The sequence below is a fragment of the Lagenorhynchus albirostris genome, chromosome 2 (assembly GCF_949774975.1).
Source record: "Lagenorhynchus albirostris chromosome 2, mLagAlb1.1, whole genome shotgun sequence".
NCBI classification, from domain to species: domain Eukaryota; kingdom Metazoa; phylum Chordata; class Mammalia; order Artiodactyla; family Delphinidae; genus Lagenorhynchus; species Lagenorhynchus albirostris.
The window spans coordinates 111688259-111756173 of record NC_083096.1 but is presented as its reverse complement, the minus strand read 5'-3'; the positions used below and the strand labels follow the sequence as shown (position 1 = coordinate 111756173).

The window sequence follows — 67915 nt, the reverse complement described above, 5'->3', positions numbered from 1 at the left end:
CATGTTCCTGTCCCAGGGCATTTGTGCTTGCTGGTCTGTGCTTTCTCCAGCAATTTTCCCTGTTTTTTTTTCACGTGTTCCCTCAAAGGTAAAGAAAAAAATGTTTTGAGTACCTGCTATGTACCAGGCTCTATAAGTTTTTGATTTTTTTTTTTTTGGGGGGGGACGCGGGCCTCTCACTGCTGTGGCCTCTCCCGTTGTGGAGCACAGGCTCTGGACGCGCAGGCCCAGCGGCCATAGCTCACGGGCCCAGCCGCTCTGCGGCATGTGGGATCTTCCCGGACCGGGGCACGAACCCGTGTCCCCTGCATTGGCAGGCGGACTCCCAACCACTGCGCCACCAGGGAAGCCCTATTTTTTTTTTAAATTGAAGTATATAGTTGAACAGAGTGTTCAGGGTAGGTCATACTGGGAAGGTGACATTGGAGCAAAGATCTGAAGAAGGTGAGGGGTTTTGCCCTGTCGTCTTCTAGGAGAAGCATTTCCTAACCCAGCCCCCCACCTCCCAACCCCAGCCGACTTCTGCTTCAGTCTCCTGGACAGAGGTGTGGCCACCTCTTAGTGCAAAAGAAGGTGGGACTACAGAGAACAGGAGTTACCTGGGGCTGGTGCATTGTTGTCTCAAACAAAAGCAAGGTTTTCTTAGCATAAAAGATATTGAATAAGCGTCTCCCTTAGGGTTATCAAGTAAAGAACTTAGCGTGGTCTGGCATATAGCAAGCAGTAAATATGTATTGCTACTATTTTATCTAATTTATAAATACAATATTATTATAATATTCTTGCTATAGAAACTAAACATTGCCTATGATAGCAGTTATTATCAGTTCAGTGTGATATTTTTATTGTGTGTTTATAACCTCAGTTTTTCCAGGTCTCATCATCTCACCAGCCTATGGCCCCCAATGGAGTCACATAGCCATAGCCCACGTTTCATGGGATCTTGCCCCACATGCTTAACAGGTATCTCATCCTTCTGCAAAGCCCCTCCAGGTATGTCCTGTAGTCCCAGGAATGAAGGTACAGTCATATGTTTAAAAACAAGCCCACAACCACCAGGCACTCAAGACTCCCTTTTCCCTATGTGCTAGAGATGCTAATGGCCTGTGACATGGAAGAAGGTTCTGGGTCAGTGCCTCTGTGTTAGTTAAGTTCCAGCAAGAAGCGAACACCAAGGCAGGACTAGATGTGCAAGAGATTTATTGGGAGACTGAGCAGGAGATGCCAGGGAGAGCCTTCAGACCTCGATGCAGGTCTGTTACCCATGGAAGGAGAGAGGGGAGGAAAGAGAACTGGGTAGGGTGAGTCTCAGACCACCTAGCATGCTCACTGAGGCTTTGGAATTTGGGCACACTCACTGTGCTGCCTCCTCCTTCCCTGGGATGAGTTCTCTCCAAGGCTCTTCAGCTCCTCCAACAAATGCCTTTTTCTCTGGCTTGGATCCTCCATTTGGCAGACAAGGTCAGACCTGCTGAATCCCAGCAGAGAACACAGTTGAGACTCAAGCTGGGAAGCTCTGGCTGAAAGTGTAGGAATATTGGGTGTGAATGAAAACAGAGTTTGGTGTTGTGTCTCCTTTCAGTTCCCACGGCTCTAGCCGTTTCCCCTACTGCATTGTGGGTCAACCCAGCCTTCTTTGTCTGCGCTTAGGTCTTTTGGTCTGGTGTACAGTATAGTGAAAAGAAAGGGGTCTTGAGATCCTAGCAGAACTGAGTGCTAATCCCAGCTTCTTCACCCTAAGCGAACTGTTCTGTCCCCCAAGTCTTGGTTACATTATCTGTAAAATGGGGATAATAATCATACCTACTTCCTACAACAAAAATGTATGTAAAACATGTGGCATATAGTTGGTGCTCAATAAATGGTGCCTCTTTTTCTTGCTTGGTGTCAGGTGTACACACTCACACACCAGAGAAACCATAGTGTTTCCTCTTTGTCCTATTTAATAATCTCTCATTTTCACATTTTTGTTATTATTATCATTATTATTTTACTTTTTGGACGCACAGCGCAGCATTTGGGATCTTAGTTCTCCTACCAGGGATCAATCCCTTGCCCCCTGCAGTGGAAGTGCAGAGTCTTAACCACTGGACCACAGGGAAGTCCCCATTTTTGTTATTATTAACCATAATGAGAATGTCTCTCACTCCCATATATGACCTAAGCGGGGGCTCTGCACACCTCGTTTAATATTAGCCTATGATCATTTTAGCACGAGACATGTTAGACATAGTATTTAAAATCTGAATGGTAGCTTTCTTTTTTGTAGAACTAAAATGCTTATGACTATTCTGAAAATTAATCATTCTAATAAGACTTGATTTATTTAGCCTAAATTTAATTATCATTCAGCTGTACAAACTGCTTTTTACCCACCAAGAAATGTTGTATAATTAAACCTGTGCATTTTCAGGCCCTCAGATAAACACATTGTGTGTGTGTGCTTTGGAGGAAAAGGCCATTGACTCTAACACATGTTGGCCCCAGCACACTTCCACAGCCTCACTAATCCACCACTGTAAATAATTAACATCTCCCTGTGCCCTGCACCCCAGAGCCTGCTTGGGGTAGCTTCTCTGCACCCAGTTGCTAGGCTGCCATTGCCAGGTCAGATACTATGTGACTGAGCAAGGCCCCTGCAACAGAAATTAAATATCTCAGTGAAGGGCAAATTAAACCATGTGTGATAAATTCACTCCTTCCATGGCTGGTGAACTGTTTGAGGGTCACAGGCTCATGTAAAATAACTTTGCACCATCAGAGTAGAATCCCAAACATCAAAGAAACCAGCCATGGAAATCTACTGGGCAATTGATGGTTTAAAAAAATAGTGTAATTGCTTCTAAATGCTTTCTTGTTCACAAATATGACACTAAAAATATATGCAGCGAGTATGGTAAATAATATAGGTTGTGTTTCTCTGCAATAATGCCAACATTCTAAACTTAAAAGGACAGAAAATAAGGTTTCTCTAAGTCACCTGTACATGTGATATTCTAGACTGTTTTTATACTTTTATTAAAGAGGAGAAGGAAAGAAGATATGAAATAGATTTCATATTCTTCCCTGTCAACTAAAGATACATCTTCCAGTCCTTTTTAGAAGCCATATTTTTAAGAAGAATAATTCTCTTTTTAAAAAACCACTCTAAAAAAAGAAAACAACTATAAATTGAATCTAATATATGGCAGGTGTCTGCTTTATTTCAGCCTGAATAAACAAGCTAAATTAACCACTGAAACTTATAATAATTTTTCACTATTTTTTTTTTTTTCAGTACGCGGGACTCACTGTTGTGGCCTTTTCCGTTGCGGAGCACAGGCTCTGGACGCGCAGGCCCAGCGGCCATGGCTCACGGGCCCAGCCGCTCGGCGGCACGCGGGATCCTCCCAAACCGAGGATCCTCCCGGACCGAGGCACGAACCCGTGTCCCCTGCATCGGCAGGCGGACTCTCAACCACTGCGCCACCAGGGAAGCCCGAACAATCATTTCTGATGGTCATTAGTATAGAGACAGCCTAGTAGAGTTTAAGCTCAGCCGCTCTCAACCTTTGTAATGTTGGGCAAATAACCTTTCTGATCCTCCATTTCTTCATCGAGTAAATGAGGATAATAATTCCCACTGCACAGAATTATCATGAAGATTATAGTCAGATAAAACATATGAAAGTTCCTTGTAAAATCTAATTGCTTTAAACATAAATATGTACAATAATAATAATAATAGATGGTGAACTATTTCAGAATTGTAAGGTGATTTGTGAATCATCAAACAAGTTTACTTATGTTTACTGTAGTATATTTTTATTACATTATAATTCCTGATAATGTTTAATTAATATTTAGCTAACCAAGATGTTCCATTCTCTTACCCCACCAAATATAAACAATTTATCTGTATTAGTAGCCAATTGATTTGGCTTAAAAATTAAATGGGTCTTAAAGTCTGAAACTTAGGGGAAAATTAGACATTATCTTAGGAAAGAGAGCTACCTGTTTAAGAGGTCAGAAGACATTTTGTGTGTGCCTCTCAACCCCATCCACATCAACCAGAGAGCCATGTCGCCAATCACTCAATTGCATGGGTTTTATTTTTTGAGACTATCAGAATTTTCTTTGTCTGCCCTTCTCCAGCCTCAGGAGTGAGCAAACCCCAGAAAAACACCTGGGCTCTAAGTAGGGAGCCCTGGTGATGCGGCTGTGCGTCCAGAGGGATCTAGTCCCCAGAAATGACACACTGTAGACAGAGTTTGAAACAAATAGATTCTGCACCAGTTCATTATGAGAATCTTAATTTTAATTGATTCATAGTCATCTGGGCGGGAAGCGGGTGACAGACACCACCAGTGCTTGTCAAACATCCACATGCACCTTTATATTTTCCAGCTTCCTTTGCAGTTAGGTTGGGGCTATGACTGAATTCTGAGCAACAGGATGTGGGTAGAAATGGTAGAAGCCACTTCCAGGCTTTGCTTTAACTCATCTCATGAAATCCTCTGACTGTACCTTCCCCTGTTACATGTTTCAGATGCCATATTTATAAAATAGAGAAAAGTCTCTCAACCTGTTTCGGACTTCCCACAGGCAGGAAATAAACCTTTATTGTATCAAACCACCAAGACATCAGGGTTTATTTGTTACCCCTTCATAGCCTAGCCCATCCTGATAAAGTCAGATGAATGAGAGGACAGTCTCATTAGAACACATGTGCATAACTGTTAGTTGGAAATCAGGAACTGGACTTAAATCTGTGCACATTTAATAAGACACTAGGAAAATTTAAAAAGCCATAACTAAAGATACCAAAAGAAAAAAAACTTTCTTAAATTGGAAATTACCTGGGTCTATGGGTTGAAAGAGTACACTGTATTCCAAGCAAAGTCCAACTTATTCAGTAAGTGGGTGAATTGGGATTTACATATTACTCCAAATTTCATGTTTTAAGTACTCAACACTAAAGCCAAAGTGGTCATTTAAAAATCCAATCTGAGCCCCATCACTTGCCCACTTAAGACCTTTCAATGGCTGGCCCTCATTGGCTTCAGGATAGGGTCTAAGTTCTTTGCCTGCTTATGACACAGCCTGCTTGCTTTTTCAATCTTACAGGTTTGCCTTCCCTCACTTCCCCTCCAGACATTGCAATCCATGCTGTTCTCCACAAGTGCTGTGCTCTCTCTTACCTCAGCTTCCTGGAAAATGCTATTCCCCTTCCATGGATAAAAAGCTACCAAGAATTCAAAAATGCTCTAAAATGAATTAGTATCTAATGCAGCAGAATAGTACCTACACGCCTTTTAAAAATAATAATTCATGTGTAGTCCTTCTATGGAAAAATGAACAGTGCTCACAAGAACTTGTTTTGGAGACCAAAAAAGGAATTGCCAATGTGATGTTAATAGTTTTCAAAGTTACAAAGTAAGAGAAGTATCTGGATCAGAATCAGGACTTTGGAGTCAGAGAGAATTCTGAGCCACTTACAAGCTTTAGAGATTTAACCATGACAAGCTTCTGCTGTGGCTGAATGAATTCTCAAAAATGGCTGCAGCAATATTTCTGGTCCCATAAACTCTTTAAAACCCTTGCCACACCCCCATAAAAAGATAGACTCTAGGGCTTCCCTGGTGGTACAGTGGTTGAGAGTCTGCCTGCCGATGCAGGGGACATGGGTTCGTGCCCCGGTCCGGGAAGATCTCACATGCCGCGGAGCGGCTGGGCCCGTGAGCCATGGCCGCTGAGCCTGCGCGTCCGGAGCCTGGGCTCCGCAACGGGAGAGGCCACAGCAGTGAGAGACCCGCGTACCGCAAAAAAAAAAAAAAAAAAAAAAAGATAGACTCTATTTCCCCTCCCCTTGAAATTGGGCGGGGCTTTGTGGTTGCCTCAAAGAATAGAATGCAGCAGAAATGACACTGCATGACTTCTGAGGCCAGGTCATACAGGGCAACATGGATATAGCTTCCATCTGGCCCACTCTCACTGGACACTCACTCTTAGAACCCAGCCACCATGTTGTGAGGAAGTCCAGGCTACATGGAGAAGGCACAGGTAGGTGTTCTAGTCAACAACCCCAGGTAAAGTTTCACCCAAAGGCCAGCATCAACCACCATGCATGTGAATGAATGAGACTTCAGATGATTCTAGCCCTGAGCCGATGAACTACCCCAGCTGATGCTGCATGGAAGAGAGAGGAGCTATCCCTGCCAAGATCTGCCAGAGACCAGATTTTTGAGCAAAGTAAACACTGTCACTATGTTAAGCTGTTAAGTTTTGGTGTGGTTTGTTACATAGCTACAGGTAACAGGAAAAACCACCTTATATGGCTCTTGTGATGATTAAATGAGATAGAACATAAAAAATTCCTAGTACAGTGTCCAAAGCATAGTAGATCCTCAATAATGTTAGTTTCCTATAATGTGTCAATAATTATGGAAATTATTCCAAAATAGTATATTTATTTATTTCTATCCCTACTTTGTTCAAGGAAGGGTTATAAGAAGCATAGTATATAGTGTCTCTGCTTTTAATACATATAATCTAGTAAGACTATTAACTATATACTCAAAAGACTACAATAGAAAACAGAATGAAATAAGTGCTATGCACCTTAAAATTTGATAAAGGTCCTTAATAAATATCAAACTATAAGTAGTGCAAACCTCTGGTGAGTAGGATTACTTTTAAGCAAGTAAAGAGGGGAAAGAGGTGCATAAAAGAATATTCTTTCAACTGCATACTCCTCTGTATTGTTGGAATTACTACAGGAAACATGCATTTCTTTACTTATTATCCTCCTTTTACTGAAGTGTTACAAACAGTAGAGTGCACAAATTGTAAGCATGCAGCTGACTTAGTTTTTAGTTGTGTATACTCCCGTGTAAGCATGTAACAATTACCCAAGCATGCATTAGTTCAATAAGCATTTTTTAATTTGAAAAATTATTTAAAGAAAAAAAAAGGGCTTCCCTGGTGGCGAAGTGGTTGAGAGTCCGCCTGCCGATGCAGGGGACACGGGTTCGTGCCCCAGTCCGGGAAGATCCCACATGCCACGGAGCGGCTGGGCCCGTGAGCCATGGCCTATGAGCCTGCATGTCCGGAGCCTGTGCTCCGCAATGGGAGAGGCCACAGCAGTGAGAGGCCCGCGTACCGCAAAAAAAAAAAAAAAAAAAAATTATTTGCAACACAAACTAGACAGTGGATCAGTACCTCTAAAACACAAATAACTTATAAATTCATAAGAAAACAATGTCTAAGTAGAAAATTGGCAATTTATAAATGTAGAAATACAAATGGCCAAAAAACAAATAAAAGAAGTACATTTTTTTTTAAGTTTGGTTTTAAATGTAAAAAATTTGTTTTTAAATGTACTTCTTTGCCTGTACATTGGTTAGGAAAGAAAGATTAATAATTCCCAGTATTGGTGAAGTTTTAGAGAAAGCAGCACAGCAGAGGAGTGGAAAGCATTTTGACAGGATGTATTTTTAAATGACTTCCATTTACAATTGCTCTCTAATGTGGAGGTCTCTATGCTGAAAATTACAAAGTACTGATTAAATAAATCAAAGAAGACAAATAGACTTACGTTTATAAATTGGAAGACCCTGCATAGTAAAGATGTCAGTTCTCCCCTAAATGATATACAGATTTAATGCATTTCCTATCAAAATTCCAGCTAGCTTCTTTGTAGACATAGACAAGCTTATTCTAAAGTTTATATCATAAGGGAAAGACTCTGGGATAGTGTATTAATTATACTTTTAACTTCTGTAAATTGATGCTTTGACATCTACAAAATGGCTACCAGTTGTTCCCAGGTAAACCCTGGTCCACCCCAAAATATCAGGAGATTTGAGATAGCTCTGAACAATAGGCTCTAACAGTCACAGTGAACACAAATTTTGCAGGGTGCCACTATCAAATGCACCTAGCAAGTCCTAAGCCAGCCTACCCCACCTCACCCACTCCTCCAGCAGGAACCACAATAAAGGCTCTTGCCCACGGGTCTCACAACCTACCCCGGTGCTTCCCCTGAACGGCCTTGCGTGGTGGCTGCATCCCCCAGCCTCGCCCCTCACCCCCTGGAACTGTGAGCATAACAACGGTGAAACTCTTTCTGCTTTTTCTCTCTTGATCTGTGTCTGCCCTCACTGTACCTCACCCAAGCTAATATGGTTAAAACAGCTAGCCCAAACAATTTTGTAAAAGAAGAAGACAGCGGAGGAACCACTCTTCTCGATGTTGAGATGATGTATAACTATATTTATCGACCAGGAAAGATACACAGAATACGACACTGAGTTAAAAAATACGTATAGAACAGTACATATATGGTCCCAGTTTTGTAAGATGTCATATATGTCACTACATAACTATTACATGGACTCTGAGTTGTCTGAAAGTATAGTCACCGACATGTAACCAATCCATATTTTGGATGTTCAGATGATTTTTACTTTCGTCTTTGTACTTTTCATATTGTCTGAATTTTTAAAAGCAAACTGTTCTTATTAAAAAGAAACAAAACCAGCTTTTTTTTTTTTTTTTTTTTTTGCAGGACGCAGGCCTCTCTCTGTTGTGGCCTCTCCCATTGCGGAGCACAGGCTCCGGACACGCAGGCTCAGCGGCCATGGCTCACAGGCCCAGCCACTCCACGGCATGTGGGATCCTCCCAGACCGGGGCAAGAACCCGTGTCCGCTGAATCGGCAGGCGGACTCTCAACCACTGCGCCACCAGGGAAGCCCAAAGCCAGCTTTTAAAAAATCTATTGGCTTTAAACAAATATCATGCAAGTATAAAAGATATTAGAGAAATATTTCTGATGACTTTGAATATTTTATTTTGTAGTATCAAAACTCTTGCTCAAGCAAAATGTGCCTTAGAAAGGAAAGAAGACGTGCAAGCATTTGCAAAACAGCATTCTAAGCTTGGACATGCCCAGGTTGCTTTACTTTTGCCACCAACTAGCCCGAAGAACCCCAGCCTAGAGCAGGGGTTCTCAGCCTGGCTTGCATGTGAAAATGACCTGCGGTGACTATAAAAGGACAGATGCTCAGGCAGGGTTAAGAATCACTGGTCAAAAGCAGCAGACATAGGAGAACCAAGCAATCACAGGAAGGCATCTATTCTAGCTGCTTCTGAGGAAGCGCCTTCTGAATTTAGGCCTGAAGAGTTAGGTAGCTGAAGGGGAGCTGGGATGGAGGAGCTGAACAGGGTTTCTCAACCTTTGCACTGTTGTCATCTGGGGTTGAATAATTCCTTGCTGTGAGGGGCTGTCATCTGTATTATGGGAGGTTTGGCAGTATCGCTCTACTCACTAGATGCAAATAACATTTCTTCAGTTGTGACAACAAAAATGTCTCCAGTTATTGCAACTGTCCCTGTGGGGGAAGTGCGGGCAAAACTGGCACCTCTCATCCCAAGAACCACTGGGCTAGAAGGGAAGCAAGGAGTTCTCTGGAGCGGGAACTTCACTGCAGAGATGTAGGACCGAAGTGAAGCCACGCCCCAGCAGCTTGGTGCAGGGAGAGTGGGGACAGGGAAGGCAAGAAGCAGGTGGGTTTAGGAGGTAAGGGAGCCACTACCTATGTCATAAAATGCCATGATAAACTCATATTTTCATCACATTTTCAACATACAGTTTTGCTCTGAAGTCTGCAAAACATTCATTGAGAGAAAAACAGCTAACCAAAACAATTAACAAGTAACAAATTTTAAAAATAGCAAAAATTAATCGCAAAAGACTGCGAAGTAGACTTCTGTGTTAGTTTCCTAACAAATTACCACACACTTAGCAGCTTAACGCAATAGAAATTTGTTCTTTTACGGTTCTAGAGGCCAGAAGTCCAAACTGGGTCTCGCAGGACGGCTTTCTTCTGGAGGCAGTGAAGACCCTGCTTCTCCTTCTCCTGGCATCCCTCCTTCACAGCTCGTCACTCAGCTCTGCTTCCACCTTCACTGCCCTTCACCTCTTCTGTGGTCAGACCTCCTTTGGCCTTTTATAAGGACACTTGTGTTTAGATTTAGGGTGCATCTGGATAATCCAGGGACATCTCCCCATCCCAAATCTTTCTCAGGGGTGGAACAGGAGACGAGGAGAAGTGGGTGAGCATTCCACTTTAATGAAGACAGCTAATCTTCATTAATGGCTACATGGCTCATCTCCTTGAATCCATTATACCCGTCACTCGAGATTTTTTGAAGCAAAGGTACATTTTTTAAGAGGTCTGTATCACTTGAATATTTTATAACGGGCCTTTATGATTTGACAGTGGTTGTCTTTACTGCTGAAAACTGTTCATTGATGCCACCCTACTGAGAACGATAGCTAACATCTCATGAACCCTTACTAAATGCTCCTAAATGCTTTATTTTTTAATAAACAACATTGAATTGTACACTTTATTTTTATTTTTTATTATTTATTTATTTATGGCTGCATTGGGTCCTTGCTGCTGTGCGTGGGCCCCCTCTAGTTGCAGCGAGCGGGGACCACTGTTCGCTGCGCCACGTGGGCCTCTCATCACCATGGCCTCTCTTGTTGCAGAGCATGGGCTCCAGGGGCACAGGCCTCAGCAGCTGTGGTGCACAGGCTTAGTTGCTCCGCGGCATGTGGGATCCCCCCGGAGCAGGGCTCAAACACGTGTCACCTGCATTGGCAGGCGGACTCCCAACCACTGCGTCACCCGGGAAACCCCTAAATGCTTTAATATATTTTAATCCCCTCAACGATTCTGTGAAGTAGTGGGTACCATCCCCATTTTACAGTCAAGAAAACTGAGACATAGAAAAATCAAGTTACTGTTCCAAGCTACATGAGACACAAACCAAGACTGGCTCCAGAGTTCCTGCTCTCACAGGCCATATTATGCTATGAATCTCAGAATATTGTGCTACTTGAATCTCATATGTACAATACACAAATATACACACATACACACCTTTAACAGTGTTACTAAGGTATAATTTACATGAAACACACTGTATATATTTAAAATATACAACTGGTTAGGTTTTGACGTATGTATACACGCATGAAATTATCACCAAAATCAAGAAATAAACATCCATCAACCCAAAAGTTTCCTCATGCTCCTTTTTAATAGCTCCCTCTAGCATCTTCCCCTCAGTTCCCAGGTAACTGCTAATCTGCTATTTCTATTACTATAGGTTAACTTGTATTTTTCTAGAATTTTATATAAATCGAATTGTATGGTATATACTTATTTTGTCTTATTCTTTCACTTTTGAGATTCATCCGTGTGTGTATCACTAGTTCATTACTTTTCATTGCTGAATTGTATTCCATTATATGGATATACCACAATTTGTTTGATGAACATTTGGACTGGTTGTTTCCTCTTTGGGTTCATTACAAATTATTCTCCTACAATCATTCCTGTCCAAGCCTTTTTATGGACATATGCTTTTTTTTTCTCTTAGATAAATATCCAGGAGTAGAATGTCTGGATCATATGGTATGGATAGATATAACTTTTTAAGATATTGCCAAATGTTTTTTCAAACAATTTTACACTGCCACCAGCAGTGATGGGAGTTCTAGTTCCTGTACATTCTCACCAGTGTGGTCAGTCTTGTAAAATTAGCCATTCTAATTAGGATGTAGTGGTATCTTACTGTAGTTTTAATTTGCATTTCCCTAATGACTAATGCTGCTGAGCTTATTTTCATGTGTTTATTTTCCATCCACATATCTTCTTTCATGAAATGTTTGTTCACATAGTTTGCTCATTCTTTTCTTTTTCTATTCAGGTTTGGGAGTTTTCTGTATACAAGTCCTTTACCAAATACATGCAAACATTTACTCCCACTCTGGTTTATCTTATCATTCTAACAGTGTTTTTCAAAGGGCAGAAGTTTTTAATTTTGATGAATTTCAGTTGAGCAATTTGTGTTTTTTTTAATGGATCATGTTTTTGGTGACCTGACAAATTTTTGCATAACCCAAGTTTTTTTCTAGAAGTTTTATACTTTTAGGCTTTACATTTAGATATATGATAATTTTCTAGCTGATTTTTGTATATATTATTGAAGGTGGGTTTTTTTTTTGCATATGAATGTCCAGTTGTTTCAACAACACTTGTTAAAAAACCTATCCTTTCTCCCCTGGATTCCCTTTGCCAAAAATCAGTCGTCCATATATGTATGAGTCTGTTTCTGAACTCTCTATTATGTTTCATGGATTTATTCATCTATCCTGAGGCCAATACCATACTGTCTTGATTACTATCACTTTATAAGTCATCTTAAAATCAGGTAGTATTGGTTCTCCAGCATTGTTCTTTTTTTTTCAATGTTGTTTTGGCTAGCCTAGACCTTCATATGTTAATTTACATATGTGATTCTGACTTTCATAAAATTTCCATTAAGTGATTTGCTAGAAACCCAAGCCCTTTGTGACTTAGGCCCTGTATAAATGCATTAAGGATAGAGCTGATAATGGCTTAAGTACTCTTCTGTGATGGCTGAGGATGTAAGTAGATATGGGAAAGGGAGACGGCTCATACAAAAGCTGACAATCTTCCAGAAGTGAATGTGACATTGGAAGCGTAACAAAGGGAGCCCACAGTCAACAGAAAGAACTGAGAGAAAATAAAAGAGTTCCTCTGATATTTTCTTATACATATTGTTTAAAAAGGGGCTTAGTAAGCTCTCATTTTACAGTCAGTAGTGTCTTTTTTTTTTTTTTTTTTGCAACCCCCCGTGGTTTGCAGGATCTTAGTTCCCTGACCAGGGATTGAACCCTCGCCCTCAGCAGTGAAAGTGCCAAGTTCTAACCATGGGCCACCAGGGAATTCCCTCGCTGTCATTTTAAAATAAAGTACAGATTAAACCCTGTCATCAACACCCTAGTGTTTTACTCAGTCGAGGAGACTGCATACTTCCAGGTGAGCCTGTAGGACCAGATGGAAGGTGACTTTTCCCTGGAGGCAGAGCAGGAGGGGGAACCAGATTCTTCTGGGCACAGGGGGGAAGGGCAAGACTGCTTGGGCCCCTGGGGCTCGAGGCTCCAGAGCTGGCACACGGCCTCAGGACCTTGAGGAGAAAAGGACTGATCAAGAGAGGCAAGAATAAGCCGAATTTCGGCCACCGTGCAGATTAACCAGGGTGCTGAATGGCAGCAACTTCCTAGCCATTACCCGGAAAATCTTTACATGTTGTTTTTGGCTGCCAACATGCAGTTCGGCGTTTCTATTTCCTGCTCCATTTGACCAAGGGTCCCCAAGTTCATCCTGTGACATTTGGTCACTGGAGGAGGAAGCAATAGGAGGTAATTGTTGGGCGATAACATCCTGTTCTTCTCCTGTTTCCATAAAAGGGAGGGAACTTCCCCACCTCTCAAGGGGAAAGAGTACGGGAGGAACTCTTCAGCTTCTCTCTGCCCCTCATTTACTGTTCCCCAAGTCACAAGAAGATGGACTTATCCGAGTGGGGAGTGGAGCAAGACACGAGCCTCCTTGGCTGGGTGCTTCCCTGTTCCCTCATGCTCAGAGCCAGCCTGTCGGTAATATGCACTGTTTTTATATCTCTGACAGGCTCTACCTCTGCCAGGGGAGGCTTGATTTTAACCAATGCTGCCAGTGACTGGTGGGAACAATCAGATCACAGGGATGTAGAAAGAAGCCCAGTTCACCATAGACCCAAGTCACATTGTCCAGTTTGCCTTTATCAGTAGTGAATCTGATGGGCTCTAATTTCAGGAGGGAAAGATAGGCGTGTTGACGGTCTCCTACCTCACCTATGTTAGCAGAGGTAGTCGAGAGGAAGGTGTGCTGGCAGGAGAGGGCTAAACGTGTAAGAGGAAACAAAATGGAAAATGTGGTCAGGGCCACAGCGCTGAGAAGTCCCCGGAGTAGGAACTCAGGCTGCAAGGATTGGGCTTTGGCTCTGTTCCTGCTGGTGCGGGGACTGTCGGACCACTGGGGTTGACAGCATAGGGCTCATGAAGAATGGATCCTGCTTGGGACGTATGTCAGACAGGCTGCAGACAGATCCTTCCTAGCCCTGCTAGGAAACCCTTCACCCCTCTCATTGCCAGCTCAAGGTGAGATTCGGGCAAATCTGCATGTGGTGCTTTTGTCCCTCAAAAAGAGAACAGCCTGGTGTCATCTGTGTGTCCAACTTCCAAATCAGCTTTGACTTTGCATGTCCCAATATTTGTGGTAGGAAAATTGGATAGAACAGGGACTATAATTCAGTATTGCCCTAAGTGTGGTATGCATGCCAAGGTGTACATTATGAATTTGTTTTAGTGTATTGAACAAATATATGTAGTTAACTTGTTTATGACAAATGATACTGGTTTTCTGTTTATGGTAGCAATATGAAGTTTTACTTTAATAATAAATTTAATTGAAAAAAATTTTAGAGAAAATTAGAAAATAATATTACACATGGTACTTGAATATGGCAGAAATTGTAGAGGTTGTCTGTGAATGACGGAAGTCTGGGATAGCTAAAAGTAATGTGGAAAGGAACACAAGACATCCAAAGTACGCCTTACTTTTTAGAGGATTTTCATAGCAATTGAACTTTCTAATGATGATGAAACCTAGGATTTGCAGTGAATTCACATATTCCATGACTCTTTTAGAGGTTAATTATAATCACACAAAGTTGATCTCCGATTCAATTTTTTGTGGCGTCCAAAATGACACATTGTGACATGTACAGGAATTCTGTGACTTACTGTAAAATGTACCAAAAATTAAGAGATAATGGTGGATACATGGATATTTGATCAAGCAAATACATCAAAATGCTTACAATTAGACTCTAGATGATAGATATGTGAGTGTTCACTGTATAATTTTTAACTTTTCTTTATACTTTAAATGTTCATAATAAAACGTTGATGGAAAAAGATATTAATGTGCCTTCTTTTATGTGTAGATTGATTGACTTTGCAGGTGACTTTTGACATCATGTACAGATCAAACACAGATCCATAACCTAGGACAGATGGTACTTCATGCTCTGACATTTCTCATCTACCTGGTTTAGACAAGCTGTTTTCACTTACCTAATGATTCAAACTTGCTCTTGGGTTAAAATGTGGGCTTTACACTGGCGACAGGGGGGAAAGCCAGGCAAGAAGAGATGCAAAGAGATCCCTTTTCTTGAACAAAGGTCAGGAACAAGGGGTCACTGTTCAGTATCTTGTTGCTGTGAAAAAATGTGAGCTGCAGGCTCATCACTTTCACATAAACACCTTGAATGCAAAAAACTTTCCCTTTTCTTGATTTAATATCCATTGTACTTTTCTAAAGTTGGAATCTTAAACTCTCGTTGGAAGAGTTTATTTTGAAGAGTAGAATTTCCAGTCAAAGAAATATGTAGAATATTGAGGCCAACACGAAGTTTTCACTACATAATACTTCCATTAAGCCAAAAAAGAAAGATTAACTCAACTGACTTAAAAGCATGCCAATGGCCTTATCAAACAAATAAGGATTAGGTTAACCCAACTCAGGGGCAATATTTAGGCATTTTTTCAGTTAGTTAAAACAAACACTTGTTTGAGAAAAATAAAAACATTAAATGTAGCGCCTGGCTCCCACAGTGGTCTCTGCTATTCTCTCTAATTAAAAAAAAGGAATTCTAAATATTTATAGGGTTCATTCAACTTTATGAAAATATTTTTTGATAAAATGAATAGGTTTTTCTAGTTCTAGTAAAAAGTGCACAAAAATTAAGAGGATATTGTTCACCACGATTTCTGTAAAGAAATAAATGATGCATTTTAGCAAAAGCTTTCTTAGAAACCTTCCTTTCTTATGGTGAGATGTACTTTTTCACACATCATTTAAATAATTGGTTCTACTGAGCTCTGCAGCAAAAAATTACTACAAAAAATTACCCCAAATTACCAATCCACTAACTTTAAGTCATTAATTTTCCCAATGCCACTCTAGTTCCGAAAGAAACATGAATTATTTTAAAAAGAGAGAGATGAAAGAAGGAAAAAAGAAAAAGAAAGAAAGAAAAGAAAAGAAAGAAAGAAAGAGAGAGAAGGCATTACTTTCTTAACCACAAATGATTTATTGCTCAGGAGTGAATATTTGAAATATTACAGAGACATTGCATCACATAGTCCTTCGTCTTTTCCTGACAAAAGATAAGCATTCTCAGGGCTTCCCTGGTGGCTCAGTGTTTAAGAATCTGCCCGCCAATGCAGGGGACACGGGTTCGAGACCTGGTCTGGGAAGATCCTACATGCTGTGGAGCAACTAAGCCCACGTGCCACAACTATTGAAGCCCGTGAGCCTAGAGCCTGTGCTCCGCAACAAGAGAAGCCACTGCAATGAGAAACCCTTGCACCGCAACGAAGAGCAGCCTGTGCTCGCCACAACTAGAGAAAGCCTGTGCGCAGCAACAAAGACCCAACACAGACAAAAACAAATAAATTAAATAAATAAATTTTATAAAAAAGATAAGCATTCTCTGAGTATTCTCTAAGAATCCCTTTTTGTTCATTCATTTATTAATAATTAACTGAACATCTTCTATGTTAAAAGTCCTAGGCCTATGGCAATGAACTAGATATACAAGGTCCCTACCGCCACGGAAATTATATTCAAGAAGGGTGGACACAGATAATAATCAAATAAACAAGGTAATTTCAGATATTGATACACGTCTTGATAAAAATAAGGCAGGAAACATTTTCCAAAGTTATAAATGTCCATAGTTTAATCATTTAATAGCATAACTATTTTGTACTTGTTACAAGAAACAGAAATCTCCATCTTCTTCCTCCCCCAATTCTCAAAGCAGTTACTGATTGGGTTGACATTTAAGCAGAGATGTGAGATGACAAAAAAGCCACCCAAGTAAGATCTAGATAAGGAGCTTCCCAGACACTGGGAATGGCAAGTGCAAAGATCCTAAGACAGAAATGAGGTCTGCAGTATTGCTGAAGCAGAGAGGAAGGGAAAAAGCCCAGGAAAGGATGTGGTTTATCTTTTTTAAAGATTACTTTAGCTTCAATGGATGGAATGGATTGTGGGTGTGCAGAGCAGAGAGTGATAGCAAAGAGATGAAATAGGAAGCAATTGAGAGATGATGGTGGCTTGGACTAGGGTGTTAGTAGTGACAATCTTAAGTGCAGTTTCAGGAGATATCGTAGTCAGAACTGCTGACAGGTTGTGTATAAGGGGTAAGAGAAAGACTCCAAGTTTGGGGCAACAGGGTGAGATGAAGCCTAGGGAACTGTTGTGGACATTTGTCACTGCTCAGCATCTAAATCTCTTTTATTTTCATAGAATTTACCTTTGTGTAAGTTTCAGAGAAACGATGCTAATTGCTGTCTGACTCCTGGAAGCTGGGGCACAATCTGATGTTTCTGTCACAGACTTTGAATCAGGAATGTTCGCACTTCAGTGTTTAATCACGTATGAGCCTTACTGAATTCAAAGTGAACACTGGACAGGGAAAAGAGAAAAGGGCATTCCTCTTTGTACCAGATTCCTCAGGTCAGCAAGACCCAAATTAGGACCTGCTGTTGATTATTAAACATACTACAACTTTATCACTATCCAAGTAGCTAAAAATTGATGTTTTAAAGTTATAAAATCCTAAGCCTCAAAGTCATTCTGTGGTTTGGAACTAAATTCTTTCCAGGAACCGTATTACTCCCAAACCTGTTTCTTTAACATCACTAATATAAAGCTACACAATCTGAAAACTTCCAAAGACAGTTATGATGTGGGACTTTGCTTAGATATATATGAAGTCTTCTTGCTTTTTTATTCTTGAAGTGACTCTATGGGCATCATCACCAGGTACAGAAGCATTAGTACTTATAGTTAACAGGACTTTATAAGGCATTTCCATAACCACTGTATTAATAATAGCAACATCCATTACAAGGAACTCATTTAAAAAAATACAGTAGAGTCATGTCAGTCCCATTTGATAGCGACTCCATCCTTCAGTTGCTCAGGTCTTACTCTTTTCTCTCACAGTGCACTGGCAGGTTTCTTTGGCTCCTACTTCAAAAAGTATTGAAAATACAATCACTTCTATTGTTTCCTCCCTGGTCTGAATCACCTTCTTTCTTGCCTGAATTACTGCAAAGCTGGAGGCTAGAAGATAATAGAGAGATGTCTTCAAAGTTTTAAAGGTAAATGAGTCTGAACCTAGAACTGCAAGTCCAATCAAAGTGAAGTATGGGGAAGAAATAAAGGCCTTGTCAGACAGGTAAGGACTCAAAGTTTATATCCCATGCGCCCTGTTTTGGGAGGTTCGTGTGTGTGTGTGTGGGGGGGGGTTACTTATAAATATACTTCAGCAAACAAAACAAAACAAAATGAAAACAAGAAAGAATAGGAGGGACTTCCCTGGAGGTCCAGTGGGTAAGAATACACACTTCCACGGCAGGGGGCACGGGTTCGATCCCTGGTAGGTGAACTAAGATCCCACATGCCACGTGGCAAGGCCAAAAGAAAAAAAAAAGTCACGAAACAATAAGAAACAAAAAAAGTAGCACATAGGAGTGCAAAGAAAATACATCCCGAGATAACAGCTAAAAATCACTTTGCCCAAGTGTGATAAAGCTGATTAAGCAGCTTAAAATGATCTCAGGGTTTACAGTAAAGAAAATATTTTTCTTCTGTCAAAGAAAATAAAGGCAATAATACACTTCAGGATGAGAGCTAAAAGCACTCTGAACAAATTTGGTAATTCAATGATAAAGCAAGTATTATAGTAAAGGAAGTATTTTTCTTCTGTCCAAAAAAAAAAAAGGTAATTTCTTACTCCAGGAAAAATTAAAATTTTCAAAAGCCATGACCCAATTATGAAGCAAGTAACACACAGTATGATTTGGAGAAATTGATGGCTATAAGGTAAAATAATCCATTTGACCTTTAGTTTGTATTCTGCTTAAATCAGTACATAGACTTAAGAATATAAGATTAGAGATATTGTAGAATCACCTGGTTTACCCATTAATATTTCTGCACAATCTAGCACAACTGCTCGTTATTGATTTATAGTTTTTAGCATCAATATATAAAGGAAAAACATACGTCAATACACATCTATTAATGACTGATTATATAAACTAATAGTATAACTTATGGAAGTTGAAGGTAAAGGGCAGTAATGATTTGGAAAGTAAGTACAGGGTTGGTCATTTCCACAATGGTATGGAGTCAAGAGATACTGTTTAAAACTGATGGACCAAGGAATAACAAAGTTATAGAGGAAACCAAAAGGAAAACTAAAAGAATAAATGGGGAGGAGGAATGGAGTGAGATAAATTGCTTATCACTCATAATGGACAACCAACAGATATGGCTTAAATGACAAATCAAGGAACAGCAGCAGTAAACCTAGAGTAACAGAGGAAGCTACCTAAAGAATAAAAAGTGATTGTTTCCTCTGAGAAGTGGGATTGATGTGGATGTCAGAGAGGAACACTTTTAGTTTTTATTTTCCATCTACCTGAATTGTTTAAAATTTTTGTTCAGGTACATGCACTAAAACTAAAATTGTTTTTAATCCTAAAAACCATTAGGGCTGGCAGGCTTAGTCGGGAATGAGAGTTGACTGTCTAACAGTACAGGAAGATCCCACGAGATTACAATAAGGAGTTATAGAAGCTCAAAATAGATTTGAAGTAAAAGGCCATATTAAATAAAGGCATATACCTATTGAGCACTTCTGAATACAGCAGAGTCAATAAAAGAGGTTTATTGGGCTTCCCTGGTGGCGCAGTGGTTAAGAATCCGCCTGCCAATGCAGGGGACACAGGTTCCAGCCCTGGCCCGGGAAGATCCCACATGCTGCGGAGAAACTAAGCCCGTGTGCCACAACTACTGAGCCTGAGCTCTAGAGCCCACAAGCCACAGCCACTGAGCCCACGTGCCACAACTACTGAATGAAGCCCACGTGCCTAGAGCCCGTGCTCTGCAACAAGAGAAGCCACAATGAGAAGCCCGCACACAACAATGAAGACCCAACACGGCCAAAAATAAATTAATTAATTAATTAATTTAAAAAATAAAAAAATAAGAGGTTTATTATGACAGTGATTTAAACAACAATGTTTAGTATTTTCTACTTAAGATGGCAGAGATTAACTTTAAAACTATTCCCATTCAAAATAACGTAACAAAATAAGTGTGGCCCTTAAAGTACTGCAGATTCTGGAAAACTCAATTTTGGACAAAAAAAAATTATTACATATATTTATGGATAATATATGATGGTCCAATACTTTAACATGTTCGCTTTAAAAGAATGACTTCAAAATAAGTGACCCTTAAAAATCATTATAATAATTAATAGCATGACACCAAGGTTATATATTTTAATAAAGCTTTTACATTTCTGGAACAACTGAGTAATTCATACAATATACATGATATAGCAAACAAAAGGAAGAAGACTGACACAGTCTTCTTACAAAATATTTAGGTTCATTTCTATTGACTGTTTACTCAATATATATATATCTGTCACATATTCTTTTGGAATTCTTCTGAATTGTTATACAAAGCTTTAAAAATGAAAATTTCATATAAAAATAGTTATTTATCTGGTTTTTTAACAAGTAAATTTTCAAATTAAATAACAAGGTGTTCCACTTATCAATGTATATTGCATAGAAATAGTTAAATACTTTAATATTTAGAAAAACATCAAGGAGTCAGTTTTTTTAATGGCTGCTACATCTTTAAGTTGATAACTCAAATTTTATTAATAATTTTAAATTATACATTCTGTAGGTATAAAAGTTTAAAAAAATACATTCCGATTTATTAAAAAAACTTCTAAATTTACATTTTCAAACACTGTTGTGATTGCTATAATGACTATCTTGAAGATATAATTAGCCAAAATAAGTTAATTTTTAAAAATCAATAACATGTAGTATGATGGCAAGATTTCTTTAGAAACAAATGAAGGTAATTATAAAGTCAAAGTTATATATGTATTACAAATAAATATGTTCTAAGTATAATTACTTTGTTTTAAAAAGCAGAAGATAAAAACACATAGATTAGGTGAAGAATTTTAAATTTAAGTCACCAGTGCAGAAATCTCGAAACTTAATCCCTTAAAAAATTAGAAGATTTCAATTTAAAGGATGACTTCTCACTGGGGATATTGTGACTTTCTGTGAATCAAAAAAGGAAAGTCTATTTTTTCTATATTTAGATGTTTCTAGTGTTTTGGTTCAAGTGTTTCTATGCAACTCCTCCTTTAACTTAAATGTTATTTCCCTGAAAAGGACATTTTTAAGCTAATGATTTTGGCCTCATGACATATATTTTAAAGATACATGTGATTCTGCAGCCAATCCCTCCCCTCATTCTAATACCTATATATATATGCACTTATAAATATATACATATTTTTGGGATTATAAAAATATTTAATTTTATATTTAAATAATTACTGAATGTTAATACAGAATACATTAATATTTGTATAATTTTACTTTTATTTATAAAAAGGTTTTCTTATAGCAGCATTTGCATTGCAAATGAAATGTGATTGAATGATATTGCAGTGTGCATGGACTCATACTGCAAATCAGACTAAGCAGCCACAGCATTCTTCTAGAAGGAACATCTGTTTCAGAAAAGCAGTTCCTATAAAGTACAAAAATCTTGAGGGGCTAGTAACTTACGTGAATCTTAGAAGTGCATTTTAAAGTTGTATCCATAGAATTGGCAAGATTTAAACAAATATCCACAAGAAGTCCAGGTTATCTTTTTACCTCAAGAAAAATTTTCTAATGAAATAAGTAAAAATTATGTTAATGAATGGTGTTTTTAATTGAATCACATGAACCTGTTAGAAAGTAACTGAAGCTTTCAAGAGTAAAAAATTTAAAACATCACTGTGAGGGATACAAGAAAGTGACAAAGATTGATGTGAAACTTAAGACATTATTAAAAAAAAAACTCTCAACCTCAAACACTCATATTAAGCTTGTTTTTGTTGAGTTCACGCTCCAGATTTCCAATCAAAGTATCGATACTTTCTTGTAGGTCTTTGAGATTGACTTTTCGGTCCCTAGACTCAATAGCCTGCATTGTCAAATATGTCTGAAATGTGCACTCTTTGGTTGTGGGAGTTGGCTGTTCAATCATGATATCTGGTTCATATATTTTGCTACAGTTTTCTCCATTTTCTCTGTCTTCTGAAGGCACATCGTCATAATCCACATCATTTAAATTTTCTTTCATATTTAAAAAGTAGTTATCCCCACAGCTGCTCCAGTCTCCTGCATAACGATTACTTAGTGGACTGTCTAATTTGGTTTGCCTTGGCCTAAGTACTCTTGATGAATCAGTACCACTCAAATTTAACAGGTAAGGTCGTTCTTTCTTCCGCCTCAAATAATTTAGAGAAGACTTCTGCTCTGGGAACAAATTGTTTGCTGATTCTTTGATAGTTAAACGTTGCACTAGAAACAAACAATAAATTTGCTTTAGCGACAGTAATCCAACTGAATCCAATTTAAAAACACAGAGCTAAATATAAGCCATTTAATAATCAACTATAAACATGCATTAAAACAAACACATGCACACTACCAAAACAAAGCATTCCATAATTATTTTTTCTATCATCAGACATAATCAAGATTAGGGACAGAAGCCAGTAGAATGTTCAGTGGTGCTAATTCATGCTATATCACAACATCCCCAAATAAATTTCCCATGTTGATTAACTTTCTGTGCAAGTTAATTATTATCTAGATGTAATTCAAACAGTAGCTAAGCTGGTAGCTTCTTCTAAATTAAAAGCTACAGCAAAAAGCAGGCAAGGCATGTTGGAGTACAAACGAAACAAAAGTTCCTTCATCTGCAAACATCTAAATGAGGCCAAGGCATCTAAAGTGCTCACTCTAAAAGTTCTAACCTTTGTGTTTTTTTGCAATTCTATTAGCAGCAGTGTCATAATTTACTTTAAGCAGCCCAAATTTCACTTTGATAAAATGAACAAAATCTAGACTTGTCCACTTGTTACCTGAGCTTGATTATACAGCATTAGCTACTAAGAGTCTTCATTTATTGCCTGAAAATAGTACAGATATTTTATTTTCCCATTCTGGTTAGGAATCTAACAATCTCAAATAACATTCCTCATATTAAGACTATTTCCCCTATTAGTATGCATTGCACTGGCCAAATATATTACTATGGAGACACATTATTTCACAACAAACCAAGGCTTTATAGCTTATTCTTTTGTGTGTATTGAACAAAACACTTGTCGAATGGACTTAATTTAAATGTTGAGGCACGGCTATTAAAAACTGTCCATAATACCTTTCCCTTTCTGCTTGTTTATTCTCCATTAATACTTCCCTTCACTAAGATAAAGGGAACATATAATCAGTGATAACGCACCAACTTTACACTCTCCAACATCTAATAAATACTTGTTTCCTACTGTATAAAATAAGTGAAGAATAATACAAACATGTATATGGTTCTAGTTTTCCAGACATACAGTGATTTGATAACATTTTCAGAGATTGCATAATTTTTTAACTTATTTTATTAAAATACTTGATAACTTTGTATAGGTATGTCTTTACCATTTTTGTTTATCTGCATTTTTATGATGGTTATTACAGATCATTATGACAGCTAAAACCTCTTGATCTAAAATTTTCTAGAAAATAAAGGTCTGATAGTTACTTTACCTTGATATTTAATAACAATATTAATATAGAATGTCCTATGCCATTAACTGATGTAATTGCAGAATTGGTATCTGAATTTTTCCACTGTTTAATTATTCATATTCCTTCTTCTGTTGAAACTGCTTATCTCCTCTAAATCTCCTTGCTTTCCTCCCTTTATTTTCTGTGCTTTTCCTGTTCTTCTTAGTGCTTAAGTGTCATGTGTTTTTGTTTTTGTTTTTGCCAACCCATTACAGTACTCTGCTAACCTTGAGGTCAACTGGTTTGTGATCCAACCAAAGTAAAACATTTTTGATTCTGTGTTAAGCTTGTCTTATTTTGTCTGCATTTTCCGACATTCACCTGCAAAACCCACATTCATTTTACTGTCAGGTGCTTAAAGTTGTTTAACCAAGTTCCTATCCAAACATTATTTTTGTATATTTTCTTGGAAAATGTTTAAGAAACAATTATAATATTTTACACCTTTTAGACTAAAACTTCAATTTCTACAAAATCAACTTTACTAGCTTTTTAAAATACTGATGGTGAAATGGTTTCCTATTAAATATGTAGATAAAATGGCTAAATTTAACCCCAAAAGAAAAGTTCTGGTTTTCCTAGCACTGTGGACTACTTACCTTCAACAGGATAAAATGAACATGCAGTCTATAAATTTGCTGAAAATTTTTCCAAACATAATGATAATTACTAAGAAACTTTATTTTCTTATCTTGTTTTCTTCCAATAGATTTATATTTTTAGTCACCACTTTATTAGCTTTTTATCTATAGTATAATTACCTTATTTAACACAATATATTGGGTGTCTAGTTAGTGCCAAGTATTCTGTTAGGACCTGGAAATATAAGGGTAAGCAAAATATAGTCCCTGACCTCATGAAGCTTAGTCTAGTGAGAAAAATGAAACAAAAAGAATTAGGGAAAATTGATAGCTTTTCCAAAAGAAAAATAAAAAGAAAGCCCTATCCCGAATCTATTCATCATAAAATATGTGATACACCAAACAGCTGGTCTAAGAGTTACACTCTCTAAAGCTATTTCCCCATCTATAAAGTGAAAGGGTAGCCATCATTAATTTCCAATACTCTTAAAACAGCAACCCTATTTTTAAAAAGCAACTACTTTGTAAAAACCCAGTACATAAGAAAGATGAAAAGAAGACTGTTTTGGTCAAAAGGGAAATATGTTTCCATTTTGCTCCCTCACCTGTTGCCAATCTGGCCTCAAGGCTGCTTCTAGAAAACTTAGGGCTTTGGGAGAAGACAATCTGAAAAGCAATTGGCAGGCTGACTTTTACCTTCCAGTACCAGTATGCCAGGGTTCTAACTGATCACTTTGAATGAAGACAGATTTTTCAAGTAGAAAGCTCAAAGCAAATTATATTCTTGCCCAAAATTTAAAAATAACACAGAACAAAATAAAAAGTTAAGGAAGTAAAAAGTCAGGTGGGCAGGAAAGGGTGGAACCAATTCTTTTTACCTCTGGAGTAGGGCAAGTTCCAAAAAGAAAAATAAGTAGGATACAAATAGCAAGGGAGCTAAAAGCTTCCACTGAATGCATAGAAGATGAGCATTCACCAAGTTAATATGGTGTGGCCCAGTCTCTACGTCACCATCAATTTTCTCAGGCTCAGTAAGTGCACTATATCTACTTGATTTCTGCCTCTTGCAAAAGCAAGTGAAGTTAGGGGGCAAAACTAACTGCTGTTTCCTCTTATCTTTCTGCCCTGTTCTGTCCTTTGTTTGAGGTATTATAACTAAAGAAAAGTAACAGGTTATAGACGATGGGGCAGTTATTTTTAAATCCAATCACACGAACCTTTGGAATAAGGAACTGTACATTAGGAGACAGTTGCTTAAGGTTGTCATTGAAATACTGTACAGTGAATCTCAAGTCTGAACCTGCCCTTTTTCTATAACATACAAGTTAAGTTTTTGCTCCTAAACCCAAGACTAAGGTGACTATTACAAAACAATGAAATGATACTAACCACTGGTACAGAATTAATGATAAAGAACTCAGGTACTGATAGTAAACTTAGTATCTCCAGGCAAACAAATTTTCATTTGTGATTAGAATAAGATGGCTCCTTTCCCAATTCCTCATGTTTATTAAAATTAAAGCAGGTCTAGGAAAAGCTAAGAAACACACATTTAAAACTTGAACCTGAGTGATTTCTTATGTTGGGCACCAACTGCAGAAATCAGACCAATTAACCAGAGCATCTTCATTCAGGACTTTTAAATAATAAGTAACACATACTAACTCAGGTAAAATATAAATTAGAAATGATTTTTTAAGCCTGTGTTTAAAAGAAGGCAAAAATGTTAACTCTACAAATTTAAAAGTTGAAAATTTTTATTAGCTTAATTTTTAATTCATTTTTTAAAATTAATTAGATTTTTTAAAAGACTAAATCAAGCAATCCTTTGTACTTTGGTATATTCTTCTCATATACATTAATAAAAGAGTAACAAAGCACATTTACTGAGGGCTAACTTTATGCTAAACTCTCTGCTCATTTCCTTAGATGCTTTATCTCAATCTTCACGAAAACCCTGAGGTAGGCACTATTTACAGAGAAGCAAACTGAGGCCTAGGAAAACTAGTGTTTGCCTGAGTCCACACTGTTGGTGAGTGCCACAGTCGGACCTGAATCTAAGCCTGACTACAGGGCCCAAGCACTTCTACCACTGTGCACTACACTAAGCATCTAAGTACTTTCACACTTGGTACTATGCAGGGTAGGGGAGGGAAGCAGGGGCTACTACCATGTAAGAAATTTTTGGAACCTAAATACAGGATCCTTTATAAAACATCTAACTAAATACATATTCCTTTTAGCTCTGAAACTACATAAGAGATGTATTAGAAAAATAACTGTCAGCCTTTCGTTATCGAGTAGAATGGGGATGGATAAGAAAGATGGAAAGATTGCAGGTAATTGTCAGCTCAAGGCTGGATAACTTGAAGAATGACCATGAATACAGTATAGACATCAGGAGGAAGAACTGATTTAAGGAGAAAAATGAATTCTGCTTTATATCAGTTGAAATAAAAACGAGAAGGGTAAAGAAATTAATATTTTACTGAGTACCTATTATGTGCTAAGAGCTGTGCTGAGCACCTTACACACACAATTCTTTATTTAATCCTCCTATAAATTCTATAAACATATTACTAATCCACATGACAAAAGATGATACTGAGGCTCTATGATGTTAAAGAACTTGTCCAAGGTCAGACTGCTAATAAGTGACACAACCAGGATTCAAATCCAGAACTGACCAAATCCAGAATGTATACATTGATCTATCTCTATGTCTACAATAGTATCAGCAAAAGCAGAAAATTTAAATGGAGAAATCTAAAGGGCAGGTATCAATTCATAACTATTTTAAAAAGCAAAATCTAGAAAAGATTTTCTTCAATCATACATGGGCATATTTAATGATCAGCTAATTCAAACACCCTATCATTGAAAGAGAAAAATATTTCCATAGAATCATTTACCTGGCCAGAGTTGAAGTAAGTAATGAAGAACTTCAATATGTTTTTTAAAATCCAAAGCACTTGCAAGTTCTTCTGAATCAGTAAAGACTCTGTTGCTATGGCTGGAAGTCTCTTGCCTCTGACTTAATAATACGGGTCCAAAGCACACAGCCAAATTCTGGCAAGTCATCTTATTCACGTCACGATAAGAAGCCACCAATTTCAAATGATCCAACAACATCATTAGGGTTGCCTAAATTGAATTAAATTAAATTTCACTTAACACAGTCACACAGGGGCAAATTCAAGGACACAATTTATAGCAGAAAATATAGATGGGCATACTATCACTTTTTAAAAGGTTGTTTCAAAGATTTGATTGTAAGTTGGATGTTTGGAACTTGAAATATATTTTCTTATAGAAATGTTACACAGGGCCCTTAGGTTTCAATGACATAATCTGATTAATTAAATGGTTAAAATATGCATTCTATAAAGTGCTCATGAATGCATTCCAAATTTCAGCTGGAGTCCCTGGGAAAATATACCATCAACTTTTTCCTCTCTTCCCTCCTCTAAAAAGATAACAGCAAAGGCTACAATGGAAAGGGGATTAGGGTGAGAATGTTTATTTTTAAGTTCAGATAAATCCTGTAGTCATAAGTAGGGACCAACATCCTAAAATCTAGGGAGCCAACCTTGGCTAGGTTCTATTGTGATCCAGTTAGGAAAAAGGTCAATGCGCTTCTTAGCTAATAAATATTTTAAGTAGACAAACCATGGAAAAGGGAAGAATAGTATAATTAGAAATGAAAAAAAAATTGATTGAAAAATATTTTTTTAAATCCTTGAAAAAACTAGTAAGGGGAGTTTGTTCAAGAAGTTAGCATGGTTATTTAGGTTTAAGCAGTTATGGAAAGGACTGATGTTTTTTGATATACTAGCATATGATCAATCATTTAACAAATAAAGTGTGTAATTTCTTCTTCATAATTGTGTTGAAGAAATAAATGCCAACTATAATTTGTAATTTTTAAAAATTATTAAAGAAAGAAAAAAAATCAAAATGACATTTCTGGAGTCAAAGTGACAACTGGATTTGATGATTAGAAGGTAATTAGTAACCTTAGCAAGAACAGGTCCACAGAGGTGGAGTAGGAAGCCAGATGACAATAGTAAATGAGTGGTGAAGAAATGATAACCGCCAGAATAAACGTTTGCTCAATGTTTGGTTGTGAAGGGAAGGAATGAGGGGAAAATTGGATCTAGGGTAGACTAGATTGATATTTTGAAATCAAAATGGATCTAGAGTAGACTAGACTGATATTTTGAAATCAAAACCAGTCACACATTGATTAACACAGTTAACACACACAAACACACACAACTGGTTAAATACATTAGGTTCAATCTCAATAGCAAGCCAAGAAACACAACCTAAAATAAGAAATCTTTTTTTTTTTTTGTCTACGAAATAAGATCAGCCAAAAAAATGTACTTGTTGTGTCCCTTTTGAAAAGTAATATGAAAAATGTATTAAGAGCCTCAAAATGTTCACATTATTTAAAGCAGCAATTCCACTCTGAAATTCTATTCCAAATAAGTAATTCTAACTGAAAAGAAATCTGTGGACAAATATATACAAATAGGTTCAAACTCTAAATATTACACAAAACAGAATGGTGATAAATTGTCAGATCTACTCAATGGAATATTATGCAGCCTTTTTAGAAAGAATATTAACAGCATGAACTTTAAGGCCAGAAAGACCTAGATTCATATAACAGACTACAACACTCAAAAAAGCTATATATAAAAAAAAAAAAAAAGCTATATACTCTTGGGCAAGTGATTTACATTCCCTGACACTCAAATCTTCACCTATAAGTAAAATGACACGTATAACTTTACCTTATATTGGTGAAGGGATATTTCTACCCCCCACCCCACCCTTCTGCTTCTGTCTACCTTTGTAGCTGCTCCCCTTCCCCACTCAAAGGAGCAGTAATTGCTAATCTAACCAGACAGAGTACAGGCCATTCAGATGACTACAATCAACTAGTGAATTAAGGTATTGGGCTTAAAACATTTCTACCCACTCACTCTTGGACTTTCTGTTCTCATATGATAAGAAATATAGGGACTTCCCCGGTGGTCCAGTGGCTGAGACTCCGTGCTCCCCATGCAAGGGTCACGGGTTCGATCCCGGGTCAAGGGACTAGATCCCACACGCCGCAACGAAGACCCCACACAGCCAAATAAATAAATAAATAATTTTTAAAAAGAAAGAAACATAGGCAAAGCCAGCCTCATCTGGATAAGCCTGGCCACATTTCTTTCCCTTATTTTCCCTTTTGTTCTAAGGAACAAGAGCTAAAGTTAGGCTAAAACTAGTTCTGCAGACTCAGTCATCCTATCTCTCCTGCAGGCATACCTGAAGATACTGGTCCCAAGATTCAGATTGTGGAGAGGGGGCAAATGGAAAGAGACAAGGAGGAAGGAAATGGTGGTGGTGAGGGTTGTTTAAGTCTTGAGGCTAAGCCATGTACACCAATCAGGTACCATATTTTTTAAATACTAAAAGGAACTACACCAAAATGTTAAGTATCGTTGCCTTTAGATATTGATAATTATAATTTCCATTCTTCTTTTCTATATCTTCCTAAATTTTCTATAATAAACATATATCATTTTAATAATAACAATACTCTTTTAAAACTTATAGAGAGTATTCATGCCTAGGCTAAAATCATATACAGAAAAGATAAAATTATTTTCTTGATTTATTCTGTTTAAGAAGCAGTTTCTAGATTTATGCTGTTTAAGTAGCCTTTGGCAAAGGCAGAGCTAAAACTCAAGAGTGCTACGAATGTCAAATATCTAAAAAATTATTTGTAGCTCTGGAGCTAAGTATACAATTCATTAGCTGGCTTCCAGAAAGAATGCATACCAATTGTGCTTACCTTCAATGCATACCAGTTGTGCTTACCTTCAATGCATATCAACTGTGCTTACCTTCTCGACGTCAGGCAGACAATCCAGCAGGTCAACAGTGTACTTAGAATCACTTGGATCATTCTCACAACCATTTGATGACATTTTCAAAGGATGTTTTGCCATTGCATCTAATACAGCCTCATAAAGCTGCTTTGTTATCAGAGGAGAAGGAAGTTCTCTTAAATAATCCTTGAGAACACCTTCAGAAAACAAACCAGAGACAGATGGCAATTAGTCTTTAGAGGGAAATAAAAAACTGTGGTGAATTTTTTTTCAAAGAATTGTTACAGCGAACTTTTAACACTCTGAAAACAATAAAAGCAACAATGTAAAAAGAAGTATTATAACAAAACAATAGCAATTTGTATCCTTAGAAATTGCTTCACTAATTGACTTGTTTTGAAACCATGCTAATAATGTACACACATAATAGCCAATTATCATACATATTAGGTTTGTTCATAAAGTAAATCCCTTATAAAAAGCTCCTCTAAGTGCATGTAAAAGAAAATAAGGCATACTAATATTAATTTTAAATTATTTCAATTATGTGAATTTTTAATTTCTAGGCTTTTCATAAGCCCTTGCAAATAAGTGAGCTATATAAATATATTTCCTCTTTAATACAGAAGATATGGCTTAAACACACATACTGGATAGTCTGGATAATCTCTAATGCTATACTATGGAAGGAAAAAATCATTCCTAAAACCAAACAAATGAAACCAAAAGCCAAGAACAGAAAACATCAGACTTGTCACTATAGTAAGAATGAGGTTAAGTCAATTTCAAACACACCACAAGTAGTTATGAACTAAGAGATGATATACCTATAGTAGAGGAAACAGGAAAGAGTAATTAATGGTTGCTACATATAAGGAAGGTAGGTAAGATACTAGCTAAAGGCTAGAATGTGATCACAAGGAACTATAGAAGATATTTCTGACACCAAAAACCTTAATAGAGACAATATTGATTTAGAAAATGCTCTCAGCTTAGCCGAGAACTTAGTTTGAGAGCTTAATTTGAATTTAAATATGATCATAAAGGAAGTTTCCCATCTAATAAATCTTTTAAATTTGATAGACCATGGTTCATTAGTTTCTTATGCATCCTTCCAGTATTTGCTTATGCAAATATAAATAATATATTACTATTTGTTCCCCTTTATTACAGAAAAGATAGCATATATGTCCTGTTCTGTTTCTTGCTTTTTCATTTAACATCACATCCTTGCCATATTTTCAGTACACAGAGATTTTCTTCAAACATTTTTACAGCCACATCACAGTATTCCAATGTATGGATGTCCCATAATTTGATCTAGTCAGTTACAATAGACAGCTGCTTAGGTTCTTTTTAATCTTTTGTTATTTCAAAACATGCTACAGTGAATAACCTGCACATCATTACTTTGTATGTATGCAGGTATGTTCGTAGGACGAATTCCCAAAACAGGACCACTGGGTCAAAAATACATTTGTCATTTTGAGGGAAAGGGAGGTGTAAGGATATTTCCTAGGTCTGGGGCTTCAGCATCCAGGTGAATAACAGTGCTATTACTTGAAATAGGAGAAAAAGGAGGAAAACCATGTTTTAGGGTACAGGAAGGAGTTTCATTTTGAACGTATTAAGCTTAAGGTATCTATGGGACATTCAAGCCTACTGGATATAAAAATCTGAGGCTCAGGAAAGAGATGGCTGGAGACACAGATCTGAGAATGATCAACTTAAAGATGATAACTGGAAACTTGGGAATGACTGAGATTATCAGGGCAGCATACAGCATGATATGAGAAGACCTAGTGATAAGAGAAGGCCATGAAGAACATCAGTAGGAAGAATGGCTAAAGGAGTATGAGTGGTAAGAAGAGGCAGGATGGGGGTGGGGGTGAGACAGGCAAATATGCTGCAAGGAAGTCAAGGAAAGAATGTTTCAAGAAAGAGTTTAAGGTATCAGTTGATACCCAATAAGAGTTAGGTTAGATACGAAGAGTGTTCTGGATTGGTCATTTGTATGTTAAAATCATTCAGGATGATGGCAAGACTCCAGTTGGAAATCTAACCATAGGCGAGGTATCGAAGTCTTCACTGAATAAATGGGAATGCCCAAGAGTTCTGTAGGTGATGTTAAATACGAAAGGCAGAGGTGGTGCAAGAGTGTGCCATGAGCCTCCAAAAAGCCTTATTCCTTCATTGAGCATAAGTTACTACTCAATAGTAAAAAGGTAATAACCTGGAAATAGCACTAAGGAGCCAAGAGGATATTGACCAAACTTTTTAAATTTATTTATTTTATTGTATTTATTTTTGGCTGCGTTGGGTCTCCATCGCTGTGCACAGGCTTTCTCTAGTTGCGGCGAGCGGGGGCTACTCCTTGTTGCGGTGCGCGGGCTTCTCACTGCGGTGGCTTCTCTTGTTGCAGAGCACGGGCTCTAGGCACGTGGGCTCAACAGCTGTGGCTCGCGAGCCCCAGAGCGCAGGCTCAGCAGTTGCAGCGCACGGGCCCAGCTGCTCTGCGGCATGTGGGATCTTCCTGGACCAGAGCTCGAACCCACGTCCCCCACATTGGCAGATGGATTCTCAACCACTGCGCCACCAGGGAAGCCCCAAACTTTTTCTTCGATATATACAAAGAGATACACATATATTAAGTGCTTGGCATATAATAATAATCAATACATGTTAGCCATACAGTGATGATAATGATAAAGCATTTTGTACACAGTACGCATGCAACAATTGTTTATTCACATTCCTTAACTTATATCATGTGATCTTTACTACTATCATTAGTTTCCTACAATGAATTGCAACATTCAGTGTAAAGAGCATTGAGTTACAATTAGAAAGTGAAAATGCAATTTTCTGTAGCTGCCAAATAAAGACACTACTAACCCTTTAGGGCATAATCTTTTTTAAAGGTTCCATAGTTGTTCCTTGACAAAGCAAGACTTGTTAGTTCTTATAAAACTCAATATGCCCTGGTAGCTTGAGACTTGCCCTGTAATGCAATTATATTAAATCAAAACCTAAAAGATCTCCAGAAAAGATAACTTTATACCTTAGTGAAACATGTATTTCAAATATCATTATCCTTTATATGATTAATATGCTAAGCAACTATTAATATAAATGTAATTTTAAATTAACCCAAGTTCAAGATTACTTGCTTCACTATAATTTGAGGGCAAATAAGAGAGAATTATTATAACAAATATTAAGCACTTAAAGTATGCTCAATGAACATTATGTTCAATGAAGTAAAAATTATAGTTGCTTTTCTATAAGCAGACAAACGTCACAGGAAAAATAATCAAAAGATTTTATAAAATGAAACAGCGAGAAGGTATTCATAGTGCGTTGTAACATGTATGATATGACTACTCATCTGTCTAGAAATTAGCTATATGGCCTTATCCCAAAAACTTAGTGATAGGCAGGGCATCTTAAAGCCATATTGCCTTCTTAACATCTTTCAAACACTTTGGGACATAAAAACCGTAAGATAATAAATTTGTGGTGACAATCTTTAATGTTACAGGAGCTACTTAAAAAAGACTTGGGGAGAATTTATGATGAAGTTTATTTAATGCAACACAGTAAATCTTTTATCATGTACTTGAAGCAGGCAATTATTGATAAATAAAGAGCTGGTTCTAGTTACATCTCTTAAGCTGCCCTGTAATAGTTAGATACTATGAAATCATATGCCTCTCACCCTCATTCAGGCACAGGACCAACTACACAAAGAAATTCTACTCATCCCCATGGTGGGATATACGTATCACCACACTCAAAACAAGTCATTCTAATCTCTAAAACTACTTCTTCTCAGAGGCTGGTTTGAAGTACCTATATTTTATTAATTCTCAATCACAAAATTCACTCTGTTCTCTCTGCCTAAAACTCTACTAATCACTAAATAAATAATGTTGACTTTTCCAATTTCTTCTCTTGTACTATGAATAGATTTTATACCTTAAATTTTGCACCTGACTGAAAAAAATCTGGTTTGTCTGGAGCACTTCATTCTGTATTCCAGACAAACCAACTACTAAGAATGCATTAAATTGTGAGTATCATTCACTCCATTAATATCTCTTCTTTTAGACCTACTTAACAGTTAATTATATTTTAAAGTTTACTTGAAATGTGAGTTCATGTGGAACAAACACATGAGGCAACACTATTACTGGCCAGTTCCCCAAATCAACAATACCCTTTACTTTGAGCCACGATGAGCCCTTGTGTATATTTTATTGCAATTCCAATGATATTTCTCAGGCAAAGCTTAAGTCATCCCATTGGCTTTTTTTTTTTTTTTTTTGCGTTATGCGGGCCTCTCACTGCCGTGGCCTCTCCCGCCGCGGAGCACAGGCTCCGGACGCGCAGGCCCAGCGGCCATGGCTCACGGGCCCAGCCGCTCGGCGGCACGCGGGATCCTCCCAAACCGAGGATCCTCCCGGACCGAGGCACGAACCCGTGTCCCCTGCATCGGCAGGCGGACTCTCAACCACTGCGCCACCAGGGAAGCCCCCCATTGGCTTTTTATCAAGAATGAAAACAGCTCTAGGTTCTTCTGAAAAACAGGTTTACTGAAATGGAATATACAAAGAATAAAGCCAAGAAATACCCAATTCATAAATTATGTAAACTCTCAATTTTAGAAAAGAATGCTTCTATAAATGTTTCATTGACCTATTGTCATACCTTCTGCATATGCTGCAAATTTCCAACTAAGGACCTTCTCTTATAACAAATAATCAATTCAAACCACATCACTTCATCTTTTTAAATTATACACATTTGACATAATTTTTATCTCCAAGAAAGTCTTCAACCAAGACAAAATCTCCTTTTATTTAGTTATAGAGTGTAATTTTCTGAGGATTGCTATTTATAAAATTTTTCTTTAATAGATTCATAAAATGAGTCCTTTGCTGATTTTGTTAATTACACATTATTAAGGGAAAAATTCTACTTTTTTGTAGAAATGACCCATTTTTTAGTAGAAATAATATGCCTTCTTCCTTTATAAAATAAAAGTAACCATTATTTCTGGTTTGCTAAAACTTAAAAGAAAAAGTGCTTTGGTTTGCTCCCTCTCCGAATTAAAATGCTTGGGATCAAAGTTTTAGTTATCCAAGAATATAATATTAAATATTCTATGAAATACAGTCATTCAGAGTTCAGAGATTGGGAAGCTCAGTTATTTGGAAAGCCTCAATCCTAACAGTTAGCTTTAAGGATTTCAACTAATAAAAATCTCTTGAATATGTGCAAGTTGAACCTTCCTCAAATTCTCACCTAGACAATTAATTGTGTGTAAAATAAGAAAGCAAATTAGAAGAGAAAAACAAACACTATTACAGCAAGAAAAAAAAAAAACGGTAGTTGACAGTAGAGAGAAGAGAAAGACTATCAAAATACATAGATGATCTAGAAATACATACCAAAGCATCTGTAGGTGAAAGGATGTGATAGCTGAGATATGGTTCAAAATAATCCAAGTTTGGGGAGAATCAAATGAGGGGTATAAATGAGACAGGTTTGGTCATGTGTTGATTATGGAAGCCAGGTGATGGATAAAGAAGGTTTATCATAGTATTCTCTCTACTTGTGTATATGCTTGAAAACTTTGCTAATAAAAAGTAAAACAACAAAAAACAAACATGGAATTATAAGCCAATAGACCTCGAATAACGATTAGTTATGAAAAATGTCCTAATGGCCAAATTCAAAGGCCTTTTTTCTGTTCTCATTTTATATGATCTCTCAGAATGACAGTGCATCACACCTTTCCCTTAACACTCTGTAGTCTCTTGTTTCCCATACTTTCTGACTCCTTTCCTCTCAATCTCTTTATCTGTTTCTTCTTTCTTTCCCTGCCTCCAAAGTTTGGAGATCCTCAAAGTTCTTGTCTTTTCAAACTCTATAGATAACTGCAAGGCGTTAATTACAACTAGTGACAATGACCATCAAATTGCCGTTTTCTACCCCCACCAGTCCGGGTATTAGAAGTGTGTTTACAATGCTATACATTGGATTGCATTCATCACCTGGGTAAACAGCAGATCCCTCATATTCTACTTACATCCTCTCCTTAGCTGTAGGAGATATATCCTAGATATATCCACTGAGATCTCCTACTAGTACATCAAATTCAATATATAAGTTTGAAAAAGAAACCCAATTCATAATCTTTTTCTACATTTCTCCACCGAAAGCAGTAGCTTTCCTCTCAGCTTTCTTATTTCTGCTAATGGAACCCAATCAACCAGGTGTCAAAGTCAGGATTGTCTGGGCCCTCCCTTTCTTCAAACACTTTCAATTCTATTTCTTCCTGCTGTTGCTGCTGCTGCCAGATGCCATCCAATCTCATTACCTCCTTGCTGAGACTACTGCCAAGGCTTCCTAACTGGTTTTCCTTCCTCTTGTATCTTCTAATTTCAGTCCATCACACAGACTTGCCAGATAAATATTCCTGAAGACTATCTCTAAAGATTTCACTCCCCTGCTCAAAAATCGTTGATGGATCCCCTCTGCCTAGTAAATAAATCTAAATTCTCTAACCAGATAGTCAATGCCCCTTATATTATGTCAGCTCCAGTCAAACTGAACTCTGATGACATTTTATTTATCTCTCTATGAAGAAAAGGTGCCCTTCTCCTTCTGTTAGCTACTACAGTTAATTTAATGTAGGTCTCTTCCTCCCAACACTTGTTGGCTGTTTGAGGACAGGGACCATATCTTGGTATCTCCCCACAGAAAATAACACAGCAGTGTTTGTAAAAGAAGGAAAATAAGACTGCAGAATAAAACCAAATTAAATTGAGGCTACAAAATAGTATTTCAATTCTCTTTCGTGCAGATGTAGTCTTTCCAGAATGTGTACATAAAAATAACATCTATTTATTACCTGTTATTACATTTATATCTGGGTATTGGCTTTCACACAGACCAACAGCTTTGCTATCCCTCTCAAAAGCCTCTCGAAGTTCTTTCTTGACTGCTGCCGAGCCACATAATCGGTACAGGCCTACTACCTAGAAATAAAATTATGGCCACGTTATGGTAAATTGGATAAAGAGAAGATATTATAGTTTAGTATGTATAAATCACATGAACTTGGCAATCTAATATGTTCTGATGGCATTTAATTAAAAACATCTCAAACATAGCTTTTGAAATCTCACCATCGACTATACTGATTATAGTTATAGTTATATAGTTTAATAAAAAATTATATTCTTTCCTTTAAATTTGAACAATATACTGTGACTTCTGTAATGCTGCCTATCATATCTTAAGCAAAGATACAATCCTTACCCTTTAGGTTTTTTTTTTTTTTTTTGCGGTACGTGGGCCTCTCACTGTTGTGGCCTCTCCTGCCGTGGAGCACAGGCTCCGGACACGCAGGCCCAGCGGCCATGGCTCACGGGCCCAGCCGCTCCGCGGCATGTGGGATCTTCCAGGACCGGGGCACGAACCAGTGTCCCCTGCATCGGCAGGCGGACTCTCAACCACTGCGCCACCAGGGAAGCCCCTTACCCTTTAGTTTTACATGCTCAAACAATATCTCCATGCCCCAAGATGTTGCCCTTTCACATGTTTTGCTCTAGACTGAAGTAATACAGCACAGCAGTTAAACTAGGGTTTTGGATTCATAAAGCCCCACACTATCACTCCTTGCTTGGTGAATCTGAGCAAGTTACTTAATCTCTTTAAAACTCGAAAAAAGTATATTTTTGAAATAAGGTTCCAGTATACTATTTGTGTAAAGTTATCTTTAAAAAAAAAAAAAGTTTCTGAGGAAGAAATAAAAATAAATCTAGGATTTTTTAACTTATCAAATTAATTGATTATAAAGCAATGAAGGAAATTCAATTAAAATAATATATTAAAGGTAAAATAAAACTTCTAGTTCAAAATGTATATAAGATGCAAAGACACCACTCACTCTCCCCTCAACCTACATTAAAAAGATTTGTTTTTTAAACACTGTTAGTTCAGTATAAATTCACTAAGAGGAAATCAACATGGTATCTTAAAGAGAAAACATGCCTGATTAAGCAATTGGAATTTTTTAAAAGGATAAACCTTCAAGAAAATTGAGGAAAGCGGTTATCACCTATACTTCCACATCAAAGACTATTTAGGAAGTTTAATCACCTTGAATTGAAAGAAGTTACAGATAAAGAAATTATTTCAAGACAGAAATAAAGTGAAAACACACAGTGCAATCCCCAAGGATTTGAACTAGGAATCACTTTAAAATGCTAAAAGTGATCTAGAGGAAGAATGCAAATGAAATTTCCCGGTTTACTTATGACAACCTCTTCTGAGTTTTTAAATAACTGATAGAATACACTACAGAAAGTGGGTCTCAATATAGGAAAGCGTCAGTAATGGATACATGGAAATGTTATCCAAAATACTTGTGATGACAAGCATTTAGTATTAATTGAAAGATAGTAAAGAACCTACAACTATTTCTAAGAGAAGGTAATTCAAGGTGCTGCTGCATTCAAAAGAATCAACATGATATGGGAAATCGAGGAAGGTATTGGAAAGAAAATTCAAATTTCCTGTTCTTATCCACATTCATGTTACATTCACATCATCACAAGAAAGAAAAGTAGAACGGTAGATGATCCAGACAATGAAACTAAAATATTAAACAGGATCAAAGGAAATGCTACCACATGAGAAGAAACTAACTTGAGTACAGCCCTTCTGGTGTATGCACACTTAAGTGTCACAAAATTTCATAAGAATGTATCCTCTTAAACTTGAGAAAGAGATGAACCTAGAACAAATTAAAGAAAGCAATACTTCAATAGCAAGTAATAAATTAATGGAACATGTTATCCCAAAAGCTGCAATTACAAATATAGTTTTAAAGGTGAATAAAAGAAGGAAGAACTAATATAGATATGTCAGGCAGGGATATTTTAGGATATATCCCTACCTTCAGAGGCTGACTTCTTGAATCAAACACTTGAAGTACATGCTTGATGCCTCTATTGAGGACAGAATCTGAACCGGATGGACCATGAGGATGATTTCTATACTAATTTTTCCTATTGGAAGCAGGAGACAGGTGGTAGTAGCCTTCAAAGTATTTCGAAGATATCACAAACCATTTTTTGTTTGACTATCAAAACCTGATGTTCATTGTAAAAAAACAAGAATAATTACTGACTAGAGAGGTAAACAAAATTTCAGCAGTATGCTGCTCTGTAAACTGCAGGCACAATCAGCCTCTTTCTGTGCGTGTGTTGGGGTGCAACAGGGAGAAACAAAAGAGACAAAACAAGAAAAGGTGTTGGAAAAGTGCAGCTCCAAACATACAACTGTAAATTTTTTTTTACTTTTTATTTCACAGGAAATAATTCTTTATTAAAATAAAACTTTCTAAACTTTAAGTATAGAAATAAAAAGCATTGCTAAAAATATTTTCTTGGCATTTAAAATCAGTTATTACAGTCTTATATACTTGCTCTTTATAAAATATTTTCAGAAAATAGACTGTAAAAGTACAGCGTTATTTGAGTTACTTATTTTAATATACAATTGTAAAAGTTTCTGTTTAAATAATTAGCTTTAAAGTCTGCCTGATCTCTGGCCTCCCTACATGCTGCGTGGAAAAAAAAAAAATACAGGAAACAGAGGATCTTAAGAAAAAAGTAACTGGACCAAAAGTTGGATTGGAAACTGAAGGCCTCACTTCCACCCAGACAACGTAAACTTGACTTGATGGAATCACATATCTGAAAAGAGGTTTCAAAAATTCAAATGTCCTACCTCTCAGCTTCAGGAAGCTACTGCATCTATTTTTATTTAATATAAGCAAAAAAGACCCACAGAGATTAAGTGACTTGCCCAACATCACACAGCCAATGATGGATGAGAAACCAGAATCCAAGTCTCTTGTACCTTTATACAAAACTCCACTAACTTATGCAATTTCTATCATTTCCATGTTAACTTCAAGGTAGATTATTTTAAGTTTGCGTCTACATTCTTATAAAGAAATCATATTTCAGATTTTGTGGTATATATCCTCGATATTTTTTAATGTATGTTATAAATTCTGATAGCACTAAAGCAAAATACTTCAGAACATAATGATGCTTAGGCTTATTTTGTATTGCAAAAAATTAGTATAAATAATTACTTATACCTCATTAATATCCTCAGTCATACACTGTTTCTCATTGTCATAGTCTACATGTATAAATGAAAATAAAGATAAGGTCTACTAACTAGTTAACATGTACATATCTTGTTACAAATAACACCAGGTTTTTTGTTTGTTCTAATGAACTGCTTTTACCTTCTTTAAAAGGAAAAGAGAATGAGATGTGCTTTTATTAGTAGGACCTCTCCTTATCCTCCATGCTATCCCAAAGGTAAGACATGGATAAGCTTATGCTTTCCAAAGAGTGGAACTGAGGGAGAACAGGGAATAAGGGCAGGGAGTTAATTTTAGGAGTGAAACAGGGTTATAATATTCACTGTCGAACTCTCTACCAAAAGAATGTCAAAACATTCAGAAACATTCCTTAAATGAATTAGGCTTAGCCTATGTTATCAGCTCTGGCTTTTCCTAGGAATGCCATTGTAAAGCAATCTTCATCTCTAAGTATAAGACCATGCAGCTCTGCATCATAACATAAATTATGGAACCATCTAGCACACTTTCAATCACTGACAACATAGGTTAAGGCATAAATTACATCCTAAACAGCAATGGAATAAAAATAAAGAATCAGAATGAGAAAAAGTCTAAATTGGATTTTTTTTAACTTACCTTGAACTCCTTCCCCCAAGACTTACTATAAATAAATTTAATTATTACTCAAATAGACAGATAAGGGGGCAGTAGAGAAACACAGTAAAATAATACCTGACAGCCTCTCTTTTCAATTTCCATAATACATTTCTGAATCAGGAGTGGTACCATCAAGCCTATATTTTCTTTCTCTACAACTTTTCGAATATCAACACCAAATATTACTGGTTCTCGATTTATATCTAGTCCATGAAGTGAATTCTCCCACTGTTCCAAAAGAGTCACTTTCACATAAATAAGACCTCTAGGTTCAAGTTTGACAGCCAACTGATGTGTCTTTGTCACTCTGAATAAGGTGGGAAGAACAACAGTTCCATGACAACACACTCGATTTTTTCTTGGAGTGGGTTCCCAACTGAATACTACTAATTTCAAATGCTGTGCATTTTCAATTTCTATGTTGAAAGTGTGATCCATGTCTAAAAACGTTGTCCGACATGTGAGCAAAGCTGTTCTGGCTTTGTTTACTGAATCTACCTGAATTGCACAAAAGACATCTTTTGAATCTATCCGAGGTGGTTTTAAATCCTCAGCACCATAGAAATGCACACTCATGAGCCCAGATATGTACTGAGAACATTTAGGTTGATCAGAAAAGCTATAATGTCTAAAAGCATCAATGTCTATTTCATTCTTGCTACAACTATTTGGAATTATTTCTTTTCCTTTTGCAAATTTGTTTTCACATCCATGTTTGCTAGATTTAGCTATAAGTTCAGGAGAATCTCCATCACTGAGGTAACCACTTTTGCAGGAATACTTAGAACTCACAGAGGTTTTCTTCTGGTAGCTGTGCTGAGAAGACACACTAGTATCAAGATGGTACCGGCTTATAACATTCCTCTTAGCAGCTGTGGTTGTGTTCCCAGAAGGTAGAATAACAGCATGATGAATTTCTTGCCAGTTACATTTAGACAAGGAAGGAGTATTATCCGGACTGTTTCCATAATTCAAGTTTCCTTTAACACTTAGTTTCCGGCTAAATTCTGGCAACCTTTTCATTCTCATGGAAAGTTTCCTCACAGTTCGTGGAGATTTTATTTTATCTGGGAAAGACCAATGAATTGAACTGCCTTTTTTCACAGGGCTAGGGCTTGGAGAAGATGGTCCTGCAATTCCCAAATCAGGCTTATTTGTAGCAGCTACTATCCCAGGACCTTGAAAATAAAAGACATTATAAGGTGAAATGTTTTGATTCCTACTTTTATTTTTACTTTATAAAACACCAACTTAACAAGCTCTCACATGGACACAAATTCTTCCCTGTCTCATCTTAAGGGTGAGATTTAGTCAAAAGTTTAGATGAATCTCCATTACCATGTTCAAGCTGAATATCAAGATCTACAAATGGCTTCCGGTGGAAAGAAATATCTCCCTCTCCATCTGCCCTTCTATTCTGACGCTTTGGAGGAAAGGTAATATAGGTTCCTTTTAAATCTTTCCCACTGCAATATACTTCAGTGAGCATGTGTTTATAACTGTAAACAGTGAATATCAGAAAAAACTAGGAAAGCTTCCTATTTTAATATGTTCATTTTAACATATTAAAACATTAATTTCAACATGTTTCCCATTTTAATACGTTTATTTATAAATTTTACCTAATATAAGAATGATTCCTCTATATTTACAATAGTCTAAAAACTAAATTTCATCACATAGCATTGCTGGTTAAAAAAAAAAGTTAAAAACCAAACAAGTGTATAATTTTGACAACTAAGAGCCAACTTAATTGGCTCTAAAATTCTATTAGAACGGGCTTCCCTGGTGGCACAGTGGTTGAGAGTCCGCCTGCCGATGCAGGGAACACGGGTTCGTGCCCCGGTCCGCGAAGATACAACATGCCGCGGAGCGGCTGGGCCCATGAGCCATGGCCGCTGAGCCTGCGCGTCCAGAGCCTGTGCTCCGCAACGGGAGAGGCCACAGCAGCGAGAGGCCCACGTACCGCAAAAAAAAATTGTATTAGAACATATCACCAAAGATTATATAGAATGAACTCTAGTTAATCAAGAATAACTGAATAATGAATATCATAAACCTACCTGAATAATTTTTTAAATGTATAGACATTTTCTTTCTTGTATTATCTTTATGCAATAATTCCGTAGAACTTCAAAAGCTAAACTAGGGCGTTTCTTTGCTATTTTAATATATTAAATGACAGTACAGAGATAAAGTATGTTTTCTTATAATTTTCAATTTTCATAAAGAGTAAAGTGTTAAAATTCTTTCGAATTCTTCTCCACACAAAAATAGTTTTATTTTTTCCTAAATGTCAAAATTACTCAGGTTTACAATAAAACGTTTTTTAAAAATTCAAAAAAGTACAAATAAAGTAAATAATAGCCCACATTGCCAAGAGATTAACCACTGTAAAACCACACTACCAGGAGATTAATCATGGTAAATATTGTGGTGAAAATAATATTAAAAGTAGTTTCTATTGTTATTATTAAATTATTAATATTTAGTTATTATTAAAATTAATACCAGCCAACATTTACTGAGCTAGACAAAGTGTGAAAAATTAATTTAATAATTAGTATGAGCAGACCCTCATTTAACTCTCATAATAACCTTAAGAGTTAAGATACCATTACCACCCCATTCTCCAGGTAAGGAACCTCATGCATGAGCTAATTTGTCTAAGATCACAAAGCTGGTAAGTGGAAGAATCAGGACTCAAACCTAAACACAGGCTTTCAGAATCTATGCTCTAAAGTACTACGCTTTCAGTCTCTCCATCCTTTTAAACAATTTTCTGTCCATACATTTACATCAAACTGATTTTCAGATACCTTTTCTCAACTATTATTAAGAAGTTAAAATATTCCATTTAACCTTAAACTTTCAATCCCCCCCCAAAAAAAAAGAATGTAAAGACTAATCAATTTCATTTAAAAATCTGAACCTGTTCCTAGTAAATTTTCAAATTAATAGAACAAAGGGAAAATCACTTCTAAAACTCTGTTGGTATTACCCCAATTATTTAAAATTTAAATTAATTGTTCATACTTTAATAATTCCTTATAAAGATCCTTAATGACCCTAATATCAGAGGTTACTCTATGTAATACTACATTTGACAACTAAAATGAGAAAAAAGTGTTTATTCATTTCAAAAATCAGTAGATTAAATGACCTTTCTTTAAAGTATTAATATAGTATTCTCCCTCCACCCTTCAATGTGTCCTATTGACAAAGTAGTTTCTTTGTAGAGAAAGGACGATTTTAAGTATGCCTGCTGGGCTTTTCTGGTAAGCAGCTAATAAGAAATGGAGTGTTTGATAAACTAGACAAAGCGTTCCCTTGTACTGTAAATTGTAGTACAATTCTACTGGTTTCCTGGTCTAAAACATTCTATAGTAGCCAGAGTCCTACTGTAGTCTACAATCTATTTTGTCATGGCCTAAAAAAGCTACTCAGTATATGAAATTGCTCTAGGTTTTATTAAATCAATAAAGAGTTAATCTAACATACTGACTTTTTTACATATTATGCATTAAATATCTCCTACTGAAGTCCTTACCTAATTATTAAAATGAAATACTGTATTTGTTAGCAATTTCTCCTGCAGACAAGACTGAATTTATTTTTTTAAATGCTTTGTTTTTATAAAATCCAAGAGCTGAAATATGACCAATTTGAACAATCACTTAAAATTAAACCAAAATTATACTAACCAAATCACAGATTAGCTACAGCTTATAAGGGGAAAACATAAAATGAAAATCTTTAAATATAAATTCATGAACCAGGCTTGAATCAATCGAAACTGGCACATACCAGAAACTCAGTGTTTATTGAATAAATGAATTAACCAATTGTTAATTGTCTATAAATTGGTGAACCTTTCAGGAAATACAATATAGAAATTACCTATAAATTACCTATAACCTTTTTAGTTACCAGCTAAAAAGACCAAGTAAAGATACTAGTAATGGATCCTAATGAAGCAAAATAGATCATGATAAAGATCACTGCAACAGTAGTGGAGTCTATTAACACCCAACATTAAGGAACCAGTCAAACAGATTAGGGCACATCAACTCAATTAAATACTTTAAAAATAGGGAAACAATCATAAGATTAATCTACATGTAACAACACAAAATATAGATAGCAAGTGAAATTAGCAAAAACCAAAAATAGTCCACTATGTCAGCAACTAGGTAGAAGATACATAAACAACCAGAAGTTAAAAGGGAAAAAACAAGTCACAATTGTGTTAGGATGATCATAAAATTGTCATTCATATTAAAAATACTTAAACTTTCCTATTTCTTAAACAAAAAATTATTTTGAAATTCAACCATTCTCTTTGCCTATTTCTCAACAGATTTCTGCCAATGTTGCTAAAGAAAACATACCACTTTAGGTAAATGACCTTTCTGATCAAACTAAAGCAAAAAGATGACATATAAACGAACTGTCCAAATACTTCCTTTGGTCAACTTAGGAACGTGCTTGTTGTAATAATATACTTAAGAGAAGAATAACAGTAAGAAAGGAGACATAATTGGCAGCCCTACTGTACTTTCAAATTTGGGTGGTTTTTTTGTTTTTTTGGTAATGTCTGTCAGTCTTTACAGATTCACAATTTGCCACAAACATAAAATAATAAAGTTTAAAGACAGTACTTAAAGTGTATATCACTTTACAGACACTGGCTCTCTAATGTTGCTCTTATACTTATGCCCTCTTGCCTTTTCTGCACCATTCCAGACCCATCACTATCTGTCTGCCCTACTCCTGCAAGCCTTCCTCATCACTCCATCCTGATCACAACCTCTGTTCCAAACTATTATTTTATAGACTATTTATTCCTCTTCCCATCCATATTACAAAAGAAACACACATTTGCTCTGGGAAATCAGACTACAATTAGAAATGCACACACACAATTTTAATCCCAACACAGGGGGTAAGGATGGGTCAAGCATTAACAGTTCCAGGACAGCTTTTCATTGTTTCTTTCAAAACTGACATCATACAGTTCACACTGTTTTTTAACTCACTTTTTTTCTTATCAATATAATATTTACTCCTTCTCCTCATACCCCTGAGAAAAGGATCCAAATGCAAGTAGATTACTTGTAAAGTACAAAAAGATCAGCAAGAAAGTGAGAAAATTCAGGAGAAAATTCAAGGTGAATTATCAAGCCTGCTACCACTATGGGCACCTGGAGCTTAACTTCATGAGAAAACTCTGGGAAACAATATACAATTATCCCACCCAAGTGTGGAGGGAGCTGGGGTAGGCCTATACCAACTCCTGTCAGTCACTTGTTGAGGGGCACTCCCAGGATGTCCTGCAGGAGACTCTCTAACACTTTGGAAGGAGTCCTCAAGTAGAGATGCAGATACTGATTTTTGGAAGTAGGCCGCCTCCATTTAAATAAGTAATAAAACCCAAGGGATATGGACAAGTACTAACATCATCTTCTATACCCCACATCTTTGACTACTCTGTATCATTTGAAATTTTATAAATTAAAATGACTCATTATATAGAACTGCTTTCTATTCAACATTTAATAACTGCAACTAAAAGTGCTTAGGTAGTGTTTTCTTGGGTAGTGTGTCTGGGACTAAATTTAAAAAGAAGCACACCAGAAATCAAGGCAATCAAGGAAAAATAACACCATTAGGTTGAACTATATGAATTGCCAGGTTTTTGTTTTTGTTTTTGTTTTCAGACCAAAAACTTAAATATTGGCAGTTTCATATGGTTCAAACTAATACATATCAAACTTCAATTATTTCCTTTCTGTGTTCCATATCTATTGTAGCACCTATTTGCAAGATCTTTACTTCTACCTCTCCTTTCTTTTTCTCTTCTTCCTTTCCTTTATTTCTGAGGAAATGTAGGCACAAAAGTGAAAACTAATGACTGCTAGTATACTGAATATACAATTTTTCATTTGTGGCCAGACCAGGTGTGAATGAATGAATGAATAAATAAATGAATGAAGCAAAACAAGACATACATGAAGAATATATCTCTTCCAGTCCCTGTGACTCCATTCTTTCAACTAAGAGAAAAGTAATTACTGCCTCAAAGGATAGACATACTAAAACCACACCATACACACTAAAAGTTGGTGTAGGACTACCCCAGCTCCTTCAACCCTTACAAAACCAAGTCTGTAATAGGAATAATTAAACCACCATGTATATAAAAATGTTTATAAACCTTTTTCAGTTTTATTTTCATGAAAATATACTCACTTTGTAAGGAAAAGTACATAGCTACAATAGACATCTATATTTAGTTTTAGATACTGCCAAAGAATTGAAAAATGGAAGAAGAAAAGGCAGATATATGATCATCTTTACCTGCAAAAGGAGATTTCAACGTGGGACTCTCCTCTACTATTATACCTTCTTGTGTCTTGTGTCCATGCCTTTGCTCGTACTGCTCCACAAACTCTGTGGAATAGATGGAATCTATAGGATTTATTTCATTTGACTGTGTGGTCTGAACATCGCCTGTGTGTTCAGAAGAGCACAGCAAGTCTTCAGTGTGCTGCTCTTCTTTCATTAGGTCACTACCAGATAATACTCTCAAACCGACATCAGGAAACTTCAGAACAGCAGAGTCTGCCTCCCCAAAACTCAAGGCATTTGAAATACCAAAGTCATCATCCTCAGGAATGGGGTTGTACCATATTTCTCCTTCATCATCTGCATCATTTTCCTCATTAAAGTCTAACGAACAGTCTCTTGATAATGAAGAATTTGTAGCAGTACACACCATATACGTACAATATTCTTCAGATGATTTGAGGAAAGGTCGTGACAGCTGCAGTTTAGGTAGAGAAACGGGTGAGATGGATAAATGACTTATATCTTGGCATTTCTTATTTTCGTCTTCCAAATTAAAAGATCTCAGAGTACTCTGATATAGCCAATTGCGTTTCTTTGACACAGTGATGCTATTAAGTGGCTTATGACCCCTGAAGCCAATATTATCCTTCAGATCTTCAAGTTCTCTTCTCTTCATTGAAGACTCATAGACATTTTCAAATAAGTCTGTTTCAAAGAAAAAAGAGGGCAGAATATAATGCCTGGCATACCAAGAAAGGCATGTCACTTAAGACCAGTTATTAAAATACTATTTTTAGGGGCTTCCCTGGTGGCGCAGTGGTTAAGGGTCCACCTGCTAATGCAGGGGATGCAGGTTTGAGCCCTGGTCCGGGAAGATCCCACATGCCATGGAGCAACTAAGCCCGTGCACCACCTGAGCCTGCGCTCTAGAGCCCACGAACCACAACTACTGAGCCCGCGTGCCACATCTATTGAAGCCCACGCACCTAGAGCCCGTGCTCTGCAACAAGAGAAGCCATGACAATGAAAAGCTCCCACACCGCAACGCAGGGTAGTCCCCCTCACCGCAACTAGAGAAAGCCCGCGTGCAGCAACGAAGACCCAATGCAGCCAAAAATAAAAATAAATAAAATTATTTTTAAAATATATATACTATTTTTAAAAAGATAAAAAGAAAGAAAAGTAATATTAATCACATTCAGAGACAAAAATTGAACAAGACAAATTTTGGATTTTCCACCTAAACATGATTTCTATTATTTAGATATCAGACTGCTAGTCTAGGTATCATAAGAATTCTAAGAAAAAGGATAAACAAACTCTGAGACTGCCTATATAAATATCATAAGGCTAAAAAAGCTTTACCCCAAGCAAAACATGCTTTATAAAAAGCTTGTATAGAATGCTTTATACACAGTATGCCTTTAATTAATATTTGAGTAATTTTAAACTCACTGCTACAAGGACTTTGGAAAACACAAGTAAGATTACTACCTTTTCATACAAAGATTAACTTTGAATAAATCTTTCAAAACAATTGTGCCTTACTTATTACTGAATGTCTTACTGATTATTAAAATTTCAAAATAACATCTGTTTCCTAACCATATAGTGCAGTAGCAACTTATGCAGAGTTTAAGTTCTAAATATCTAGGGCAAAATTAAAAATAAAAGTCCCTAAGGAGGCCCTTGATTAGGACCAGGTATCCTGTCTCACAACAAGCACAACACAGCTATATTATTGACAGGCACAAACTTGAGCAGCAAGAATACAAGAATGAACAAAATAGCCCCTGCTCTTAAGGAATTCATAGCCCAATGGAGGACGTCAAATACTTAGATATGTGTATGTATTAATATAATGTGATAAGACTCTAAAAATGTATATGTAACATTAATTCCATATAAAGGGGAAAATTTTTTGCACTTCCAAAGAGTTACATAAAGCCGGCTTCCCGGCTTCAATGACAGTCAATAAGCTAAATAAATATATATCATAAACTAACTCACTACACATAGATAATTAAAACAAAACCACATTTCTAATTTAAGATCATGTCAGGTTTGTAATTTATGGTCTATGCTACTTTGAGTGTGTATTTGGTTGATTCATTTTAGTATTACAGCAAGTAAAATATAATAGTCCAGTAACAGAGAGTGATAAAAACACATTAAACTCTGAGGAGCTTAATAACAACCAAAAAATTAGGTTCATGCATACTAAAGGTTTTCAGGAATCTCCCTTCTACTGAAAAAAAAAATCATTTAAAAATGTAAGTTTGGGGGCTTCCCTGGTGGTGCAGTGGTTGAGAGTCCACCTGCCGACGCAGGAGACACGGGTTCGTGCCCTGGTCCGGGAGGATCCCACGTGCCGCGGAGCGGCTGGGCCCGTGAACCATGGCCGCTGAGCCTGCGCGTCCAGAGCCTGTGCTCCGCAGCGGGAGAGGCCACAACAGTGAGAGGTCCGCGTACCGCAAAAAAAAAAAAAAAAAAGAAAGAAAAAAAAGAAAATTTGTCCTTTTTATAACCCTAAATACCTAATCAAGCAGATTAATTTAAAAACAAAACAAAACCTTAAACACAAACTGGGTTTCAAGTTCAATAGTTCCAGAGGCAGGAATAGAGGAACAGACTAAGAATCAGAAGGGAAGGACCCTCTCATGAATGTCTACTATGCCAGATATTTATTTACTCAAGAAATATTTATTGAGCGCCTATTATGCAGCAGGAACAAGAGATAAAGCAGTAAGAAAGCCCTTAACCTCCTTTAACCTCCACAACAATTCTGAGACAGGTAGGATTATTTCCATGAGCCTCAAACATATGTGGAATATGGCCAAGGTGCTAGCCATAGAATTCAAATTTAAGCCTGTCTAACCTTAAAATCCTTGCTCTCACCTGTCTCCCCTACACCATGCTACCCACTAAAAGTAGGGAAGTAGGTGTCCCTCTTGAGCATTATGATAATATCCACCAAGTTAACTTTATAGGGTGGCTCCTGGGATTAAGTAAAATAATGTTTGAAATACTTAGAAAACTACTCAGAAAAGTCAAGTAACTTGCCTGAGATCACCTGTTGGTAAATGGAAGAGGCAGCACTCAAAACAAACTCTTCTGACTCCAAAGTTTGTAGTACACCTGGGCTACTAACTAAAGGATACCCACCTCCACTCTCCAGGATTTAACATGCAAACATGTAACAAATAGTCAATAAATATCTTGATTTGATTTAATTTAACTAATGAAACCTGAAGATTCAAGAGTCTTTCTATGGTTCTGTCTTCTTTACACTTAAAATTAAGAACTGTCCTGGACATATATCCAGAAAAGGCAAAACCTCTAATTCAAAAAGACACCTGCACCCCAATGTTCATAGCAGCACTATTTACAATAGCCAAGATATGGAAGCAACCTAAGTGTCCACTGACAGATGAATGGATAAAGAAGATGTGGTGTGTGTGTCTGTGTGTGTGTGTATATATATATACATATATATATATATATATATATACACAATGGAATATTACTTAGCCATAAAAAGAATGAAATAATGTCATTTGCAGCAACATGGATGGACTATAGACTAGATTATTATACTAAGTGAAGTAAGTCTGACAAAGACAAATATCATACGATATCACTTTTATGTGGAATCTAAAAAAAGATACAAATGAACTTATTTCCAAAACAGAAACAGACTCACAGACATAGAAAACAAACTTACGATTACCAAAGGGGAAAGGGGGGGGAATAAATTAGGAGTTTGCAATTAACAGACATCCATGACTATGTATAAAATAGGCAAACAAGGACCTACGGTATAACACAGGGCACTATACTTAATATTTTGTAATAAACTATAAGGGAAAAGAATCTGAAAAAAGAATATATATATATATATATATATATATATATAACTGAATCTCTGTGCTGTATACCTGAAACTAACATAACATTGTAAATCAACTTTACTTCTACAACAACAACAAAAAAATAAACTGATTATAGATCTTTTTTTTTTAAAAAAAAAAAAGGACCTACAGGCTTCCCTAGTGGCGCAATAGTTGAGAGTCCACCTGCCGATGCAGGGGACACGGGTTCGTGCCCCGTTGCGGCTGGGCCCGTGAGCCAGTGAGCCATGGCCACTGAGCCTGCGCGTCCAGAGCCTGTACTCCGCAACGGGAGAGGCCACAACAGTAAGAGGCCCGCACACAGCAAAAAAAAAAAAAAGGACCTACTATAATTTTTTTTTTTTTTTTGCGGTACGCGGGCCTCTCTCGCGCCGCGGAGCACAGGCTCCGGACGCGCAGGCTCAGCGGCCATGGCTCACGGGCCCAGCCACTCCGCGACATGTGGGATCTTCCCAGCGCAGGGCACGAACCCGTGTCCCCTGCATCGGCAGGCGGACTCTCAACCACTGAGCCACCAGGGAAGCCCCTTTCTGAGTTTTTTGATGTACATTGTAAATGAAATAAACATGCTTCTACTTGTACTATATTCCAAGGAACTACAATGAGAAAAATAAAGCTACCAGTATCCCATATTTAAACCGATACATCTATTGATATGTAATGAATATGTAATATTAAAAGGAATAATTACATCGTGAGACACAACTATTTTTCATGAAACTACAAACTACATAAACTTGAGATGAAACAGTCTGCTTGCTATTGCTGAATATTTAAAAACACATAATGCTGAAGTTTAAATTTAGAGATAAAGAGGTACATTATTATACGTTCTGATAAAAACCAAATTTATCCCGTTATTAAAACTGAATATAAGCGACACATTATTCAAGGTAGAAAATTTTACTTGGGCAATTATTTATATATAACTTAAAGCATTTCATTTTTATCTCAGTTAATTAAATGGATGCATATGAATATAAGTTACACAGAAATGGAAAACTATTTACCATCTTCTCTTCACTCCCCATTTATGCTAAAATTAATGTTAAACCTTACTGGCATAAATGTAAAAGTTACCTTTAGCTTCAAATTTTATATATATGTGTGTGTGTATATATATATTTTGACATTTATATATTTATATGTTGAAAGAAGACAAAAGTAAAAAAGATATAAAAATAAGTGTGCAAAGTTGCAAGGCAAAAAAGTCTTTATTCTCTTGCAACTATACACGTTATGGTATAACTATCAGACTCTAATTAAAGTCATTTTCCTTGAAAATCTGTAAGAGAATGCGGAAGTAGCAATTAAAAGTTTTTCACTCAGAAAAATATTTACATAGTGGTGAACTACTCAAGCCAATTTTGTGTTCTCAACTATTACGTATTTCATAATAAATCTAGATGAGTTACTATTACTAAACATTTAACTAGTGCCCCAGATCAAAATCAACAGCAAACTTTCTGGGAAATTATGTACTGCAGCCCTCATTGAAAGTGTACAGTATCTACAACATCTTTTCATCATTTAAAACATTCTACTGCAAAAACAAACTGTTGTTTTAGCTTACTTCTCTTTTAAAAATCCTAAATAAAAGCATTCTTATGAACAATGTATTTGAGCTTAAATAAATAAAAGCAGCCCTGCTTATAGAGTCAAGCTTGGCAGCCCAAATGAAATTACTAGAATAAACTTAAGCCTTAGGTTTACATATGAGTGTGTTTATATGTATGTCTTTATCTTTCCCAGATAAATCTAAATGAGGAGAGGGGTACAATGAAAAGAAAAAAGGTATTTTTCTATCTTTTATTTTTCCTCCCTTGTGACTAGCAATAAAAACTCTTAAGAAAAAAGCTGTGTGCTAGCTTTGGGGACAGGAAAGTAGAGAAGGAAACTTTCAGACTCTTTTCAGTTCCCTGAAAGTAATGAGGAGCAACAAGAGAAAAGAAGCACAGAAGAAAAGATGAGTAGAATAAATAAGTGCTCCTAAAGTGGTGTCCTCTAGTTCAATTCCCAATGCTCCCTAAAGCAGTCCTTCTCAACTTCAGATCATTTCACTCTCTATCCAGAATCCTAATATATTTTCACAAAGCCTGCTTGCCTTTCTCTTGATAACAGCTAAGTGCCAGGCATGGTACCAAATGGATTATCTTTTTTCATCATCACAGCAACCTGAGGACTGAGGCTATGCAGAGCTGAGTAACTTGTCCAAGGTCATAAGGCTGGTAAGTGGTAGATTTGATCAGAAACCCAGAATCTCTATTCTATTAGCCATTACACTATATGGCATTCTCTCTTGCAGATTCTAAAATCTCACTTTTGTTGGTGCAAGATGAGACTAACATGGAGGGATCTGCTTAAACTTGTCATACATAAGTAGTAAGTATAAATTCATACACATAAAACTGAAGCAGAAAGAGCTCAAGTGCTTTGCTCTAATAGGGGTTAGTTTAAGTATCAAGTATCAGAATAAAGTAGAATGCTTTTTCAAAACTTTTTAAAATGTATCAAGATAGGTGATTGAGATACTGAGAATTCTAGAGCCTACTACTCAAAGTGTGTACCAAACAGCAGGATCTACACTGCGAGTTCGTTAAAATGCAGAATCTCAAGGTCCCACCCCCATACATATTAAATCTTCATTTTAACAAGACTTTCAGAGAATTCATATACACATTAAGTTTGAAAAGCTCTGCTCTATAACTGCGAACCACACGTTGAGTGGCAAAGGTCTGGAAAACAGCCTTAGGATTCTCAAAACATAAACACCACTTAGAAATGGAGGACTTTCAAAAATCAACACAACACTATTTTCTGCTGAATTTGTAACTCTCAATGTTTTCCTGCCACCAGCAACTCCAATGTTTTATGGCACTCTTCCCAAAACAAAAAACAAAAACAAAAAAATGGACTCACTTGCTTCTGGGGCCACGATGGCAGAATTTCTAACAGAAGAATTTAGAGCTAGAAGACACTCAAAAAGTATTTGCCTATAGTTACTAGTCTTGAAAGGGCTAATGCATAAAAGAATTTGTTGGAAAAATTCATACAGATAATGTAGCTCATAAAGTTAAGAAATTGAAGCTACAAATACTTGAGAAGGGAATAGACAGAAATCTGCATTAACAGTGTCAACTTCACTTTAAGATATAATGCACAAGATCACACCAGCTATTTAATACTACCTTTAAAGAACTGTCTAAAGATTTTGAACAGAATATTACATGCCCCGATTTTTCTTTTCTTTCACAGATCACAGAGCAAGAAGAGTAGAGTCAAAGTAGGCTAATTATTTTTAAAGCAGTAAAAGGCCAAAATAGCTCAACCCAGTGCTTTCCGATTTATTTTTGAGTACTATATGCTAATTAAAACTTATTTATAAAGAGTTATAATGAAGTATAGTCAGCAAATAGATTAAAATTCCTTTGTAACCTTAAGGCTTGAAGAAACTTTACAATATTTACTATGTGTAATGACTTTAGATTTCTTAAATAATCATCTCAATTAGTAACAAATTGGTCAATCTGTGAGCACTACATTCCCAACTGCATCAAATCATTGGCAGTATTATACTATCAAAAGTTTTAGTGGTTCTTAGTAGGAGCCAGAAATCAAAACTGAATATCATTTTGGCTTCCATTTGTCATATAGCTTCAAAAATTTCCAAAACACCTAAGTAGATTAGGTATTTCTAGCTCCTTATATAGTTATTCTGTGTTATAAATTCTAACTATAACTATTTTGAAAGAAAACATCGCCACAAATAATATTGTACAGAAAAATGTGATATAAACCTTCTAAGCTGTTTTTTTTAATACATTTATTTATTTATTTATATTTATTTTTGGCTGCATTGGGTCTTCGTTGTTGGCGCGGGCTTTCTCTAGTTGTGGCGAGCAGGCGGATACTCTTCGTTGCAGTGCACGGGCTTCTCACTGCGGTGGCTTCTCTTGTTGCGGAGCACAGGCTCTAGGCGTGTGGGCTTCAGTAACTGTGGCAGGCAGGCTCAGTAGTTGTGGCTCGCGGGCTCTAGAGCACAGGCTCAGTAGTTGTGGCGCACGGGCTTAGTTGCTCCGCAGCATGTGAGATCTTCCCGGACCAGGGCTGGAATCTGTGTCCCCAACATTGGCAGGCAGATTCTTAACCACTGCGCCACCAGGGAAGTCCCCTTCTGAGCTATTTAACATCTTTATACAACCAAGAATGTACTGCTTCATCGGGACTGCCCAGTTAACTTTTTAGAAAACATGATTAAAAGTAGAATCCAAGTAAACAATTTGAACTAAACATTTAAAGGTAAAGGTTTAAGATGGATAAAGCAATTGACTAAAAGAAAGACTTTAAACCTATTCTAGGATTCCCCCATCTTCTTTGCAACTTTGAGGAAGTTACTTACCCCTCTAAATCTTGTTGAAATTCCATCCATCTCCTCAGTCCAAGCAATTTAATAGAATTAACTGGATCAAACCTCTAAAGAAATTTAGAGTCCCTTTGACCTTATATAAATAGGGGTTTTGGAGTCATAAAGACCTGAGTTTGAATCCACATAATAGTTTGAATCTATATACTAGTATACATAAACCAAATACTAGTTTAAGTGACATTGGGCAAACTACTTAACCCCTTCTTTGCTTTTGCTGTTGTTGTGCAATAACAGCTGTCATACCTCCATGGAGCGGGGAGGGGAGGGAAGTAATAAAGATTATATGAAAACCCCACAAAGTATTCAGAATGGTTTTAATAAGTTCAAATAACCTTCATAAAAAACAGTTTAAAAAAAATTAACTCTTCAAATCTATACTAGATATATAAACATTGCACAAATTATTTTTATCTTTCCTAAAAGATGAACTGATGATTTGAAAGGAAATAACATCTGAGAAAGTTTTTAAAACCAGAGATTATCTAAGCTTTTGTTTAGATTTCTTGTGAAATATCTAAAATACCATCACATAATAATTCTAATGTGTCATTTAATTTCTTTTAAAATTGGTTTCATTTAATTAGTTTCTCAATGAAAAATTCAATGAATTCATTCCTAAGAGTTACTACAGTTATTATTACTTTTAAAACACTTCAATGTTTACACAACAACTGAGGGTGTTAAAAGCCATCAGATAGTAATGTCTAACCTTTGCAACAAAAGGGTAATACATATTTTACTGAAGTTTTATACAGATTTTTGTTATGGCTAAAAATTAACTGTCTTAAAAAGAGTTAACTGAACCAAAATCAGTGGAGGTAAAGATATACTAGCACTAAAACGTAATAAATGATTACAAATACTTTACTACTGGAAATGCATATTTTAATATAAACTTAGCATAAAGTACACCTCTCTTCACAAAAATTTACATTCTACTATCTTTTTATTCAGGTGGAATGGAATAAATTTGAGGGAAATTGACAGGTGTGGGTTAGAGATTTATAGATTCAAAAGAACTTCTCATTTTGTATACACTTGAAGTGAATTATTTGATTTGTCCTCATTGTGTAATAAAAAGTTTTGTGAACTTTGTTTCTCCCCGTTTTGTGTTTATTGGTTTAAAAAGTTAATGTGTACAAACCTAGTCCTGTAGGATTTGTAATTCTTAACAGAGAAACTGCCAAGTACTGTGAATACTTTTACATTTCAGCATTTAATATTTTTTAAAGTATTACTGATATGTAAGTCATTATGTTCACTAAAAGTCTTTAAAAGTGTAGTCCGAAAGATCATGTTGTTTTTGGCTCAGTTTAAAGGTACTTCTTTCACAAGAGAATTCTTTTACTATTTACAACATAAGAGATTTCTAGAATGGATAACTTAAACCTTCAGTGAAAACTAAAAATCACACACATATAAAATAGGGAGTAAAATCCTATTATTAGGACAAATATACTTTTTACAAATTCCTTTAACTGCCTACACTTTCTTAAAAAGTACATAAGACATACTTTTCTTCTGATTAAAATCCAAGTGCCCTTCATTTTCCACAATAATAAGATTACCTACATTGTTATGTTTTTAGGGGGGAGGGGGAGGGGAGGGAAAGGTGAAGAGAAGAAACGTGAAATCCTACCTGACTAAAAAGAAGTATTACCATGATAGTTTTCTCGGTTTGGTTGGGTTTTGGGTTTTGGTTGTGTGTATCTGTGTACACAAACGCTTCTGACCGGGAGGTGTAATGAGTAAAATGACAGTTTATGAAGCCCATAAAGTCTAACTTGGATCAAATTCAAATTCACAAACTCCACAAAAGTCTACAGATTAGCCCAGAGCTACAAAGAATAAAAGTCAAGGCAGCGCCGGCCAACTCTTAAGCCGAGACTGAAAAGCCAAGTGTGGTGAACTTAACCTTTACTCACTGTTGCGCTTAGAACTAGGTACACTGGTTCTTAGAGAAGAAAAAACAAAAACCCCAAGTTCCTCATGCCACTGTCTTAAAAAAACAAACAAATAAACAAACAAACCCGAGATAAGGCATTATACTAGGTAACCTGGAAATGGCATTAGGCTGCCACTGACGTGACCCTCACTTTGGCACCGACACGTACCGTAGTCTGCAAAACCATACCTTCTTCTTCGCTCTTAAGACAGAAGCCCGGTCTGTAAACACATTTTGATTGCAAGGTATCCTACCTGTCAGCGTAATCCTTTGGTCTGGCGGCACCGAGACGACTTGGCTTTCCCGCATTTTCAAAGCGCCCAGATTTGGAGACGTTGCCTGCGCTCGGGTGACTTCGGGGGGTGTCCTACGAGCGCGACCCTTCATTCCCAGAGACAGCAGGCGTCCTTTGTACATCCACTTCTGCAGCTTCTTGACTGTCACCGCGGGCGGTTTGAGGAAGGGGAGCCCCTCCTGGCTGTCTTCTTTGCTGCGGCTTCCCGAGGAGCGGCGGGGGTCCTCGGAGCTGGGAGGCCGGAGGCCGGAGGGCGCCGCGGCCCGGGAGCTGCCTCCGCTCCAGCCGTCCATCCCGCCTCCACGTGGCGGGGGCTCGTCCGGTTCCCCGCGCGCGCCGCACCTGATCCAGCTGTCGCTCCGCCACCGCTGTAAGGGAGGCGGCTTTGCACCCACACGGAGGCTGTCGAGGCTTCTGCTGCAGGGCAGCCGCATCCGAGGAGTCCGCGGGCGGCCTCCCCCCGACTCCCTCGGAGGCGACCGGGGCGGGGACACCTGCTGCCAAGGGCAGTCGCCGCCTCCCCGCTCGCAGTCTCGGGGGCAGGCTCGGCGGGCCGCCGCGCCGCAGGGGGAAGGCGGCTGGCCCGGAGCCCGGGCTCCCGCAGGGCAGCCGCGATCCGCCCTGCCCCGGTCGCCCTGCCGCCTGCCCGAGTCAGGGGGCAGGTCGTGCATGGCCTGGATCAGCAGATAATAGGCCTCTCGCAACTGGGTCTGCAGCCTGCCTGTCTCCAGACGGCCGCCCTCCGCCCCTGGGGAGGAGCCAGCGGCCGGGGGAGGCGGGGGCCACCGCTCCGCCTCCGCCCCCTCAGGCTCCGGCGTGGGCTGGGAGCCGCCGGGCAGGTTCTCGTAGTAGTCGGCGTCGTCCTCCTCGTCCTCTACGCTGCCCTCGGAGCCCGGCGGAGCGTGCAGAGAGGCGCGAGTGAGCCCGCGGCCCGAGGGTGCGGCCTCCTTCCCGCCGCGCGGCCGAGGCCCGAGCGCCCCCGACCTCTCCGGCCGCCCTCCCGGGACCCGCGCCTCAGGACCCCACGCCTGAGGCGACGGCGGCGGTCGTTCCAGGCTCGGCCGGGTTCCGCCGGCGCGCTCGCGTAGGGGCCCGCCCGGAGCACCCCCGGCATCTCCCTCGGCAGCCGAAGAGGCCGCCGCTGCTGTGGCCACCCAGCGCCCGGGCCCCCCGGCGGCACGAGGACCCCGCCTCCCCCGGAGCCTGGACAGCGTCCTCCTCAAAGGGTCCGTCATCCCCCTCCGCCTCAGCAGCCAGGCTCGCCCCTGGTGCGGGGACAGCTCGGAGTCCCGCTCGGGAGGAAGCCGCGCTCGCGGCGGCGGCGGCGGCTCCCCATGACCGACACTGGCCCTCGCGGGCTCCTCACATTCTTGGCATAACTCTGCCGCGGGACGGGTGGGGGAGGGCGGCGGCGCCGCAGAGCGCATGCCCCGGAGCCCTGGGCCGCAACGGGGCGCGCGGGCTGCCGGCTGCTACTCTGCGGGCGTCGGGCGAGGCAAGGCGGAGGGCGGGGAAGGGAGGTGGGTGAGAGCTAAGGAAGACCGAGGGATGCAGAGAGAGCGTACCGAGGGGGGTGGGGGGTTGCAGTAAGAGTCGAGGCGGGAAAAAGAAGGAGCGGGAAGGTGAGTCTGCGCTGGAGGCTGCAAAGTTCTGGTTGGGGAGACGGAGAAAGGGAACGTGCCCTCCTGGCTGCCACTCAGTCACCTTCACCACCCTCCGCATTGCCACCACTGCACGAGGCGTGTCCTATAGTGCAAGTCCTAGCTTGAGAGAAAACAAAGATTGTTTTGACGGATAAGGTATGAGTACAGGTGTATCTCACTTAGTGAAGTGTGTTCTAGAAACGTTCCGAATCATTTTAATTTGTACAGGGAGCTGCCCATTTAAAGGAAATTTTCAGAGATTCCTTTTCAATTAGGAAGAACCCTTTTGCCCAAAAAAATCACCACTGGTGTCTCTTTTTAAAGTCTATTTTTCTTTCTTCCTTCCTTCCTTCCTTCCTCCCTCCCTCCCTCCCTTCCTTCCTTCCTGTTAATGCATGCTAACACAAAATTAATTGTAGCATAAACCAAAACTTGTAAAACGGAGGCGCAAATATAGCCTCCCCCATCACCTAACACTTTGTTTTAATTAAAACTGGGTTGAAAAACAATTGGGTTGAAATTGAGAAACAATGTTATTTGGAAATACCAACTCTCTCTCAAAAGCATTAAATTCCATGTTCTGTGTAACATTTGTAAAATACCTTGTGTTGCCACAGAGCAGTGGACCTGTTTGTGGTTGATAAGAATCAATCTGATTTCAGAGTTAAACTTTTTAGCGCTTACGTATTAGAAGGGGCCTTTGTCCGAGTACCTCATAAGTGTACTACTAACTCCTAGCACAGTACTTGCACCTAGTAAGTACTCAAGAAATATTTGTTGAATAAACAAATGCTTGCATGAGTGAATTTAACTGACCCTATTTTCAACGATATATATCTATGTAAGTTCCTTTTTTTTTTTTTTTTTTCCTATCAGTCAAAGGCTCCAGCCTCTAAATGTGCTTTGACCTATACTTCCTTTATTAGTACCTAGGCTCTGCATCCTGGAATAATTTTACCTGCATCTCTATTTGCAGAAATCTTACCCATCCTCTAAGATTCCATTCAGCTGCCTTCTTCATGAAGTCGTCTCTGATCTTCCACATGGGCACAATCTCTCTTCCTCCAAACTCCAATAGTACTTTATTCATACCCACTCAAAGTATGTTTATTATTTTTTGTTTTTTACAAGGTGCACCCTATCTCCCATACAAGAAAATTCATAAACTCCTTGAGGGCAGAGACTATTTATACTTGACTTCTATATTCTTCATAGAGTATAACATCTTATACACTGTACATGACGAATAAATATTTTAAAACTAATGTCAACTTTAATTTGAAGGAAGCAAATGACTTTAATTTCCAGTCTATTGCCTGACTCTCCACTAGACCATACTCTATTAGTGTTGTTTTAAAATTCTTTCAGTGATGTGTAAGAACATACTTTGTTAAATAATCTTAATTCTCATCTAGGAAAATACAGTGAAATGTTACACTACAATTTGCATACATTACTATTTATAGTTCTACACTATTTTTATTCTGTGGAACCAAAGCTATTTAATGACTAGTCAAGGCATAAAATTATGTCCCAGTGAAATATTCCCACAGGAAATGGCTGATGATAAAGCTGCCAATGGTGTCTATAAACACAATTTGATCTCTATCTCAGAAATTGTTTCCATTCCAACTCTTGTTTGCAAAATCTTTTTATTCTTTGTAGTTAACACAGTTGTTAAGAATACCATAAGTTGCATATCTATGTTAAAATGAATAGAAAAATGTAAGGTGGTAGGTCTTGGTTGAACTTCATCCTTAATTCAACTTGTCATCTTGTTGAGTTCAGGAACTATAGAACATTGGCCAGTATAAAATATTATGCAATGTTCTAAGAATTATTCAGAACTAAGTCTGATGCTGTACGGCACAACTGAACTTAAAGTTGCTTTAAAGTTGAGAATGTTCTAACGCATAAATTCCCAATTTTTAAGAAGTATTTTGGGTCACAACAGCAATGTAGGCAGTCATAGCTATGTGACACTATTTAATGACTTTAGAAATGCAAATCCCACTTTTCTGTATGTGCATAACACTTCAATAAGTTTATAAAAATGTAATTCTAAGAAGACAGTGCCCTCAAAACTTACATATGCATATAATTAAGACAGTGACAAGATATGAACATAAGCTATATTGTGTAAAATCCTTTTTGTGTTTTAACAATTTCTACCCTATTCCCACAGTTACCTCAATTTTCATATGTTTCTAATCAACAGATTCCTATGAAAACTAGGAGGTAGGGATATATTTTCCAGTGTTTGTACTTGCTTCTCAGTGACTTGGAAATCATTCTGATGCCCCATGAATCAACAACTATGTGTCGGCACTATCACAAAAGATAAAATAACTATGGGATAACAGGGCTCTAGTAAGCAGGGAGGTAAACTAGAGATGGGGTCATACTGAATCTAGGAAAAGGCAGGAAAGGCAGGGCAGGTTGAGGCAGAGGGCTAAGTCTAACAGCAGTAGAAGGGAAATATCTAGGTATCTTATGGTTATTTTCTAGGCAATGTAGGGTGCATTTCTCACTGCTACTCAGTCTTCCATTCTTGGTTCTTAGTGGAACCAAAGGCAAGTTTAACTTGGCATTTGCCCAGTTCTCTCTCTCTAAACTGCCTTATGGGGATCCTCTGGTGTAGACCTACATGGTCTGCCATGCAGTTCCATAAATAATTGAATAAAAAGTGCTTCAGCCTAAAGCTGACCACATCACCACTGCCCTGGGAATCAAAGAAGGCATGTCCTCAATAGAGCAATTTTTTCTGTTAGTTTTCTCGTAACTAAGTGTCTGGCAATTGGTAATATTTTTTACCTCATCCCACACCTCCAACCAAAGTAATAAATAGGAGGCTTTGGCTAAGTACATATGTATTTTCTAATATTTCGAAATCTATAATGTTTTAGAATATTCACTATTTCAGCTTCTCTTATTACATATTTGGGATATGCAGAGTAGCTTGCTCAAGGTCACCATAATAAGTGAAGGGGAATTCAGACCCCATCTATCTGATTCCAAAACCACTACAGCCCTGGGATATTTCCTTGTATAGAAAAAGAGAACAGACATTTTCTACTTGCACTGACTTGAACCTTTGTTTTCATAAATTATTTAGTTGGTTACCTTTCAGAAAAGATTTTAATATTTTATGAGCTTTTGTGAAATGCAGCTGAACATTGGAAAGCTGCTTGTTCAACATTTGGAATACTTCTCTGTGCAGTCCTCTTCAGGGGTGTTAGAACTAAATCCTATAATGTATTCCCATTTAACTGTAAATATTAAGCCACAATGTGAAACTGCATCCTGTAAATGTCATCTAATTTGAAAAGTAGGACAAGCTACAATTAAATACTTTAAAGGCAAAATATATGCATCCTTAAAACCACAGGAGCCCTCAGATAAGCCCCTTGAAAAGTGAACTGGTATAGCCTGTCTTTCCTAAATGACTTGTGCCTCAGGATAACCCATAGTTGAAGGGAATTTGCTCTTTTGCAGAGTTGTCATTCTAATAACAAGATTTGATGCAATATCAACATTTTTTACCTTAAAGAAATAATGGCTCTACGAATGGACCTAGGCAAAAGTCACCAATGACTATTAACATCACAAAGGGAGAAAGAGACAACCTGACACTACACGGCCTCTGATCCAGTACACAACTGCACCTATGATGTATTCTTACCAAAAATGAAACCTGAATCTGATCAAGATCTGATTACCAATTTCCAGGAATTACAGAGAACAGAGGAACATGTTAGATAGCACCATGGGAATGTGATCACAAAATCCAGACTATGGGAAGCTACAGGTGAGAGGATCCAGTTTCTTCAACATATTAACCAATTGCACTGTATGAACTTTCAAAATTTTAATTAGAATCCAGCTTTTCAAATAGATCCTGGCAACTGTTTTAAAGCAATACAACTTTGAGGACAGCCAAATAATATACACTGCAGGGATGTCAAGAGAATGTTGAAATCTAGGTCCAAGAACTATATAATTCCAAACTCTGAGTGGTATAATGGAAATGATCTGAAATATAGAACTAGTTCAAATCCTAATTTGATCAATCGTATACCCCAAAACCACTGATCATGGTGAACTTTTGCTCATCTTTGCCAATTCCAGATCAGTATTTCCCCTTCCTTCTAAAATTCCACAGCTCTTTTGAAATACCACCTGCTGCCTCTGCTTTTGTAGTCATCTACCAACTTCCCCTTCATTCCTGCTAACATCTACCTCAATATTTCTCTCCACTATTTTTCTTGTCATCCCTCTTGGTGATTTCATTATTCACAGAAAGGATCCACCCAATACCCTGGCCTATTGTTTTCTTGAACTTCTCTAATAATCTTGTCCTTCACCCACTTCAGCCACCCAGTCCTAGAGTCATATATTAGACTTTGTCATAACCAATAACTGCAAACTCTTCAGACACCACTTCCTATTTTCCAGCTCACTCCCTATAGCACTGCCTGCAACAATACTTTGATCCCACTATCCCTCCAGTCTATCACTCCCCTTCTTGCTTTCCCGGTTTAGATTGCATGGTCTTCGTATAATCAGTCCCTTGCATACATCCTCAACTCTTTTGTCCCTCTTTCCCATTGTCCTACTCATTTGGCAAAACCCCAATCCCTGGTTAAAACTAACTTTCCCACATACTTTGCACTGATACTTGAATGGCTTAATGTGACTGGAGAAAAACAGCACAGACTTCAAGTGGTTCCTGGATGCTGCCAAACAACTCCACTAAATAACCCAGTGCATTCATTCTCTTCCCTTTCTGAACTTAATTTTGACACCACCCCCCCTCCTCACTCTCAGTTATCACTTTTCTTTTTGTTACACTGAGATAATGGAAACATTCAGGAGAGAACTTCCTTGTTCTTCCACCACCAAATCTACCAGCTGGCATTACCTGATATTCCACCTCCCTCACTCCCTTACATTAGATGGGCTGCCCTGCACCTGCCTGAGGCTAACTTTCTGACCTCTCTCCTCTCCTCCCTCCTCTCCTCGCCCTCCAACACCCCAAACACACTCTTGCCTCAGAACCTTTGCATTTGTTGTTTCCTCTGCCTGAAATGATTTCATTTCAGGGAGCCTTGCTCCTTCCTTCCATTCAGGTCTCACCTCCAATGTTACCTCCTCAGAGAGCCCTTCCCTGACCACTTTACCTGAAATAATACCCCTATCCATTTTGCTTTATTTCTCTCCATTGTACCTATTACTATTTAATACTGCATGAGATGTCCATTTATTTGTTTATATGACACCAGCGACACCCCCAAATGCTGTAACCTCACCTTGTAGATTAGTGCTCCATACTTATTTGTTGAATGAATGTGTGACTTTCACACCCAGGAGCAAGTTAATATATGTTTCCATTTCCTCCCTGGTAAAATCAGATTGCTACTGTTTAGCAGGGTATAGATGAACCTTAAAAACATCATGCTCGGCAGCTCCCTGGTGGTCCAGTGGTTAGGACTCGGAGCTTTCACTACGGTGAGCCCTGGGAGGTTTAATCCCTGGTCAGGGAAGGAACTAAGATGCTGCAAGCTGCACTTTGCGGAGTTGGGGAGGTGGGTTATGCTAAGTGAAAGAGGTCAGACACAAAAGGTGACATATTTTATGATTTCATTTATGTGAACTATTCAGAATAAGCAAATCCATAGAGACAGAAAATGGATTAGTAGTTGCCGGGGACTGGGGGAAGATGAAGATTGATTGCTAAAGGGCATGGGATTTCTTTTTAAAATGATGAGACTATTCTAGAATTAGATTGTGGTGATGGTTGCACAACCTGGTAACTATACTAGAAATCACTGAATTGTAGACTTTAAAATGGTGAATTTTATGGTAAGCAAATTACATCTCATTTTTTTAAAAGAGGCTCTATTTTCCTGCCCTTTTATTTTTATACTCCCAGCTAATATTCATGGAAAATCTCAGTGAAAGAAAAATGTTTTAAAGGAACCTTTAAGAGAAGATTGGAGATGCAAATAACAACAGCTTGGCCGCTGTTTCACTGGGCAAAATCTGTCAGAAATGCTTTCATATACCAAATCCTAGGTTTTCAATAGAGTTTCTACATATTCAACAAATAAATACCAGTGGCTTCTTACTTACAGTTTACTTTTCTCTATCAATTACCAAGTAATAGACTTGGTATCAATTACCAAATTGTCAATATGAAATATTGTCAATATTTGGTAATTATCAATATCAATTATCAAATCTAGACTTACAAAATTAAATAAACAAGAAGACTTTTCTGACCCCCTCAACCTCTCACTACCACCAAGAAAACAAAGACAAAAGCATTTTCAGCATTTAGAAATAACCTCCTTTCATTTCTTACTTGGAAACTCATGGTTCTTTCATGTAAACAAAACCAAAGAGCATTACTTACACTTATAAGCAAGAAACTACAAAACAAAACAAAAAAAAAAGAAACCCATAATTACAGTGAGAGAGGTAAGTAAATAAACACTAAACACAGTTTTAGCCTTTTGTATTCTTCTACTGGAGGATTTTGTCTAAAGCACAGGGTAAGGAGCTACTTATTTTTGCAAGAGCAAGGAACCAGTTGAGGGGAAAACCAAACCAAAAGCTGCCTGATAACTTTTCTCCTGATTAAAATCATCTTCTGATCATTCAGTTATATGTCAAGAGGGAACTTCGGGTAAGCACTTATTTATTAACTATTTCAGGTAATCCGGAAAGAATGCTAGGCTCTTTTTACTGTATAAAACCAGTTATTTTCCTCCCAATCTCATTTTTCTGAGAGCACATATAACTATTAATTAATAACTATTAATAACTATTAATACCTCCATGATTTTACTTTAGAAAAATCTCAATTTTATTTCAGGTGTTGTTTTAAATTGTGGTACATGAATCATTTATGACACGTACAAGAGAGGGGAACATAGTATATGCAAGATCAGAAATGCCCATTAGTGTAGAAGTGGTAGATGCCAAGAAACACATTTCAAGTGGTGCTATGGACTAAATATTTGCATCTTCCCAAATTTCATATGTTGAAGCCCCGATGTGATAATATCTGGAGATGGCACCTTTGGGAGGTAATTAGGTCAAGAGAGTGGGGCCTCGGTTTAATGGAATTACTGTCCTTGTGAGAAGAGACACCAGACAGCTTGATTCCTTTCTCCAAATACAGACCGAGGAAAGTCCGTTTGGGCTGCTATAACCAAAGTACCAAAGACTGGGTGGCTTATCAACGTCAAACATTTATTTCTCACTGGTCCATGGGCAGAGAAGTCCAAGATCAAGAAGCAACAGACTTGGTGTCTTGTGAGAACCCACTTCCTGGTTCACATAGGGCCAACTTTTCTCTGTGTTCTCACATGGTGAAAGGGGCAAGGAAGCTCTTTAGAATCTCTTTTATAAGGGCACTAAACCCATTCATGTTGGCTCTACACACATGATGTAATCACCTTCCAAAGGCCCCACTTCCAAATACCACCCAAATACACTGGGCATTAAGATTCAACATATGAGTTTGGGGCACACAAACATTCAGTCTTTAGTGTGAGCTCCTCTGCAAGCCAAGGAGAGAACCCTCACCAGAAACCAACCATGTGAGCACTCTGATCTTGGATTTCCAGCCTCCAGAATTGTAAGAAAATAAATGTCTATTGTTTGAGCCACCCAGTCTATTGTATTTTTGTTACAGCATCCTGAGCAGACTAAGACAAGTGTGTCCTTTTAAATAGGAGGGCTCTTAAAGTAACATGTTATAGAAGTGGTAAATTGAAGTGGTAAAAGATTTAGTTTTATGCATATTTGTGACAATACTGATGAACACACCAGGAAGTTATGACAATTTCTTTGCTCTGAAAAATTCTGCCTCCAGTTATTAATTACAACAAGACAAGTAATTTCCAAAGAAATTCTTTCTTGCATTATACTTTCATTGATGGCTGGGATCATGTGTTATTCTTTGAACCCATAGGGCCCAACATTGCACATCCTAACCTATTCTTTGAAATCTGGACAGTAGTCTCAAGTCACATGCCTGTTCACAAAACACACCTTCTTATCATTTTTACTAAACAACTCATCCAAGAGTTAATGAAGTTCTTTCACACATGAATAATGAATTCAAGATGAAGAATAGGACCATCTCTTTCATCACCATAGTAAACAAAGTCACCATCTCTATTACGATGAAGCATGATAACAGTTTTCCTAGTTGCACCTAGAGATGCAAATAATTAGCTTGAAAGCTTGTTTCACTGGGCAATCACTGTCAGAAAGGCTTTCACACATTGTATCCCAGAAAATAAATTTCTATTGTT

At 37.7% G+C, this 67915-nt stretch overlaps 1 protein-coding gene across 1 annotated transcript; it reads right to left on the bottom strand.

Moving 5' to 3' along the window:
• Nucleotides 1–20933: 20933 nt before the first annotated feature.
• On the bottom strand, nucleotides 20934–58631 carry SYDE2 (synapse defective Rho GTPase homolog 2). Its single transcript, XM_060142508.1, has 7 exons — nucleotides 57905–58631; nucleotides 47378–48073; nucleotides 41093–42195; nucleotides 37100–37226; nucleotides 30196–30377; nucleotides 27202–27433; nucleotides 20934–22439 (listed from the first exon to the last, which is right to left on the bottom strand). The coding sequence occupies exons 1-7, from the start codon at nucleotides 58614–58616 to the stop codon at nucleotides 21943–21945; spliced, it is 3549 nt and encodes a 1182-aa protein (XP_059998491.1). The 5' UTR covers nucleotides 58617–58631; the 3' UTR covers nucleotides 20934–21942.
• Between the last annotated feature and the right edge of the window lie 9284 nt (nucleotides 58632–67915).

What these genes read in the sequence shown, in the direction of transcription:
- SYDE2 (XM_060142508.1), bottom strand. Translation starts at nt 58,616, where the DNA reads ATGCACGACCTGCCCCCTGACTCGGGCAGGCGGCAGGGCGACCGGGGC. An exon ending in GTCTGCCTGACGTCGAGAAG is followed by an intron (nt 27,434 to 30,195) that starts GTAAGCACAGTT and finishes AATTCAATTTAG; the next exon opens with GCAACCCTAATGATGTTGTT. An exon ending in CTTACTTCAACTCTGGCCAG is followed by an intron (nt 22,440 to 27,201) that starts GTAAATGATTCT and finishes GTTTGTTTCTAG; the next exon opens with TGCAACGTTTAACTATCAAA.